Genomic DNA, 70,618 nt, shown 5'->3' with positions numbered 1-70,618 from the left:
GTGGTTACTTTTGCCAACGTTTAATGGGATTTCAAGTTTGAATCGATTCAGCGTAAAGCATTTTTCCATTATGCTGTTATCATCTCTAAATGTAAATTATCAACTTTGTACTCATTTCTTATTATACAAAATACGCTTTAAGCATTAAATGCGCATCTCTTACTTTCTGTAAATATCCTTAACTAAATGTATTGTAGCTCTGTTAGATTATTTATTATCCCCGACTGTTGTTTCGAAATACAAAATATGGATTCAAACTACACCCAAGAATCACTTGAGCTCTTGGCGTGCATAATTAATCTCTAAATCTAGCGCCAAATTGCCGGACGGAAACTCTCAATTAGAGCTGCCAATCGCCGCCAAGGATTTTCAGCGGGCGGTATTTTCGCAGAAACTAAACGGCACAACGAAACAACGCGGAACAAGTGCGGCCAAAATTAATAAACTGGAAAAACGTTTGGCAGCACACCCCACCCCAAACACCGGAAAGGCACTCAGTAAAGCCTAGCAAGTTGGCCAGAAATTAATTAGTCAAATGGGGCAGGAAAGCAGCCCTAAAATATTTAGAAGAAGCTGGGTTTTGGATTGCACCAAAGGGAGTGGGTATACCAAGTGTAGATGTGATTGTTGACCCCTTCCCCCGCATTTCGTTGGCCACCTGGCTTGACCCCAAAAGCCAAGCAAGTGTCAATGTGTATTAAGCCATTAAAATGTAAAATTATATGCTTTTTGAACTTGCTTCGGCTTGACGTCCCCCTCACAAATAGTTAAAGTTTGGCCAAGCGAAGAGTCTTGTTTGTTGCCTTGGAATGAAAGTTTTCTGGGCATTGTTCACTAAGCAGATATTTGTTTTTTTTTCCAGATTGTTTTCCTATTTTTTTCTTTTTTTTTTCTATTTTTTTTTTGGCACATTACATAAAATTTCGTAACATTCTGCGGCAGTCGGAAGAGACTCGGTTTCGGTTTCTGAAGTTGGAAGTTTAAGAAAACTCCACTGACCTGTTAACAGAGAGACTCGACTCTATGTGCCATGCAGCCAGTTAACTTGGCTCGCAGCGGCTCACAGCGGCTCACAGTTGGCCAAGAAGAAAGTTATAGACAGCTACACTACAGTAAAAACAACTTTTGCCCAAGAAGAAGCAGCCATAAACGAGTAGAACACGTTTTACTGTTGGACTTTACCGCTCTCGCTGCCTGCGTCGCCGTCGCTGCCGCAGTGAGCAGCGCTGCCGACGTCGACGCCGACTGAAGCAACAATTTTCCCGATTTCCCGAGTATGTGGGAAAGCTCGGAGTTGAGACTGTCAATTTTCCTCGTCCCGGACACTGAAAATGAAACGTCAGTCACTCAGTCAGGGCGAATCGAATTAATTACACCTCAATTTATCATCGGATGTATTTCTATGAACCGTATTCACTCATTTTTTTGCTCTTGTCCCCCAACTGCCCCATTGCGATTTCACTTTGAAATGGGCTGGTTTGCCGGACAGAAGCAGAAATTAGCACTTGGAGAGCACTGCTATATGCATAATGCTCTTCGATCGAGGACGGGAGTATGCGGAATGGGGTTAGGGTGCGGAACGATGCCGGAATAAATCAATATTAATATAGCACTCTGCGATTCGCGACTCCAGGTGGCAAAAAATATTTACGTATGGCTAACTCGTAACAGGGAACTCGCGGCGAAACAGGAAAGTCAATGGAAAGCATTTGAATTGACCACAAATCAAACGAAACTCGGAGGAATGTGGAATCAAGGGATGTTATGGTAATCAAAATAAATATTTAAAAGCTTTTTTTTTGGTAGGAATGATCACCAAATTTACAAGTAATTTATTGCGCCTTTTAAAATGTTAATCATGGGAATGTGAGTTATATAGTATTCTGATCGTAAGTAGGTTAATTGAGTTTTAAAATGTTCTCATTGGCCATAAGCTGCATTTTATCCCACACAGTTCTATTTTATGGACCAGGCTTTCTCATTTGTGTAATTGAAAATTTCAGTTTTATGCTTCGTGCAGTAATTCAAATGGGTTTTATTGCCCCGCCTCTGTTCCATTTAATTTTTGTTTATTTTAGAGCTGCAATAAAGCTGCCCTCAACAACTCAACGACTCAACGAGACTCGCCCGTCGTGGATTCTTAGATCATAGCTCACGAGTGTTGGCTGACAAGCCGCTAACTGTTATAGCTGGCCGTTTAGTGTGCCAAATACTTTCCCAGGCCAGCCCAGCTCGTCAAATTAATTGAAGAATCGAGCCAAGAGCTAAAAGCCAAGAGAGCCGCAGACGAGCAGAGTCACAGTCAGAGTAAGAGCCACAGAAAGCAGCCAAATGTAAATTCACGCTTCGGGCCGAGCTTCGGCTTTTCCTGAGCCAAATTGGGAAGTTGGGAAGTTGGTAAGTTGGTAAGTTGGTAAGACGAGCTGGCTGCCAGCGATCAGTTGCAGACGGTCAGTCGAGCGAGACAGTTGAGTGCGCGCCGGTGTTGGAAAACCGAACTCGAATTCGAACCACTGAAGAGCCAGCCAAGCTCAGGCCAGAATCCACCATCGACTCGTATCGAATCGAAACGAATCGAATCGCCACAAAAAAAAAAAAAAAATAACAAAAAACCAACACAACACAAACAGGTAAAGAGAGGCGGTAAAAAAGAAAGTCACTGCCCAAGAATCCGGCAGAAAGATGGGGGAGGGGGGGACCCGAACTCAGGACTGAAAACAGAAATCAGAAAACTGAACACTTAAAACTAAAAACCATCCAAGAAGCAGCTCGCCAGCGACAGTCTTTCACGGCAACTCGAGGAGATCGCAACGCTCGAAGATCGAATCGGTCTATAAACCCACTACTATCGGTTGTTATCGGTTCTGTGCCACGATCAGTGAATAATACTTAGTCAAGGTTAGCCTTTGGATAACGAACACCAGAAACATTGTGTGAAAGCGCAGAGGATTATCCGTGATTTCTGAATCATTTGTGTAACTACGCCAGCAAGTTTTGAAACATGGCTTTTGAATAGAAAAATAAATTGGTATTTTTCTTTGCTCTACAAATGGATTATCACTGAAGATTGTATACAATTTTCATATAAATAATTTGGAGCATTTTTTTGTTATTTACAACAAAGATTTTCATGTGATATTTTCAAGTTGCTGAACCGAAAGTTCAATTCAGAATTAACAGGTCTCTTAGCTAAGCTTGCCTAATTGATTCCGTAAACATTGCTCACCTACTTGTGAAATCTAGAATGCATATCAAATATAAATAAGATAAAGGGCGTTTTTAAAAAAAAAAAGGCTGAAAGGTTTTTAATAAATTCTGCTAATATTTACAGTAGCAAACAAAGAACTGTGGAATTGAAACAAGAATTATCGTCGATTTTGCTGTGTGAAAATATGGGTATCCTTTAAGACAACTTAGTACGTGAAAGTGGAGCGGCATGCCAGCGATTTCGATCTGTTCCATTTAACCTTTCACTCTTGTAGTATTTTTTGTGGCAGAAGCGTTTGCATGCCCAGTTTTTCCTGACCAACACACACCCACCCACCCAAGTTTTCTCCTCCTGATTTTCCTCGAACTCAAGGAGGAGCCCATAAAGCTCAGCTCGACGCGATGCAGCCTTGGAACGGGCCAAAACGTCTTGGGCAAGAACTTTTAATTGATTTTCAACTGCGGAAGGCAACTTGTGCCCGCAGTCGGACTCTCGACTGGCCGGGTCATAAATTGTATCTGCGGCAATTTAGGGCCAAGTACAATACACTACAACACGATGCCTTTCCCCTCCAATGGCAAGTCCAATGGCAATTTCTCTGGTTTTTATGCGCTCCATTTTCACATGTGCTGCTGATGTTCTGATGTTGTTTGGGGCTCTGTGGTCAGCAGTCCAAGCCAGGCCAAAACCAAGGCGAAACCAAGCTAAACGAAACCAAGCCAAACGAAACCAAACCAAACCAAACCAAACCAAACCATACCGAACCGAACTATATAGAAACGATGCGAACCAAGTTGAGTAATCATCTCTCGTGGCTCTCAGGTTTCTTCTGCCCAGATGACCCACATACGAGCGACTTGAAGCAGTTAATTTAAGTGTTTCCTGGCCAGTTTCAGATTCAGCTTCAGCTACAACTACAGCTACAGCTACAGCTCCAGCATCTCGACCAGTTCCAGCCAAGTTATAGTTTACACTGTTTACATTGGCCAGCACTTTGCTGCCAAAACAAAACACACTCGTCGGGCCAACGGGGCGTATGAATTGGGGTGTGCATACTTGCAGCAAGGACAAGCTATTAACTGAGCAAAGTCTGCTGGCAATTCGAGTGACTCCAATTCATTTTCCTCATTTTTTCGCACATTTCTGTGCTAGCAGCTATGTAGTTCTCGAGCAAGTTTATGCAGCTTGTCAGTCAGCAGAGTTTTCGAAAGGGGATTCCCCTGTCCGGCCACGAGTGCCAGCTTGTTCCGCCAGGTGGCGCCGCCGTGACGATAACAAAGCACTAATTCAAGTGACGTGCAAGTGCATGCGAAAAGCAAACGCAGGCAAAGTGCAAAAACATAAGAGACAACGATAGCAACTATTTTTGCGTACGCAGTGCACTGCAGGAAATTTAGAAAATTTTGATATAGGATAATGGTATAAGGCTCGAGATTCCATGAACTTTGACTGATGAACCAAAATGTTCTATATACATATATTTATAAATTTAAGCAGATTTTTAGGAACACGTATTCTCAACTTTCTGGACTTAAAACATCTAGGTACCTGTTCTCAGTGTTTAGTGAATTATTTTTCAGTAACCACACACTTAAGTTCCAGACTTTTTAAAGAAGTGCCTCACTCTAAGCAGCCCTTCTCCTCTCTCTCTCTCTCTCTCTCTGTGATTTAAGTCCCCAAAAAACTCCACCAAGTGCACGTGCTCCCCCCAAAAAAAGCGCTTACTGCAAATTTAGAGGGGGCGTGGCCGTTGAAGCGGCACGTGTAAAGCTTATTTTTCTACACCACCTCGTGGGCCATTGTCTTGGAAAATTAACTGCAACGCAGCTGCGAAGACAAGGCTTCGCAAACATATGAGACAAACTCGAACAAAGAAGGATCCCAAGCTGTGGGATGAAATCTGGCGCAGGTGGGCATGTCACAGGGGGCGTGGCAGTGGGTTAGGCTATGCAAATCCTGTCTGCACGTGGCCTTTTGTGCGGCCTGCATATTTATTGATATGACGCTGATATGACAATGCGGATGGAGGACAGAAGCTGGGAGCCAAGGCTCCAAGGAGCCAGGCAGCGCCAACATCAAGTGGCAGCTGCCACGCCTTAGGCCACCGCCTTCAATAGTTACCCCAGTGCCGCCCCGCCCCCGCTCCACCCCCCTCCAATCGCACTCGCTCCCCTGTGTGGGGCTTAAGTAATTTTTGCTGGCTATGTGACGTGCAAGTGCACAGCAAACACTACCGAAATGCACTGGAAAAAACTGAAGAAAGCACATTTCTTATAGGGGAAAATAATATAAATTAAACGCAAAGAGAAAATTTGGATAAGAATTTTTAAAATTGTTAGAATGTTGCGTTTTATTTTAATTTTTCAAATTAATATAAAGTTTATTTCATTTAAGTATATTATCCAATCGCATATAGTTTTGAGTTGCACAATACTTATTTAAATTATTAATTAATTAGTCATTCTATTATACTACTATTTAGATAGATTTTTCTTTCTGTGCATCCCTCGCCCGGTATCTTTTGCATCAGCATCACGCACATGAATATTAATGTAGAATGCACACACGGTTAGCTGCGTTTTTCTATGGGGGCATTAAAATATGGTATAGTGGGAGCAGCGTTCCATATGAGTTAGTTCCTACAATAGACAACACCAGAACTGCAAAGAAGAAGAGGAGCCAGAAGAAGAAGAAGAAGAGGAATCTGATGAAGAAGAAGAGAGAGCCAAGTGGTTGCCAAAGCTGAAGAACTGCAAGAACTTGAGCCCCCTTTCTTTCTGTCCCACGCCTGTCAGAAGTTTTGCATTGCATTGTTGCCTCGCCCTTTAGCTTTCAACCCTTTCCCCCCAACCCCTACACCCCCTTGAAAAGACCATCAAACCATCCAACCAGTAACCCCCCCTTTAACCCCCCCGTAAATCCCCACCAAATGCTTTTCTTGTTCTTGCTTTTCTGCGGCATGACGCGTGAAATGTTCCTAGTTCGGCGAGAAAAATGGTAGATAAAACGCTTTGCGGCCAGGGGAACGGAACGGTGCAAAAAGTAAATGCAATTTCCCCAAGACTTCAATAGGCAGCAGTTTATAAGTACTTCGAGGCAGAAGAGCCTTGGGAAATCGGTGGGTTAAGAGTGGGAGGTTAAGAGTGGGTGGTTAACAGTGGGAGAAATGCATGTGCAACATTGTGGCTTGTTTAGAATAAAATCGGATGTCATTGAAGCAGTTCCTTATATTAAAAGATTTAGTAACTTAGCTGCAGTCTTTAATATATTTCTTGCTGGTTTCCTGGGATTAAAGAAATCACAATTCCTCATTACAACCTTCATTAAAAATTAATTAAATCGCAGACTTTGGTAACCAAATCGTGTTACAAGTCTCGTATTTTCGAGAAAATTAAAGCACCCACTGTTCCTCAGACTTGGTTGCCTGGGCCAGGTGATATGTCATATTTTGCTGAGCTTTCCTCCCATTTCCCTCAGAAGGCATTTGGCTGGAGCATCGGTATTTAATAAACACCGCTGAGGAGCTTCGCCGGGTAAAACTTTTAATTAAGCGATGGCAATGCTGATGGTGATGCTGATGATGCTGCTGCTGTTGGCTGTCTTCCACTGCAAAAACTTGAGACGATGGAAAGCCATAAAACAGCGACTTGGCGGCTTATCAAACACAGAGCCCTAAAATCCGTAACCGAAACCCAAATCTCAAATCTGAGATGCTGCGCTGTTGCTGTTTCTGCTGCTGCAGTTCGCCAGTGGGTCACTGGGTTTTCACTTTGGTTTATGGCCACTTTGCCCGTTCGCGTTTTACTCATTTTTCAATAAGCGGCAGCAGCAGCAACCACACTTGCAGCTACAAATTGCTGCGAACAAGTTTTTTGGGAAAACGTTGCGTCGCCGTCGCGGTCGACGTCTCAGTCGCTTTCACTAAGCCCGCAGCAGTCGCACTTGACACTGCGACAATAACAGCAGCAGCAGCAGCAGCAACATCTACAACAGCAGCAACATCTACAACAACAGCAGCATCTGCAGCAGCAACAATTGCTGCGGTTGTTTGCCATTGCCATAGCCGCTGGCTGTTGGTCGTGCTGATTGTCATGACTAAAAAGCCACCACCAATGGCAACAACAGCAGCAGCAGCACAACAATGACAGCCATGCCCGGACAGCACACCGAACTGGCAATACCCTTTGAAGCCGGACATCCTCCAGGCACTTTGAAATGCGTTTTCCACGGCGATTCCAGGCGGGTTCAAAGATGGTGCGACCCGCCAGTCTCCCTCAGCCATCAACTGCCATTGTGGCGCCTGCAGCTGTCCGAAAAGGTGTTGTTGTTGCGCAGGTGAATGCTGCTTTTGGTGTTGCAACTGTTGCTGCTGTTGCTGCTGTTGCTGCTGTGTGTCAAGTGACAGCACTGGACATGTGAACACCGCCGGCGGCAACTTTGAGGCGCAACTCAAAAACATGTTTACACTCGCACTCTCACACGGGCGCCGCTCCTTTGTCTGCTTTCTTCGGTGGCTGGCTTATTGACCGAAAGACCACTCCGCCGCTTCTGACGCACGTCTGTCCACTAAAGTGTAATTTCACAATCATGAAAAAGAAAGTGGGTGCACAGAGAGAAACAAGTTGGGGCCACAGATGTGGATGGTGCCCTTTTAAGTTTACAGGATAGGGAGTCTTATGAATTACAGCAAAGGGGTTTAGACTTCTTAAGTTCAATATGTAGATAATAATCCGCTGATCAAAAATATCCTTTGCATCTCTTGCAGATCTGACAACATGAAGTTCGTGATTTTGCTGTGCGTGCTGAGCGCGTTGCTGCTGCAAATTGAGGCGTCTCCCCTCCAGCGGCTTTCTAGGAGCGAGCGGGCTGTGTCCCGCCAGCAGGCGGTCAACAATGAGGTGGCTCCGGCGGTGGCTCCTGCCAGCGATGACGACGACGATGACGACGATGAGGACGATGATGATGAGCCCGATCTAGGGGATCTGATCGATGACGATGATGGTAGGTTTAGAGCAATTCTCGATTCACTGAATGCACCCAGGCCGCACCACCAGCACAGCACCACTGTTTTGAACTGTTTGAACTGTTCGAAGCACCGAACCGAACCACTGAACCACTGAACCACTGAGCAAAGCAATAAGCACCCAGCCAAACGATGATATTTGTCCAGCTTTTATTAACCAAAATTTTTTGTGACTCTCCTTCTGTGGCTCCCTTCTCCTTGGGTAACAAAGTTCTTTTGATTTCGGGACTTTCAGATGATGATGAGGAGGAGGACGACGACGAGGACGAGGAGGATGATACGCCCCAGGGTCAGGCTGCTCCTGCGGCCACTGCCAGCGATGATGACGAGGAGGAGGACGATGATGATGACGATTATCTGGACAGGCTGTTCGATGATATCCTGGGCGGTAAGTGTTGCTCCTAAAAACTTTAGTTATGTGCTAAGCAGATCTAAAAAGAGTGAAAAGCTCTATACTATTAATATACTGTATACTTAGAGTTAACCCATAAAATATCCCTGTTATTTTAGATGATGAAGACGAGGATGATGATGACGAGACGCCCGCTGCCACCGCCCAGCAGAGCGCTGTTGCCGCCGCTCCTGCCCAGAATCTGGATGAGGTCGCCCCCGCTGCCGCCTCCTCTGTGAGCGCCGGAATCTCCGATGGTGTTGACCTGCCCGCCGAGACCGGAAATGCCGCCGAACTGCTGGCCGCCGGAAATGCTGCCGATGAGTCCGTTTCCGCTGCCGTTGCTCCAGTGCAGAACGCTGCCGCCAGCAGCAGCAGCAACAACGAAGGTGAACAAAATGTTTTTTACGATGAAGACGCACTTGTAGATGGTGTTAGTGGTGGCACAAGTAGTTTAAGTAGCACCCTTGCAATTGACGAACAACAGAAACAAACAAACACACAGCTGCAACAGCAGCAGCCAGAACAACAACAACAACAACAACTGAAACTGCAACTGCAACAGCAACAGCAATCACTGGCTTCATCTCAGCATGCGACGATAATAACAACAACCACAACAAGCACAGTCAACAAGAACACTCTAACCAACAACAACAACAACATCATTAACAATAAACTGGTGGCCAGTGGGCCGACCTTGGGGCAACCGGCGGCGACAGGTGTTGCAAGTGGGGTTGCCCCCGGGAATGTTGCCGCTGGCGCCGACGACACTGACAACGACGACGATGACGATTATGATGAGGACGATGAGACCGATGATGATGATGATGATGATATTGATGATGGAGTCGATGAAATTGGTGAAATTACAGGTATCGCCGGTGACGACGACGAGGAGGCCGACGATGATGATGACGATGACGACGATGACATTATCGGCGATGACATCATCGAGGCCCGCCGCGAAGCACGTGAGTCCAAATCGAAGTCGGAAACGGCGACGAAAGAAACCAAGGCCAAGAAATCAACAAGTCCCTCAAAGAAGGCCAAGAAAGAGCTGAAGCATTAACCAAACAAACTGCTAAATGAACAACAACGACAACAACCGCAACAATCACTAAAGACAGGGACCCACAACAACAACAAGAACAACATAAAAACAACAGCAACAGAGAATGACATGCCCCAAAAGCAAAAACCGAAAAAGGAAAGCGAATTTTCTGAACATTTTCCCAATGGGGCAGGACGCGATCCGGACTTTTGCAATTGCATCTTTGCCTGCACTGACTATCCTCCCACACACCCCCTCGCTATCCTATAATTAATGAAAGAAAAACTGAGTTAAGTACATATGTTTACGCAACCCCGAGAAGGGGAATGCATTTATCGAGAGTTTGGTGCTAGTCAAACTATCTGCAAAACAACCGAGCAGCACAATTATTACCCATTATTTCCCACTGTATCCCTCCAACGCACAATTGTTGAGTTATTTACGCACGGACTGTTTCACCTGACAAAAGAATTGCAACACCAACTGTACGCACAACTGCAACACTAGTTGCAGCTGCAATTGCAACTGCAACAGCAACATGTTTAATGCCCAAGCACAAAAATGGTTGAATTCAAAGAGATCACAATGCAAAAGAAGATGATGATGATGATGATGATGATGATGAAGAAGAAGAAGGCGCAGAAGAATCGAAGGCGGAAGAATGGCAAGAAGCAGAGCAAGAGAAGAATTGATAGAAAGAGATATCGCTGAAAGAAAGGCTTCCCTTGCTCTCTCTTTCCCATTCCATCACATTCACATATCTCCCTCTTACTCTCTCTGTCTCTCTCTCGCTCTCTGCCTGTCTCACTCTCACACACACGCCCCGCACACACTTATAGCTAAATTGATGTAACACCAACACACACAACACAGCAATAAGAATTGTTTACTTAGTGTAATTTATTTATTTCTAGTTGTAATATCTTTTTCGTATTTATTTGTGTAATTAAACAAAGCAATCGATCAGATTCGGAATTAGTTATCATGATGTAAACAACTGCCTATCTCACTCGCTCTGTCTCTTACTATGTCTATGTCTGTCTCTTTCTTATGCACACACACACGCATTTAAGCACTATCGCTATCTCTTGCTTTCACACATTTGGCTTACAATTGAACATTTTAGATGAAACAAAAGATGTATATTTTGTACCTTTGGCTTTTTCTCTCACTTTTTTCGGCTCGCATAATTTTCCGAACGTAAATAACGCAAATTGTGTAAAAATATGGAAAAAACTCAACTCAATTAAACTTCAAAATCAACAATGAATTGTAGCTAAAAGTTGAACGCTTGAAAGGCAGCGCAAAATTTCACAAGAACAAATTGAGAATTGTTAAACTTTGCGTTTTAGGTCATCTAATTTATAATTTATTATTTATTTATTTATTTATTTATTTATTATAAAAACAAAAGCAAGAAGACGAAGAACAAACCACAAAACAATAAATTTGCTTAAATAAATTTGCGAAATGAAATTCGTTGTGCAACTTTTAATGGTATTGGAAACTGTGGAATTGGAAATTTTGTGTTTGTATTTCTTGTAGCATACTTTCAAGCGTCACCTTTGGCGAGGTACTGGTGTCTCTCTCTGTCCTCTTCCCCTCTCTGTCGCTCCGCCCTCACTCACTCACACTCACACACTCATCATTAGGAGCTTCCGTCATTACAGTAATGTTCCGTGCTATCTCGTACACCAAGCCTCATATCATCCATCTTGCCCATCTGCAGCTGTAATTAGTTAGGATCTGGTGCTTAACCATTGTAATTGTGCATTTCTTACCCCACCAAAGGACCCCCAAAGTCCTTGGATATAATCCCACTCAGACACACACCCACACGATTATCTATTTTAGAATATGCCGCTTTAAATTTCAAATTCCCGCTTCAATTAACAGCCAGAGAAAAGGGCAACTGCTGAAAGTGAACCCGCTCCTGGGCGTGGGCCAGTACTTAACGGACTCACTGTGGATGGGGCGGGTTTTACATGCAAAAAGTACATTAGTACCTCATCACGTTCAGCGGTGGTCGAGTGTGAGATTATATCCGCTTGTGGGTCGGGTGCCCCTTCCGATGGCGATGGGGGAGGCGGTGTCCCGGTGATGGGTCACCGCGATAAGGAGGAGACAAGGATTAGGACGTGGGGTCCTGGACGGGATAGTCCTGCGAATCGCTGCACACTCTCGCCGAGGGTGACAGTTTCGGAAATAAATTTATGGGGTTAAGTGACCACTAAGTTGGGGCTTTGGCGTTATGTTGGCGCTTTTCGAATATTTGCTTTACTGAAAAATACCTTAAAACTAATTAGTAAGCCGCAGACTCCACCAGAATCGGGTTAATAAACAGGACATTTTCGTGTTTTTGTTTTTAATTAACCTTGTTTTTCATAAATTTTTGTCCTCAAATTTGAAATTTATCCAAAGAATTTAAGAGGATAACTAGTATTAGCATTTATTGGCAGTCAATTAAATGAAAATCGTTAGTATGAAAAATAAAATAGTTTAGGAGTGCATTAAATAAAAGTAGCTAAGTATATTTATTTCACCCATTGATCAGATTTATTTATGTTTAATTTTGCAAATAAAAAGGTGGAGCATAATATCAATACTAATCAGTAATGCAATGATTTCGGGATGTATTAAACATAATCATTTCATTAAAGGGGCTAGTTGGATATGAAACATTAGTTTCGCAATAATAAAATGGTACAACAACTCACTCAATTATCAAATAATTAAGCACGCTATTAATTAACACTATAGTTGCACTGATTTATGATAGGAAAATTGCTATAACTCGCCTCGTTCCACCATGGTTATTGGATTTTTATTTATCTGTACACGAATGTGAACTTAACTGCACGTTGGGGGAGGGGATTGAATGTCGGTGTTCTTTTTATACTTTATTTGCTTGCCCCAGCCACAAACACACATGCACCGCGTAAACATGGGGCTTAGTGTGTTAGTGTGTGTCTGAGGTCAGCACACTCACACAGCTCTGCACTCGAATGTAATTAGAGGTTGAAAACAAAGCGCCTATGAACGCCCATGGAAATCACACCCACCCAACCACACCCCCACGAAAATAAAGCCACAATGCCCGCCCGCCCACTCCCTTTTCACCCCTCGATTTGAACTCTCATTGTGTTCAGCTGAACCGAACTAATGTGAACAATTTTTCCGCCCGCCGCCCTTTTCCCGCCCCCCGGCCACGACCTTTGACCCGCCCACAGGTGACCTGAAGAACAACGTCATCGATATGTCCACGGATGCCTTCCAGGCCCGTCACAACCACTTCATCGACGCCATCTTCTCGAGGATCAATCGCATCGTATCGGAGAACTACGATCCCTATGTGGTCAACCTAACTGGTCGCTCCGCTCTGCCAAATGCCGCCAGTGGGTCAACGGTGAAGGCCGCCAACAAGAAGCAGTCGACTAGCAGCAAGGTCGGAGGTCACAAGAAGCTGTAAGTAACTTTCGTTCCAAATAATTACATAAATTAATCTCAGTTGAATGGCTAATGTATATCAAGCGAAACTTTTGGGGCTGAAACTTAAAAGAGTTTATTATACTTCTTATTAACTCAACTACAATCTAGTCAGTTTTATAAGTAAAGAGCTTAAGAAGTTCAATCAAAATCAGCTTCAAAAAATCCTTGTAAATGCTGAAAGCTGTGTCAAAGGGGCAATCAAGCTGTTTCGTATTCACCAACTCGAATTCGGTCCCCTTTGCAGGAAGAACACGCGCTCGGAGCCCCGTTCCGGCCACTCGAACCAGGAGGCTCGGGAGGCTGCGGTGAAGCTGCAGGAGCAATTGTCGCAATTACAGTCGGAGCTGGCCATCAAAGCCGTGGAGAAGAGGCCCAAAGAGCCTGCCAGCGAATCCGATTCCGATTCCGGATCACCGAAGGCGGAAACGCGCACCGTTGCGGGCGCAAAAACGGGCCAAAAGAAGTCCTCGAACAAGCAGAACACGAAAAAGGCGTCGAGCCTGAAATCAGGAAACTACAATCAGCCAGCGGGCACCAGCAAAGCGGGAAGTGGAGCAGTGGAGAAGCTGCAGAAGGCCGAGGGCAGACTATCCGGACTGGCATCCCTGAAGCGGGTGGGAAATGTCAAGGTGATCAGCGATGCCGAGGGACGCAACTCGACGATCAAGGCCAAGTTCACGCTGGGTCCCCTCGTCCTGCGGGTGGAGAAGTCCTTCAAGAAGGGCAGCGTGAGGAGCGTGAAGAGTGCCACCGCCAGGACGAACGAGATGATGGGTCGCATCAAGTTCAGTGTGCTGGATGATCGGGCCACCCTGATGTCCATCAAGGTGCAGCAGCCCAAGCAGGTGAGTGACTAGGCCGCATTCTCGGCATTCTCGGCATTCTCCATTTTCCCCAACCGAATTCTTTGACCAATCAACCTTTGACATACAGGTGGAGGTGGAGAGCAAGGACAATCACGACCGCACCCGCGAGTTTGTGTGGCGACGCACGCCCAAAATTGCCAAATTGGTCAACGAGAAGCTCAAATTGGCAGCCGAGTCCTTGTTTGAGCCCCAGGGCGTCGAGGTTGTCAGGCTGTGAGTGCAAAAAAAAATTATTAAAGGGGTCCTGCAGGATAACAGCCATTTCTCACTGCTCTGCTCAGCTGTAGTCTACGCCTAATTGTAATGCCTAATTTATTTATTTATTTAACTTATTTACCCATCTATTTATCAACCCATCTATCGATAATAAATCAATTCTGACCATGCACTGCTTTTGTTTTATTCGAATTGCCAAACCGAGAGTGGCAATTAGTTTCGGTTTAAAATTGTGTGGGGTTTCGATTAAATGAATTCTTTTGCCGTTTAACCATTTGCCTGTCGCATAATTCAAACTTTTAGGCCTTGAAGTTAATTAATACACATATTTAGATGCAACTAATAATTTGGCGACCTATATTTTATATTTAAATAATGCTAAATGGAACTAAATGGCTTACAATTTATTTTGAACTGCCTGAAATATTTATCACATTGAACTAGATATTTATCGTTGAAATCTAGGATTCCTGGTCAAACTGTTGAACTGTGTCAGTTAAACTTTTTGATAAATCATTTGGGACATTTATCTCAATTTCGTTTTAAAATCGAAACAATTTTTGTTTATTTGATGTGCGGCCGGCTAAGCATATTCCTGCGATAGCTTTGAAAGACTTTTAAATATGTTGCCACCATGAAATTTTCCTAAAACCGTGCAACATTTAAGTCCTTTTTTCCCTTTAAATGGCCAGAAGCTGTAAGCCCAGTTTAGTTGGCAATTATCCTTGATCATCGAGAGGAAAATGGCTAAAAATATTGTCCAATTCTGGAAGAGCTCTCCTTCGTTCCTTGGCTCTGTAAATAAAGGTGCAGTCACGGCGGCGTGTCCTTTTGCACCACCCCCCCTCACCCATTTTCTCTGCTTTCCCGCCAGGACACCACCCCACACACGTACATATCTGTGTCAGGTCGCTTGCAGTTTTCATTAATGTTGCAACTGGGCGAGGAGTTCGTCGAGGTCCAGGTGCAAGCGAGACGGAGAGGGAGGGAGGAAAGGGACGGAGACAGAGGAGACCTGCAACAGGATCCTCCGAACAAAGTAAATATGAGTGCGTTGTATATCGTATATTGTGTTGCAACCTTAGGCGGAAGGACATGCAATTTGTTGTTGTTTGCCCTTGTTGTTACGCCAGCTATCGCTCTCCCCCTCCGACATCCGCTGGCCCGCATGACTCCCTCTCCCTCTCTCTCTCATCATGCATGCTGTTTGCTTTGTCTTGTCCTTGTCTGCCGGCGGATGGAAAGAGACGGGACGCTTTGCTGCTCTTTGTTGCACCTAAATTGACAACAATATCGTTTCATTTGCTCACTGAAGTGAACTCATCAGTGCCCAAGTCCTGCAGCCTGCTGCCCACCAACTCCCCTCGCTACAGAGAAAAAAAAACTAAGCTATAAATAATTGACACTAATGATGTGCAAAATATTGATCTTCAAACTGAAATCCATTTAAAGTTTAAGCAACCTACTGAAGTTGATCTATAAAGCTAATAACCAATAATTAAGAATAGTTTATCATCAACTGCTGTTATTGAATTTTTCTCAGTGCATTCCACACATACCCACACATTGCCACATCATTTTTTGCCAGCTGCTGCCGCTTGATTATATTGGCTCTCAGCGAGGAGGACAATGTGGTTCCACTTGAAGTTTTAGTGGATCGCCCCGCTCCTGATTGCTGATGCATGGTTGCGATGCCGGTGCTCCCTCACAAATTTAGCAGGCAACAATTTAAACAAATTCAATTGTCAGGGGAAGGGGGCCGAGCTAAACTCATTTACACTTTTGCCTGCCACTGTTGGCCATGGCAAAAAGCACAAATAAGTAAAATATGAGCTAAAAAAAAATGTACACAATTTTTGCAAAACGAAAATTCTTGAGCTTGAAATTTGCATTTGTTATTACTTCGTCGGTTTGCAGTGGCAATTGTTGAATATGCAACAATGCCCCCGAACAGAACCTCTTCTTCCCCCTCCACCATCGAGCGCTATAACTCGGTTAGCAGATTTAATTCCAAGCCAGATCCTGATTGTATTACAATGTGGGCGGCATCACGCCCCTTTCATTTGAAAGTGGAGGAGAACAGCACAGAAATATACGTTGAACATTTCCATAAATCATAAAATTTTTGGTTGGCAAATGAACTGCATTCGCCCCAAGTTGTTGAGCTAGGGGAAATCGTTTGTAAGATGCCAAATGTGTGTAGAGATCTCGGCTGAAATCAAAGTAAATTGAAAGTACTTTGCCAATTAGTTGAAAAATAAAGATTTGCCTGCACCTAACTGCATTAATCAATTTATAACTATTGCTAAGTGCTTTCAGGAGTCAAGAGTTGAAGCTGGAAATACCATAAAACATCTTTCACCTTATTTGGTTAGATTTTTATCTGAGTTTTTAAAGTGCATTTTTTGTTCGTCGAGTGTGAGTTAAGCAAATTCCTACAACAATATTTTCTGTGCTACCAAATTGGAAACTTTTGGTTTTTTGCCGTTTCGCAAAGTTTCTAATACCGAGCAAGTAGCGAATGCCGCTCATCAGACTACGGCCACGCCCCCAGGATTCCCCGACGCCCACTTAACCCCACAGTGACCCAGACTTTTAAACACCTCTGACAATATGTGCAGAAAGTTGATAACTGGAGAAATGTTCTCGGGTCGAGTTGGTTAGGAGTTGTGGCAAACTTTACCGAGATGGACTCTAAGTGGGTGGTGGGTGGCTGGTGGTGGGATGGGGTGACCAAGGTCAGCGGAATGTCGGAGCATAATCGGCTTGTTTAATTAGCTCACTAAGCCCCACCTGGATGGGCATTATGCGGCTGTCGGAATAAGATGCTCTGATTGAAAGTGCCGCGTGGCTTGCCACAAAAGCGACAACTAATTGCCACATAATCAACAACAGCAGCAGCACAAGCACACCACAAAAACAAGGGACAACTAAAGCCCAAGGCCGCAGGCGAGGTTTTCGGGTGGTGCTAGGTTTATGGGGTGGTGCTGCGAGTGGTGGTGCGGATGGTGGTGCTGGTGCCACACAACTGGGTAACTGGGTGGCTGGATTTTGAACACTTGCGCTTTTTACCAACTCAATTTACGCTAATTACTGACTTTCGCTTCAGCGATAACTGCTGTCAGCTGGCTTGCACCCCGTCACTTTCCCCCGGATTTTCATCATCCCGATACCGCTTTCCCTTCGAAGAGCGGGAAATCCTTTAGCCGGCCATACAGTTTTCCCATCTACCCATCTGCCACGCATTTCCATACGCCGCGCGAATTTATATTGTCATTAGCTCTTTTTGTGCCAACTTCAGTGTATTTTATTGAAATCCCTGCCTTCTGGCCACATCATCCAATTCGCCGCTTAGAAGGAAGAGCTTATTTAAGAGCACTGAAGAGTTTTTAAGAGCATGCGCACTCTTTTCTAATTTCCGTGCGACTTCTCTTTGACACTGACCTAAGTCTGTCAGTCTGGCTCGAGATATTGTCCCAGGCAGACAACTTACGTCTCTTATAGAGATGAATATATCTTAAATATAAATGTATGAAAACCTTACATACACAGAGTACAAATGGGTAATCATATAATCATGTTAGCATAAAAATGATAACAGAATATACAATTTTCTAAAATAAAAGAATATGTTCTTTAGAAAAATGTAATTACTTATTTAAGTTTATACCTTTCATGACTATATCATGATCATATTGTATCATATTTTATTTTTCAACTAACCTAATCATTATAATAATCTTTGAAAATCGAAAAAGACATATGTAGTTAGCTATGTTTATTAGCAGCACAAACCAGTCTTTATTTTAGCTGTGCGGTCAGTTTTGGCCAAGTTATGGCGAAAACGCCGATTGAAAATATCCAAGTTTTTATACATTTTTTTTTTAGATTTTTTGATAAAAAATAATCTGTTTTCTTTCAATAGCAGTAAAAATAGTTGTCCAAAATTGGAATGTCATACCTCGTTGAATTCGTAACAAAATTCCCTATCGATCCATGTACATACATAGATATGCTAATTTTTGGCCATTTTTCGCAAATTTTTGTGATGGTACCCCTTATCGAAAATGCAAAAATTTGTCAAATTTTTTTTTTTCGAAAATCGAAAAAGTTGGGATACACATAGTTAGCTATGTTTATTAGCAGCACAAAACAGTCCTTATTTTAGCTGTGCGGCCATTTAGAGCCAAGTTATGGCGAAAACCCCGATTGAAAATATCTAATTTTTTACAAAATCTTATTATGGGCAATTACTTCGTTTACCACATTATTATAATTTTTAACTAAATGATGTTATTGTTTAATATACATTTTTAACGCCCCATAATAAATGTTTTAAGCTTTTTGCAAGTTCATCTAGGCCAGCTGCTCCCTAGCAGAAACATAAACTGAATTACTGCCTTTCATTTCCCTTGCTTTTAAGAACTGGAATCACATCGTGTCAACTAACTGCCCTGCATTAAAATCAACTTAACCCCTTAAAAACAGGATCGTAAAGGACACTTTTATTTGCTTTGAGAACATAATTCGACGGCATTAAGCTGAAACCCCCTGTTGCCACTAACAAAATAATCTCGAATTTCCAAAACTATTTAAAACCTTTTATTGCAAGACCTTGAAAGAGGACTCAGTGTTGTGACTAAAAAAGAGAAGAGCAAATTAAGAGAGCGCAATGCGGCGAATTCAGCTGCAACACTTCGCTGGGCGCACGATTTCCCGACCCCCTTTTCCACACACGCATTTCCCGAGCCGAAGACAACAAACCCGAATCGCCGCTGATAAAGGCTCGTGTGAGTTCGTGAATGCCCCCGGAGGCCCCAACAAATGCTCCACTGCTGGCAGAAATCAGTTTCAGTTTCTGTTTCTGTTTCAGTTTCAGCGCGACATCGACGGTGAACGAAAGGCGAAGGCGCGGAAAAGCGCGTGAAAATTCGAATAAAAAGTTGAGGGAAATGTGAGGCCCAAATACGTGAGGCGCGACATTTTCCGGACAATAGTGTGTGAGCGTGTGCATGTGCGTGAGTTTCAGTGACTCGAGGCTAGAGAGTGTGAGTGCAAACGGATAAGGAAAAGCGGGCACAATTGGGTCGTAAATTTTGGAAAACGTGTGAAAACGCAGGAAAAGCCTCATTGCCCCATTGCCGGCAGTCGAAAATTGAATGACCTTTTGTCGCTCCTTTTGTTGTTCCAGTTACTGTTTAACGTTACTGCTGTTGCTGCCAGTGCTGCCATTGTCAAATTAAAACGCTTTCGGCACGCGAATATTTTACGACATCGCCTCCGAAAATCATACACCTAAAAAAGAAAAGTAATAAGAAATCTAACGAAATTCGGTGCGTGCTAGCTGCTTGTCAAATGTGTGGCCAGAATAAAAAGAATAAAAGCAGGAGAAGCATTCCGTCTGCGGACAAACAAATTATAAAAGTGTTAAACGCCCACACAACGGCCTCCAGCCCCGCCCCCCAGCTATCTCATTAGCATGCAGCAAATTAAGTTGTTTTATATTTAGACGACGACGAGGGGAGCCCAGAGCCCAAATACAAATTAACAAATTAAAACAACACACAAATGCCAAACAAAAAACAGAGCCAAACTATCTTTGATCTGCGTCAAAACAAAAAAAAAACGCTGCCACAAATATCGAGCGTTAATACATTCATTTGTGTGTAATCCAATATTTCGGCCGAGGGGAGACACTGAAAGAATGTGACAAAAATTAATAGAAAACACATAAAATATTAACGGAAAACAAGTGTGCTGGGAAATTTACGACAGACTGATCACAGTGCGTATGCGCAATGTGCGTCGCCCAAAAGAACCGAAATAAACGAGCATATCGCTCGTATGGGTATGATAAGATGTTGTGGCTGTTGGGGAAAATTAAGTTTCCTTGGGAAAAACTTTCGCTTGTCTCAACTGAACAACTGCAGTTGTTGATGGAAAAGTTTTGTCGAGTGCCAAGTACTTTGGCTTTTCAACGATTTTTCTTTCTCCCCCAGCCGCAGCACCAGCACCAGCACCAGCACCATTGTGTTTGGTATCAACTTTTAAGGCCATCAGCTTATGTGCAATCCTGCCCTGACATCCACAAACACAATTAAATTGTTTCCTTTCTTTGTTCTCGCACATAATGCCATGTAGCCAATAAAATGCGAAACCCTTCCTCAATAAAATATTCATGCACCAGGAGTTAACCGGCGTACAATGGGCCAGAAACAAAAGAAAAAATAGCCCATGGGCATAGAGTGGGTGTGGGTGGCAAATTAAGCCCACCCGGAACTAGAGTTGCCCCCTAATCACAGTTACTAAGCATTAGAGCAGACACTGCCCCCAAGCTGAGAGGCAAAATGCAGACGCTTACGATTAGAAAGAGAGGCGAGAGGACGCTCAGAAAGAGAGGGGATATGGGCAACGAAGGAGATGGGCATAGCAATTGGATGCGTTAACACTTTTGAGAGACATTGCTGACGTTGGCAGGAGTCTCAGACTCAGTCTCCGTCTTCAAGCCCTGAGTCCTGAGTCCTTGCCTCGGGCTTGGCCCTCCTGTTTCCCACATTCCGGAATCCCCTGCCCCTTCCTAATTCCATTACGGAAGCAACAGTGACAAGTGGCCAAGGACTCAAGGATTCCAGGCAGGATTCCCAACAGGAGCGGCATGTCAGCAGCAGCCACTTCTGATTGAAGTCGCACACAGAAGATTCTGCAGGCAAAAAAATTTCAGCTCAGAGCTAGGCATGATCTTCTTTTTTAAGTATTTGAAACAATTTTGTTTTAAAACTATAAATTGTTTTTAAATATATTTATTGGATTTCATATAAGCTGCTTTAAAATTTTGATTTCATATCAACAGCTGCAAAGAGTTTGAACAATATTCGTAAATGGCAATTCTGTTAGTTTTACAATGAATTATTTTTAGATTTATTTATTTTTTGATGCCAGGTTTGATTATTTATATTTATTTATATTGTTCATATTATTATGGTAATTCTGTCAGTTTTACAATGACATTATTTTTAGAATTTTTTTGTTGATGCCAGGCTTGATTATTTCCAGTCAAAAGATAAACAAATCGATACATGTTTTAATAATAAAATAGACTATTCAATTGTTTCCATTATGCATAATGAGTTCTCATTGTTTCGTGTTGAAATCTTCCCATTGTTTTACTGATCTGGCTGATGCCTTTTTTCTCTGCATGTCGAATGAGTCCTGCAGTTGAACTCGGACCTTAATCCCAGCCCCCTGCTCATTAGTGTGTCTGTCTCTTGCGGAGCAGCGGAGTTTGCAATTAATTAAGTTTTAATTAATTTCACACAGTGCCGGAGATAAAAATTCGAAAGGAAAACACACACACCATGTGTTCCAAGGGGCGTGTGAAAAAGGCAATTCCCCAGCAAATGTTTAACAAATTAGATAGATGTAAGGAGAAATGCTCAAATGGCAGTAAAGTTTTCCCAGTTTTTCCCCTGGGCAGGGCAATTGATTGATGCCAAAGTGAATGGATGGCAGGCAGGTCTGAAAATAGTACAGCCAGAAGATGGGGCGTTGCTGCTTTGAATGAGTTGTCCAAGAACGCCTCATAATTTTGGGGTTCCTGGGGCGGAGAATTATTTTCGGATCCGGACACATGCCACCGAAGTTTTGGGAAATGAAATATGCAAGGGCAGCTGACCAGAGACACTTTCCAACTTCTGTCGATTACTGATTCCGGTTTATGCATTAACCATTATTAATTGTACGATGTGAGCAGGTCCTTCGAAGGATACAGCATTGGGCGTGTAATGTTCTCCTAATTTGTAGTGTAAACTTTTGTGTGCTCTTGGAGAGGGAAAAGGATTCCATTTTGGTCCCTTTTTAGCTTTAAATAGTTCTCCTTACTCACAAGACAGTCAGTTGTTGAAATCGATAGTGGATTGCTTTTAGAAGCAGCTGCTTTATTAGTTAGCAAAATTCTTAAGAGAATTTTAGATTCAGAAAATCTTGATTTGTGCTGTGCTATATTGTCCATCAGAATCTGGCTTATCAGTCACAAATTTAATCAATTTATGTTGCACAACATCGAGGGTAGAAACGGCAAAAAAACGACAACGAAAGCCGGACAAATGAAATTCCTTTTAAAGCTCTTTAGTCCCAGACGAAAATCAATTCTTTTTGGGTACGTTCCAGGCGAAAGGAAAATAAAAAGTTGTCCATGGAAATGCGAAACGAGTCGGGCAACAAAAAATATTATTTCGGCCTAGGACGAGCCAAAAGAGCAAACACAAGTGCAACTGCAACTGCAAGAGCAGCAGCAACAACAGCAGCAACAACAACAACAACAACAGCGACAGCAGCAACAAGGACGAAAAACAACAAGGACCATTGCGAAAAAGTTCAACAAACGAACGTTAAAGGATTAAATTGTCTGCCATTGATATTAAGTGTTTTAAATGTCATTGCAAGTGTTTAATTCACGCGAAGCGAAAAGAGAAAATTGAAAACAGGCGCAATTGCAGAGAGAAAAATTTGTAGTCAAAGCTGCAGTTTGAAATTAGATTTATAAAGCTATGTTTTATAATATAATTTGCTTATAATCATTGAATTATCACTTTTTTCAATTTGCAAGGGATTTCTATGTCAAAGTAGCAATCTTGAATCTTTTTAATTGGAGAAATTGCTAATTTACAATCTATTTTTTTGGAAAACTACGATTTTTTCTCTCTGCAGAGAAAGCTAATAGAAAGCAGGACTCAAAAAAGTGTTGTGTGTGAATAAGGGAAATCAAAACAAAAATATATCAACAGCAGATATTGCCTGCCATAGATCAAAGCTCGTAAAGCAAAGTGTGAATTGATAGGACACAAAGCAAAGTGATAGAAAAAAGAGCCGAAGGAGGATTTGAAGCAGAGTGCAAAGGTTATAGCTGCAGCCCTAAAAAGAGACAAAAAGGCACAAACCGAGTGGGTCATCGCAAGATGTTGACCCTGTGGACGGCACTCTTCTGCTGCCTGACGGGTAAGTCAAATTCCCCACAGGATCCTGTCCCACAGGACAAACAACTCATCCCATGTACTGCAGTCTGCTTAAGCATGCATAAGATTATCAGCAATATATATATATATATAGGTACATACATATACAAAATAGGCCTCCACCAATCCGCTCAAGGTTGTTATTGTTGCCGCCTCGTCGGGCGCTGAATCCTTTTAAAAACATTTGTGGTTCGGGCTGCGAAAATCCTGATTTATGTTTCTGCCTGCTGCGTTGTCCTTGCAATCCTGTGCTGCTGTTCTGACATGGCCACTGCCAACCGCAGCAGGAGCAGTGAAAGCGATGGGTACACGCAGAGAAAAGTCTATTACTGTACAGATCAAATACAGTATTAATATCTTGTCTTCCTAATATAAACACTTTTTCAACTGCAACAATACTGAAAAATTGGTATTCAAATTTCTGCGAACTATATTTGATACTTTCAACTAAGCACACTCAAGTATGTATTTATTATTAAGTTTTATTATTTATTATTATAGTATTACCAATACGGAAACATTTTTTTTTCATCTGCTTATTTTAAAAATGTTCCTTAAATTTTGTACAGTGTAAAATTGAGAGACCAACGCGGAGCCAAAGCAAACAAATGCGGTCGCTTGCTGGTCGCTTGGGGTCGTTTTTAAGGGCATATCGCATAACAGCAGCTCCTACCAGGAATGAGGGGTTAAGGGTTATGTTAGGTGGAGTGGGGTTTAGGGGTTCAGGGGTTAAGGATGAGGTGCCTGGTGTCACTGCACTTTAAATTTTAAACGCGCTTCAAACGCACACAAATTGCTTCCTACACATAATTATGCATAATTGAAAAGTGTAATTATGCCCGAGACTCCGACTTTATGAGCCGCAAACTGTGCGCTCAATCAGGCGGACAGCAACAGTTGTGGGTGGTTCGAGGAGTGGGTGGTGGTTGGTTGGGTGGTGCTGATGCCACACGGCCAAAGGAGCCACCAGTCGACCCACTCAAACGCGATGTTTATGACTCGCAAGTCCTTTTAATTGCGTGCCGCCTGCAAGGAGCAAAAGGGCAAGAAAAGCGAAGGAGCGTTTTATTTTCCCCAGATAGATTTAGCTCTACTCCTATTAAATTTCATCCTGACATCACCAGACTTTCCTAGGGAATGGCTTTTTCTGGCAATAAAATGTGAGGTATTGTCTTTATAAATAATATTTGCAGTCATTTCTAAAGTGTTTAAGTTCGCTTCATAATAATTGCAAATAAAAGAATTTTTAAAATTGAACTTAGCTTGCAAATATTTATGTAACGCTTTATATAAATTAATGGTAAAAGTGTTTGGCAAATACAAAATATTCAAGAATGCTTTGATGCACCAGAAGCAATATGAATTTGCGTTGACAGGATGCGAAATGTGTTCGCAAGATCTTTATAAATGGATTTTCGCCCTGACGCTGACATATATGTTTGTCATTCGATGTTGGATGATTGTGTAAGCAAAAACTTATCGATCCTAACACTATATACCTGTACACTCGCCATCCATTTGGCTTTATTTCTTTGCCATTCTGGCAGCCAACTTTTCATTGTTTGTGTCCTTTGTTTGGGCTTTTGCTCCTGCCCGTTTGGCCATGTGTTTTTATTGCATTAATTTTTATGGTCGCTTGCTTTTGTTGTTCTTTAGTTATTGTTATTGTTGTTGTTGTTGTTGCTTTACGGGATGTTTTTGTTGTTATTTTTATTGTTGCTAGCAGCCCTACCGTCGACTGCTCTTGTTTTACTTAGCTGCGTATGCCCCAAAGTAATAAAGCGAATTGGTTTTCCTCAAATAATTTCCATTTTAAATCCAGTTGGCAAATCCCCGCCCACTCTGGTGGATTGCTGGTATTTTCTTTCACTTTTTGCTGTACTTTTGGATTTTTCTTTCCGCGTTTTCTTGTTGTTATTTCGGCTGTTGTGGGCGCTAAGCAAAAGTGGCTTCCCTTCCCGCATCAGATTGTTTCTAAAGTTTTCACCGAGATTTGTTGTCGTTTGCCAAAAAGTGGCAAGTGGCATCGGCAATTGTTTCTCCTCCGCTGATCCCTATGTATATATACATACAAATATACTACTTGAGTATTCCTTCATTATTCAAAAGCCTCACGATGGAGGCTTGTACTGTCAGTTGTCAAAGGAGGCCTCAAAATTTAATTGAAATTTAGTGTAAACACAATGACAGCCAGTCGATTATCCTGATGCGGCGGCTTCAGTGGCTCCTGCTCCGTTTCCATTTCCTTATCATTTTGCTGTTCAACTCGTTGGCAGACTAAACTTACAATGTGTGCAGACATATATGTACTGAGAAACAAATTCTAAATCAATTTGACTTGTGATCAAAATTATCATTGCAGCAGCTTAAATTTTAGTTATACATATAAATTTGCTAAAAAATCACTTTAATATTACTAAAAATAAAAAGAAAAGTTTTCTTACTGATAAGAGTGTATCAATTTGAAAGCTGATATGGTGGTAAATTTATCTATCTGTATAATTCGCTATATTGCCCCGGCAAATCCTTTGCGCGCAAATCCTGTCAACTTCGGCTTGACTTTCCAATTTGCCATCGTTCGCCCCTTGTATGTGTCAAAAAACTTGGAATCGACCCCGCTCAATGGTGCCCCCTGACCCCGCCGAACATAACATTTCACACGTGTCACTGAGCAGTGAGTTGTTGGCTGTCAAGATGCCACAGCTCCACCCCACCCCGATCCTCGCATCCTGCGAGTCCTGCGAGTCCTGCGAACCACCGACTGGATTGTAACCCGCTGCCAAGACAACCACCAACGAAATAGGGGGCCCAAACTGTATCGGCTCTGTATTAGCACTCACTCACTCGGCTAGCGGGCCACACCCCCAGCCGCCCACTTTTCCGATTTTCCCCCTCCCCTCTCTTTACAGGCAGCGAGCAAGTTGTTTGCCTATTTGCTTTGTGCATATGGAAATGAAATGGCAAACAAGAATGAGAGCTGAAGTGGAAAGTGGAAGGAAAGTCAGGGAAAAATTACGTTGACACAGGCAAACGCTCTCAAACACACATACGCACACCAACGCCAAGTGAGACTTTCAACCTACATACTTTCCATCAACTTACAGCAACAGCTTAATGCAATTATTTACTGTTTCCTTTTCAATTAACTTCACAAGAAAAGTGCCCTTAAATCCTTAATATCAATATAGTGAATATCAAATTAAATAAAAAATAAGTTTTTCTTACAAACCTAAGAATGCCCACTAGCGAAAACATTTCAGACTGCACATAAAGGTAATTTGAACTGCCCAATTTAATCGAACAATTAAACTTCATTACGGCATTACAACGATTACCAATCAATGAAATGCTGAACAAAATGGGATTTGCGACAGTCGAGTATTTAATTGGTAGCATAGCTACCGAATAGTTGCACTGATTAAAACGAAAGCTATGCTCAATTTAGTTTTATCACTTTGAAATGCAATTCAATTACTTAGGGCCATTAAACATCCTTTTGCAATAAGTTTAACTTACAGCAGCTTGAAGATTAAAGAACCAATGGATGGTTCATAATCGCACTGATTAACGATATGACATAACTCAGCGCTGATACTGGAAACTTTTCTCACGCTCGAGTTTGAGCCCTTTTCCTGCCAATTGCCACCGAAAGCGTTGATTGCCCTTTTTAACCCTTTTTTAAATGGGCAAGAGCTCGCTTGAAAAACTTGAAAATATTCCAGAGGTTCTCGTGTTTCGCCTTTTTGGGTTGGCAGTTCATTTGAATTGTTTTTTTTTTTTTTGCTGTTTTTCTGTTTGGCTGCCATTTGTATCCTTTGTAATAGGGTTGCCTATTTTCAAATGCCCCCCCCCTCCATTTCATTTCTTTATTTTGCTTATCGGGGAAGCGGCAACAAAAAGCTGAGCAAAATAAAAGCGAATAGGAGCATGAACAAATTGTTTACGGATGTGTTTGTGACCCGCTCCTCTGGCAACAAAAAATACAACAAATACAGAGGGGGTTGAGTTCAAACCCCAAACCACCAAAACCAAGAAGGGATGTAGCAGAAATTCATAACAAACTACATTTCATGGCTTTGTGTCTGTGTGTGCTGAGGAAATTCCACTGACTTTTGGCCACCGTTTCTTTCCATTTCCCTCCTCTTCTTTTTTTACCAATTTTTTCTTGGCTTCTTCGGTATAAATAAGCTCTGGGCCAGGCCAAATCGGACTGCTGCAGTTGTCGCCATTCTGGGGCAACAATGGCCAATAGGTAGCATACACACACACACACACTCCTGTGTGTTGCATGGGTATTTTGCCATGGCCCTTATTTATGGCTATTTGTCGGCGGAGTTGGCCAGGACTTTCATGGCATCTTTATGGCCCCTAACTATATATGCATATCGCAGCATTGGAAGTTTGCAACTTTAAAGTCAACAAACTGCCAGTCGCAAAATAGAGGGAAAAAAACACACTCTCCGCCCAAGAAGTTTACTTTGCAGTTTCTTAGTGGGCTTTACTTAAGCTTTTTCACCAACTTTTCGTCAAGTTTTTGTGTTTGGTTATCCGTTACCAAGGAAATCCTCTTAATCATCTTTGCCAATAAGTGTTGAATAAATGTGTATCTTATTTATTGCATATTTAATCCTCAACTAGCTCTCCCAAATCAACTCGATTATTAGTTTTTAGGCTTATGTTTGCCTGGCTCGATATTCCACGTCAATTGAAGTCAATTGTTGACATATTTGCCAACAACAGCAGACTTCCATGACAGCCTCCCTTCGAGCCTGGCTGGCTTTTATTATTACGCCAAATTGATTTTCAATTTAGTTCAATGTTTATGGTCAAATGATTTCATTTTTGTGTCAGCCATTGGCTGTGGTGGTGGTGGTGGTGGTTGACGGTGAGCCAGGACCTTCGGGCAGGACCTCCCTCAATTTTTGCCCTTTGTCTAACTTATAAATCATTTGTGCGGCGATGCGTAAGCAAACGCCCCAAAGAGCTTTAAGAACCGGCTCGCCCGAGGGATAATCCAGGGGCCCAAAAATAAATATGTATGCGAAACGAGGTAAAAATGAAAAGCGATGCCCCGAAAGTAATCCCCAATCGATTTACAAAAAAAAAAAACAAAATACAGAGGATACAACGAAGTGTAAAGGAGAAGCGAGACTCATTCAATGAGTTTCCGTTCGCCATTTGGTGACTTTGAGCGAGGTTCCCTTTTTATATTTTTGCATAGAGGAAGTCTTCTGCTGTCGGGGTGTATGTACGTATACATTTTTTATGTATTTCATATCCATTAAGTTCAAAGCGAAAGATGTGTCCGGACAGGCGGCAACATCGGCGGAAGCCTCTAATGTATTGGCTCCGACTCCACTTGGGTTCCGCCATTCCTCTGGATGCTGCCACCCCAAATCACCACCATGCACCACCCTGCACCACCCTGCACCACCCGGAACCACTCTGCACCACCTAGCTCCTCTGATTGCCCCAGTACGGTCCGCTTTTCGCCCGGCGACGTTGAAATTTCAATTACTCAAGCAAAATGATAAATGAACTTGTAGCCGCAAATTTTTGCTTTGCCTTTTGTCTCGGCCACCTCGACCTCCCTCGTCCTCCCTCTGCTGCCACTTTCTTCATTCTTCTAACCAAAAGCCATTACGAAGACAGCCCACTAAGTGTGTGGGCGTGGCAGAGGCTGGGACAGTGGCAGTGGCAGACATGTGTGTATTATAGTGTGTGTGTGTGTGCAACTTTTGCCAGTTCCCCAAATGTTTGACAGTTTTTCGCACGAAACAGACCAGCATAGTGGCTCATTAAACTTTACCAACTATTCCGGCACAAAGAGCCGCAAAAAAAGCATGTCTCGGCTTAAATAAAACATTTTAGGAAATTATTGTCTGGCAGAAACGATGTCATTTGGTTTCAAAGCTGTGGTATACAAATAATTTGTACTGTGTACGTTATTAAACTTGCAATACTTTGTGTTTAAAAGTTGTGAATAAAAACTGCTTATTGTGCATAAAGTAGTTCGTGGGTTACTTTTAGCCTACTATTTTAGTTCAATGCATGTTCAAAATGTTAGTTAAAGGTCAACAGTTAAGTTTAAATATATTTTCAACTTTTTTTTTCGCTTTAAAAAAAGTAAGAAAAAAACCCTTTGCACTTGTTCCTAATTTCCTCACTTTCCTCGATGCTTTTCACAGTTAAATGCCCTCTAAGTGCATACTTTTATGACGCACTGTTTGAGTGTGTTCAACAAAGTTTTACTGCAAAAGGTACGAGAGGGGGGAGTGGTCCGGTTCTAGTTTATTTTAATAATATTTGCTTGGCCTGCAGTCCGAGTTGCCGTGCCTGCAGTTGCAACAATGCATTTGTCGTTGCAGCTGAAGTTGCACAGTGCCACTTAATTAGCGACTGAAATGTGTGGCAACATTTTGGCTGGCGCAGCATGTTGGCGGGAATTGAGTTAATTAAATAAGCTGGCATGACAACTGCTACTAGAGCGACTTCATTAGTTGCGAGGGACTTGAACAAGTCCAACCAATCCGACACACATGTGCCCACTCCACGCACCCTCGAGAATTCAATCACTCAACAACGAATTCAACGATTTCCAGACACTCATCGATATTCAGAAGCTGTTTTGTTTGCTTGTTTTTATTTTCCTCGATGCACAGGAGAAAAATGTAATGTGGTCAGGATAATATAATATTTGTAAAGTACCATTTCACTATTTGCATAAATGTGATATGGGTTTTAAACTACAGTGCATGTAACTTTCGATGTCTTAGCTACTTTTTCCCACCCACTTATGTATTTTTTTATTAATCAAACCCTTTTTGTTTTGTGTGCTGTCTGTCCAGAATCCAGCATTCGTACTTCTGCTCAGTGAGCCACTATAAACTCCTTTCGACATCCACTTAATTGCATTTCATTCATAGCTAAGCAGCAGCCATCCTGGGAATGGAATGGAAAGGGAGAAAAGTGTCCGTAATGGTGTGAAGTTTTATTTCCCTTCAATGCCATTTCACACTCGCTCCAGCGAATTGGTTTAAGTAGAATGCAAAAACAGCGAAACAAAAGAGAACTGAACATTTCACGACTCGACTCTGAAATGACCATTAAAAACTTGCTTACCCAGTGTGTTTATAACAAAACTAAAAATATTGTTTTATGTTCACATGGTCATAAAAGAGCATAGTTTAATTAATCATTGGTGTGTTTATGGGAGTGAAAATTTGTCTAGATGTCGTACATATGCTTGAAAATGTCTTGAAATTCTCGATAAGTATTTTCACAGAATTATAAATAGAATATATTAAAATAGAGTATAGATATTTATCGGAATATATAATTCTTGAATTTGTAGAGCTTAAATTCGATCAGAGCTTACGTACTCGTATATACCCAATGAATACTCGTTTCAGAGGCGCCAGGGCAGAATGCAATGCCAAGTGGATGTTTGGGTGTTCGGTGGAGTGAGTGATTGCGGTGGGTGGCTTGGTTTTCGATTCGCAAGGTGGGCGGTGCAAAGTGGGTGGTGTCGACTGTGGCTGTTAAGAAGTGAAGGAGTGCGAAAGTGAGGGAAGCTGCCGGAACAGCGAAAGAGAAGTGCCAAACAATGGGTGCAATGAGCGCTGCAAGTGGGCAAAAAAAATGAACAACTTAAGCTGCTCAGCGTTGTTGAAGGTGCTTCTCATTTTGGCCAAAGTTACCCACCGAAAGCGAATGAGTGGTATCGTATGCACAAAGTTTGCAGCAATTGAAAAAAGAACACATGGTATATTATAGCTTGGAGTCAAGTGTTGCATAAACAACTTTTAACAATACGATGTTATTTAAAACTTACTTTAGTATAAAAACTTTGGTATGGAATACGAAGAGTTGCACCTCATATATCACTCATACGCCTTGTGGTCATAATTGCAATTTAGTTTTGGTATTTTTCGTTTCCATATATATACAAATGCCTGAAATTGTTCTCAAAGTCCACTGTTTGGAGCCTTTTTTTCCTAAATCTTACCCTCTTTGTTCTCCTGACTTTAAAATGCGGCACGGACATTCCAATCGCTTTTGCCTCTTTAGCCTGCGGCATTGGCGGTGGCTAAAAATTGAGACGTCACCGCCAACGCAGCAAAAGGAACGCAGTGGAAATACAAAAAAAAAGGAAAAAACCAGAAAATGGAGTGACTGGGGGGAGTGGAAAAAGAGCAAACTTTGTTAATTGAATTGTACGCTGCACGACTTCAATTGCAGGCGCTTTCTGAGCGATTTCGATCGCGCTTTTGGTCAATGTTTTAGCTGTCAAAGGGGTGCGGAGGTTAGATGGCTTAAGTTTCGGCGTCTATTCTAAGCGTTTTGGTATTTGGCACGTTTTTCGTTTTATCTCTGCTCCCCGCACAGAATTCCAACCTCCCACCCAGCACAAGACCCCACTTTAGTCCGCTTGACTAAATGTGTTGGGATCCAAAACATGCAATGTAAACACTTACGACCGCACATCTGCTGCCAACACCCCCTCTCTGTCCCTCTTCCTTCAACGGTTTTATTAATACAAATATTAATTTTTGCGGCGCTGCATGTGGCAGGCTTGTTTACACTGACGCCATTGCCGAAACCACCCAGGGATTTACCAACCAACTACCAAATAACACGCCCTGTCGTTGGTGTTGGTGTTGGTGTTGGTGGTGTATATCATTATCCCACTCTCCACGCACTTCAATTTGCATGAACAAGGCGAGCTGGTCCCCTTAAATTATGTGCCACAAAGGCAGCGGCAGAGCCATCGCCCAAAATGAGACTCCCTGGCCAGCGACCTTGACTATGGCTTCATTTCTGGTCCCAGCTTTTGAATAACTTAGTCGGGCCGAGAACTTTCGGGGGCCCATCATCTTCTTGGCCGAGAAAGGGGATTGCATTTCTGAGTTGATGAACAGTGTCCATCAGCGATGCACTGGGAAAAATAGGAGAGAAATTAAGAAATATACGTTATCACTGAAAGTGCGATGTTCAAAATCAACTATTAGCTTTTTAAAATATTTTTTTTACATCAGGCAAGCACTTTATTATTACATTAAAGCAGAACGGAACTAATTATATTTTTACTGAGAAGGCGATGTTTCTTTAAGAGATTCTTAAAGCAATATTACAGTAAGTAAAAACAATCTGAGTCCAGTTTTCCCCAATGCGCTGGTGGGCAATCGCACCTGGCCTGACCCACCAGACCCACCTGAACCCACCCGACCCACCCGAACCACCCGACCCACCTGATCCTACTGACCCAGTTCAAGGCTGCAGAAGATGAGTGAACTAAGGTGCAGCGAATCAGCCCGGAGGCCAAGCGACTCGGAAAGGGGCATCCCAGTGGGGTACATTAGCTTTGAGGAAAACTTTGTGGAAACTTTCGTCCTTTGCGGTGCTGGGCAACTGCAAAGGGTTTGTCTTTAATCTGCGGATAGTTGGACAACTTCTCGTCGAGAAACTACAAATCAAACTATTTTCTACTTAAGGGGACACTTATTCCAGCTTGAGGTCGGAATTGGGCGCTTTATTGGTTTGGTTATAGTGCGGATGCAATTCTTTCATTTTGTTGCGACCGAATTTTCTACTTCAGTTAACGTTGTGATTCCTGAGAATTGTACTGGGCTCGCATCCTGTGAAAGCTGCGACCAATCCCTTTTCCCCTACCAATACAAACTGCAGCGAGTCTCAACAGACGGAATGCGGCAATTGCTTGCCCTTTTGGCTATATCCTTCTTACACTTAGAGAAATATTTTCTATTTCATCAAACGCAGTTTTTGTTAGATTTAAATATATACAAGTTGATCCATCTAATGGGTATTGTTTGCATAATGAAAATGTAGTTTTTTAGATGTTTAGAAAAAACAGTTTTAGAATCAAACTAATTCATAAGAAAAAAATGCAAACTATGTATATTCTCGATGTGAGATAATTGCAATTAATATACATATTTTGCATTTCGACAAATGGAAATTTTTCCGAGTGCTCATCTCATTTCCCAGTCCCACAGCAACCCAATTTCTCTCAGCCAAGATAGCTTGGCAAATATTTTCTTAATTAGTTGCTGCCAAGGCTTTTCCGGCTCACGAAAAAAGTGCATCAAAGCGGGAAAAGTGTGCGAGTGTGGGGGAAATGGAGAAAAACGGTCGAGTTGAGTTGAGTTGAGTTGGTCAGTTGTCAAGTGTGAAAAATTGCAGCTCAAATTGCAGTACAAAATGGCTTCAAGCGCTCGTTAAAAGTCACGCAGCACGCAGAGGAAAAGCTGGCCGGGAATATGTTTCAAAATTTATGCGTATGAAAACAGAAATTATATTAATTACAACAGGCACCAAGGGGAAAGTGGGGCCGGCATTACTATAAATTGCAGCTGCGACGGAAACAACGGCAACATCGTCACCGGGGGGTTAAACAACACTTGACATTTGTCCTCTCACCCCTCGCACCCCCTCACCCCGCTGCACATAAAAATTGCATAAAATTTGCATGTCAAAAGTGCGACTCGAGTTGTGCGAGCCACCCTAGACCACCCCAGTCCCCCCTGGACCACCCTAGACCACCCCATTTGGCCATCATCAGCGTTGTTTAGCAAGCGTTTGGGGAATTTACTTTCGCTGCGCTGCAAATTTGCAATCAACATAACAATTATGCGCAAATGCAGTGGGGGAGCTCCACTTGTTTATACACTCGTCTAAAACTTTGTATTTATTTACACGCAACATATGCTGCTCTATGGTCCATTCGCATTTAAAGATCAGTCGGCTAATTAGGGTGCTGCCACACATGTTGCCCAGCGGAGGGGTCTGATATAAAACAGGAGCTCGTGCACAGCAGATTCCTCATTGTCTGGCGCACAATCAAACAAGCGGAGCGTAGCACTGCGATTGTCAAAGCGTATTTAATGAGCAGACTCCCGGGTACGAAAAGCCACCGCCACCTAGGCAGTACAGCCTAGTATGGCCAAAGCGATATATCTGATATGACTTCCCCTGCAGCACCACCCAAGTACCCAAGTGGTGCTGTGGTTCCTGCGAAAATCACGAAATCAGTTGGCAAGAAATCACTGCAGACAGTGGCGTAGAGGGAAGGAGGGGTCCCCAAAACCGCGGCGACAACATCGAAACAACGACAACGACGACGACATCATGCTGGCACTGTTTGCTGGGGGACTCCGTTCCTTTTTTTTTTTTGGGTGATATTGTTCTGGGAATGTGTGTTCTGGTGCACTCACAAAAATGTCTCGTAATGAACTGAATTCCATTTAAATCACTCTTCGTTTGACACGCAAACGGATGTTTGCATAAATTGTATGTATGTTGTTTAAGCATAATTGGTATGCAACTATTCATTATAACAAAATTATAGTTCATTTTTCTAGCAGAAAAGCATTTATTTTTGTTTAAGTGCTAATGCCCTGTAATGTCTACAAGCAACCGGATAAGAGCTTGTGGCAAATACCGCGATGCGTGTCTGTCTGCCTGCTTTTCCCCCTATTGCAATTGCGATGAGGAAAATGTGGGGGGCGGGCGTTTTCCGTGAGGAAAACCGACATTGTCTAGGCCGATTGTGAGGCTTTTGTTGTTGCCAAGGTAGGATAATGACATCAATATGCGTGACAGGACAATTCGAAGAGTCGGAAAATGAGGCAGTATGGCATAAGTGAAGTGGATAGCTTTAAGCTCTGTTCAGTTGGGAGATGCTTCATTACCAGTCCCGCTCGATAAGAAACGCAACTCGTTACACGTTGCTAAAGGATCCTTACCTGGCCCGCCCACCTCAGCGAGCAACTCCTGGGAATTTGACCAAGAGGTGGCACCAAAGTGGCAAGAACGGACCGCAGGACTTTTTCATTAGTGCAAGTGCCGCACAGCTGCATGCACACACAACACCCACGCACACACAACCACACAAAGTCACACTCAGCCACACACATGGCCAACTACCAAAACGTTCCCGGCATTGCGAAACGTGCCAAAAAGCATTGCATAAGCGCAGGCGGACAACGAAATCAGTTGTGCAAAAAAGGTGGGGAAAAACAAAAAACTGAGGAACTAAAAACAAAAAATGAAACGTAAATACGGGCAGGGCGAGGACAATATTTTTGCTGCTCCTCCGATTGCTACTACTGCTGATTCCTCTTTTTCTTGTGCGAGAAAACAAATCTGAGCCACACATGCCCAGATATTCACACTGAGCCAAAAGGGAGGCAGTCATTTAGCAGTTTAAGCTACCAATTGTATAATTTTAATAAAAGGAATCCTTCCTTTCCTTAATATGTTTATTCGACAGCGCTCATGCTCCAAATAATCAAATGGCTCCTAAAATGCACTGCAAGTACTCTGTTCCAATGCAGTTAGCCATTTGCATAAAGTCTCTATCTTTATGGCGATATCTCTTCCGATCTAGCCATTTCCATGAATATTTAAGTCACAGTTCGACCATGCTCCACAACTCCATCGCAAATCATAGCCGACTAAATAACTTTTTCAAGTGCAGTCGTTGGCAATGCGTTTAGCAATCAGCTCACGACTTGGCAGCCAGTCCGAGTTGCACAGACTTTGCCTTCGTCGAACTCAGAACTCAGAACCCAGAACTGTCGTTGCGCATACGCCACGTTGCACTGCAACCCGTCCGATGGGGCGTGTGTTAATAATGCGTGACATGAACTGGAGCCCCGACAACTCCCGTCGATGGGACAAACGAATTGAGTTGACTCGACTTGAGTGGGGCATTTTAAGTGACAGCCTGTGAGGACTGTGAGAAACAGGGCGAAGGAAGTCAGAGTTTGGCAGACTTTGTCTGCGACGCTGGCGAGTAAATGACATCTTCTTTGTTTTATTGACATGCCGCACACTCAGGAAATGCTGAACACAGATGAGAGATGCGAATGGGAGGTGGCTGCTTAACACTTAAATTTTTACTTAAAATATGCAAATATGTGCTGCCAAAGTGCCAGTGGCAAGTGCGCCTTTTACCCAAACTTCCAACCTAATGTGTGTGCGAATGTGTGAGAATTTCAATTTCCTGCTCACACCCAATGCCAATCAAAGGAAAACCTCGATCGCGGGAAGGGTGAATAAATTTGAGCGAACAGCGAGTGAGGAAATGAAACCAAATTGAAATTGTTTCGCGTTCGCACACAAACTTCTTCTTGCCCTTAAAGGCTTCTTCATTTTGGGCTCGACTTTTAGGGAAAGTGGAAAGTTTTAATTTCCAATTGACATTTTGCAAGTGCATCCCTCTAATCCCGCAGAGCTGTTCGAACGGCAAAAGGGGCTGAAAATAATTGCAAACTGCAATTATTAGCCCGGCTAAGGAGACGCTGCCAAGGCAAATCCAATTAAGTGAAAAGCAAGTGTAAGCCGATGCCTTTTACCTGACCAGCTCACCTGATTCCTGGCCAACCCACCACCCACCTTTCCCATTTCTCCACCCCTCCTTGTAGTTAACTGGGTAACTTTAGCTGATGACCTTAGCCTGTTTTCTTTTTTTCCTACCCCTTTCATTGCGTTTTCCGCCCTCAAGTGTGTCGCTTTCCTTTGGCTCTCGAGTTTCCCTCTGCACGAGAGCATGAAATGAAATTGCCGAGCTACGGGCACAACAATGGCTATAGTAATAATAAATAATAATGGTTAAATGTGTTTACAAAAGGAGAGAAATCTTTGGCTGTTATCTGGCCTTCTTTCCTGCCTTTCACCGCTCTTCACTCTTCACTCTTGGACTTGGACTTGGCTTACTTTTGTCTGCTGTGAACTGTCATTGCGTGTTGCACACAAAAACACCCGAAGACTTAGAGCGAAGGAGGGGGTGAGGGGAAAGCGGAGAAAGCAGAGAAAGCAGAGAAAGGGGCCAACAGAAAGCGGGCTCTGTGAAACAGAATGAGATATTATGTGGCAAGAGTTGCTTCACCAGTTGGCAGTTCTACTTAATTTTTGATGCGAAAATGCCACTTGAGTCTGCTCGAAGTATGCCAGCATTTTAGTTTTACAATTTCGGGTACGTTTGGCTTGAAATTAAGTGGGCTTTTTGGTTGGAAATACCGCAGACATATGAAGTCCTTAAAGGAAGCTATTTACTGTAAGTGGAGTATAGAAATTCTAAATACAAAAAAGTTTTAAAAATTGGTAGGCAATCATATCAACAGCTTTAAAAAAGGAGTGATAAAAAGTGATAAAACTTACTCCCTTTTGACTAAAATTCTTGATAACTATTTCATAAATTAAACCTATTATTTATAATTATAAAATATTTCTAGATCGTCATAAGCATTTGAGGTTAATATAAGTTGTGAGGCATCCCGTCCAATTAAATAATTGAACTACTTGGGAAACCTATCAAGAGTTTCCCTAAGACTCAAGACTCAAGGCTTGAGCATTTCTGAAAACATTGTAAAGCCACCCTCGTAATCTTCTGTCCCATAATGAAAGTGAAAAACTGTTGCAGCAACAGCAAACAATTTCGCAGCCGAGGAGAAAACTATTTCAATTGAGGTAGAAAATGAACGACAAGGACATGGCGGCATTTCCCTCTGGTTTTCTTTCTCTTCCCTTATTTTCATTTTCTTTTTGCCATTCTATGTTTTTCTTGGTCTTGCCATGAATGGATGCCCACCTCCCTGCATTTCGTTTTGTGTGTTTGCAGTTTAAATTGCGCTATGAAAGGAATTTTTTGGATTTAAGCATTCGTTTTCATTTGGCTTCTATTTCTTAGTTTTCTACATCTTTTTTTTCCTTTTGCTTTTTTTGCTTGTGCCTAGAATGCCAAGTGGGATAATATGTCAAGTGGCATAAGTCGACGGAGAAAGCGGGGGAAGCTGGGAGCACCAGGCATTGATAGGATCGAAGCAGGTGTCATCCCAGTTGGCAACCAGGTCTTAACTTGGTCATTTACGGACGACTAGCTGTGTTTGTGCTGGCCCGGCTTAGCCCCAGTTTCAGTTTGAATCAAGTGGCAGTGGTGGCAAAAACAGCTGTGGCAAGTGCTCCGATTGGGAAACAGTTGTCTCCCCTCCACATAGCCAGACTTCTGGGCAGTATAAAAGGGGAACTCGGTTGGCAAACGAGCAGTAAAAGAGTGTATCAGCAGCATGTCTACAGCGTTGGTAGTGGCCCTTGTGCTCCTTGGATTCCTGCAGGTTGCATTCAGCCAGGACAATGCCACCGCTCCGCCCACGGACTATTGCCAGAGTGGTTTGTGCCCCTCGCTGAAAAACCACATTGCCTGCAAGAACAAAGGGGTAGGGTAACTTTAGCTGGACTTAATAGTTTGCCTTCAATGGAGGTATTATTTGCTCTAGGAGTTGGGCAAACAGTGTGATGCCGGCGCCCATTTGGTCAATCTCACTGGCCTGCAGGACCTGATCCTTGCCGAGCACAATGCCCTGCGAAATGTCCTTGCTGCCGGGAAAATCGCCACTTTGCCACAGCCCGATCGCATGGCCACACTGCAGTGGCATGCAGAACTGGCCGATCTGGCCACACTGAATGTGCAGCAGTGTGTCCTGCAGTACGATCCTTGCCACAACACTCCGGAGTTCCAGAACTCTGGCCAGAACTTGGCCTGGATCAACATTACCCTGCTGCCTGAAGAGAAAAATCACACGGATGAGTGCCTCGTAAAGGAGTCGATTGGCGGCTGGTGGAATCAGAGCATCAACATCACAAACGAGCAGTTGCAGCGTTTTCCCAAGGGAAAGTTGGGAGAGTGGGTTGCGTTTCCTTATGTTTATATTTCTGTTCTTAAATGATGTATTTCCCAACCAGTTCCGTGCGCAATTTCGCCGTCATGGCGCGCGACAACAACACCTTTGTGGGCTGTGCCGCCTTGAGATTCGAGAAGCCCGCAGGACATCCGCAATTCCTGTTCGCCTGCAATTATGCCAGCAATTATGTTCCCGACTGGCCCATCTACAAGGTGAAAGCCATCGGCTGCCAGTCCGGTGCTGACCTCAAATATCCATCGCTCTGCAAGGCCGGTGAGCAGTACCAGGATTTGCCCGCGGAGCAGGGCGGCAAGGGGAAGCGATTTTGGACGCTCTAGGAGAGTGGAGGGGGGAGTGCCAAAAATAACACCCAGCTGAAGGGTTGGAGTGGGTGGAGTGGGTGGCAGGCGCACTTACAGTCTATTTAACACGTTGATTTGTGTCGCAGTGCGTGGCGGTCATATATCATCTCGCAGTCGCATTAGCATTAGCACAGACACCTGGAGAGCTAGTGATGCCGAAAGTTATACATATATAAAAAGTATGTGAAAAAATATAACATAATTAAGTATTCTAGATTAAATTCTAGATAGCATTGTATTAAAGTTTCGGATTTATTCAAGGAGAATATAGATTAAAGGATGCCATACACAATGTTAGAGGTGTAGCCTATATACTTTGTATATTTCGTAAATGACTTGTTTAAGAAAGACGTTTTTCCTTAACAAGCAAAATGCTTAAGGGAATAATAATGCGCTCACTGAATAGCCCCATGTGTAAGTACCCTGTAAAATAGCTATAAACTGGCTGAAACTACAGCTCTGGCACTCACACACTTGCCGCCCCCAAAACCATCATCATTCTCATCAGCAGCTAAAATATGATACGCGTTGTTTGGGCACGGGAAAAAAGCGAGCGAGACGACGACAAGTTGGCATCTAATTTTAACGTCAATATACAAAATGTAAAAACGTGTCTTCATCAGCTCGTAATATAGAGACCACCATTTCCACCACTCCCCCCGCTGCGGCCGCTGAAATCCCTAAGTGCCTATTAATAATGCTGCCGCGGCGGCCGAAAAAGAAAATGTAAAATGTTTTTCCTTGGATCTGCATTATTTTTAGTGTCCGTTCGCGATGAGGCCTACGTTTAATATGCCGTTACTTTGTCAAATCCGAGGCTCATTAAAGTCGAGCGAGAAAAATAGGCAACATTTTTGTTCATTTTTTCCGCTGCGATAATTAATTTCGTACTAATGCTGGCCACATTCATTATGGCTTAATTAAAATTCAACTGGAATTAGTTAGCAGCACCTCGAACAGCGACCATTATAAACTTATCAAGCCGAAAATACATATATGCATTAATGCTTATGTATATCTCTATTTTTTGTGCTAATTACATTTTGGTGCGTTTTCCGTTTGTTCATTTTGCCTGAATATTAAAATCACTACAGTGCCGTTTTTATACCCGTTACTCGTAGAGTAAAAGGGTATACTAGATTCGTTGAAAAGTATGTAACAGGCAGAAGGAAGCGTTTCCGACCATATAAAGTATATATATTCTTGATCAGGATCAATAGCCGAGTCGATTTGGCCATGTCCGTCTGTCTGTCCGTCTGTCCGTCTGTCCGTCTGTCCGTCTGTCCGTATGAACGTCGAGATCTCAGGAACTACAAAAGCTAGAAAGTTGACATTAAGCATACAGACTCCAGGGACATAGACGCAGCGCAAGTTTGTCGAATCATGCTGCCACGCCCACTCTAACGCCCACAAACCGCCCAAAACTGCCACGCCCACACTTTTGAAAAATGTTTTGATATTTTTTCATTTTTGTATTGGTGTTGTAAATTTCTATCGATTTGTCAAAAAAAATTTTGCCACGCCCACTCTAACGCCCACAAACCGCCCAAAGCTGCCACACCCACACTTTTGAAAAATGTTTTGAAATTTTTTCATTTTTGTATTAGTCTTGTAAATTTTTATCGATTTGCAAAAAAACTTTTTGCCACGCCCACTCTAACGCCCACAAACCGCCCAAAGCTGCCACGCCCACACTTTTGAAAAATGTTTTGATATTTTTTCATTTTTATATTGGTCTTGTAAATTTCTATCGATTTGCCAAAAAACTTTCTGCCACGCCCACTATAACGCCTACAAACCGCCAAAAATTGTGTTTAAGACTCTCCTTCTCCCTTTCACTAGCTGAGTAACGGGTATCAGATAGTCGGGGAACTCGACTATAGCGTTCTCTCTTGTTTTGTTTGCTGTTTGGGACCCTCATTAAATGCGTGTAAAACTAACACGGCCCACAACATATTTCACGCGGCTCATAAAAGCATAAATATCCGCATAAATAAAATAGTTTACAATGTAATGTCAGTGGTTAGAGTGATATAAATTATTCTCTTCTCTGCACTGGGACAACAATGTTGGCTTTTGCTGGTTTTTACTGGCTTTTGATGGATGTGGGGGATGTTTTTTCCTTCATAGGGTGCGCTTTATTTACGACGATGCCTATCAGCTCAGGGAACCAATTTAAACTGCTACCTTAAATATTATTTTAAATAAATGAGAAAAATGTTTGTTCAATTTGTATGGAATTTATGTCTCAACAAATTAAATATGTGCAAGCACATACATTGCACGTTAAAATAAACATAAAACTATTAATATGGTGCCACATGATTTAATGAAGTCGTAAAAGATTTCTCAGCTCGTCAAGCTTTCCACTTGATAGTAAATGGCGTATTAATATTTATATTCCGTGATGTCGAAATCAAAACAAATTCAATTCCGTTTTGCTCAGAGGGAAATTCAATGGACTGTTCGTCCCTGAACGCTTCACCAACTTGATTGTTGGAAACGAATTGAGGGGCCGAGCTGAATGAAAGCGCCAATTTATGGCCTAAAGGAGGACTGTGCGTTGCATAAATTGTGGCTGAATTTAAACAAGTTAATGTGATATTAGTTGGAAGCGGGCATAAATTATGAAAGCGTGTGCTACTGGGGCAGAGGGAGAAGAGAATAAACAAAGCTCGCCTGATTTACTGCTGGCCATTTGACTGTTTAATGAGCACTCAGATGTGTCAACAGGCTATATGAAAATTTATTTAATTATGATTCATAAGTCACAAAGTAGCTTACAGCCGGCGAAACATACCAAATCCCATTCTGTCAAGTGTTTGAAGTTGAGCGCCTTGGCTGGCAAAAGTCTGGACCTCGGACATGGCAGCATCTAAGAGGCAATCAAAAGTTTGGCCCAAAAGAAATGGCAACAAGAGCGCAGAATGGCAAAAAGCAAAAAGGCAAAATGTGTATAAAATCAAAATTGGCAAAGCAAAACTTTTGATTTATGCAATTTGCGCTAAAAATACAAATCCATTTGATCACACTGGACACTTGAGTGGAGTGGTGTGGAGTGGAGTGGGGCAAATAAAATTTGGCCAACAATTCCAATAAAATGGCAAAGCAGGCTTTGATTTATTTGTCCTTGACGGGGGACGTGGGAATTCCCCGAACGCAGCCGCAAATGCCTAGCCCCGCATCTCTCAGGGCCCAAATGTCATACATGGAGCATAATAAATGGGCTAGTAAAACTTTGGACAGGATTGGGACCCAGAGCATGGGCTTCTTGTGCCTTGTGCCTTGTGTCAAGTCAAATGCAAATGGCCGACAAATTTGCCAGGCTGTATGGCGATATGCAAACAGAACAGAACGGATATATGCTTTGTTTATGTATATATGTGACCGCAGGCTAAACTGGCCGCAAATTTCCACACAATTTATGCGGAAAATGTGGAGCGGAAGAGGAGACACGGCGGATCCCATTGCCGGATCATTTATTTTATAGTCCGTCGCTTTAAGTTATTTTTCTTCATTATTTTTTATGTGGCTCCAAACGAAAACAATTGCCAACGGCATTTGGCAATCAGTGCCAAATGTTTGCTCTGTTTGCGCCAATAATTTATACGAGGAGCCACAACACAACAGCCCACAGAAGGCAGACGTCAGACGGACATCACACATACGCCGCGTTGGCCGGCTGAAGCTCAAGTTCATAGACAGGATCTTAACGGCACAGTTCATTAGCGGTCCCTTTTGGCCAGGAACTTGGTTTATTAATCCTCCAAGGAGTCGAGAGACAAAGGACGGCAGTTGTCATTAGGGTTCGTCCTGCGATTTCCGTCTCTCTCCGACATAAACACCAAATTAAGTTTTAGTGTTTCATTTATTTTTGGCACTCACTTCACATGCGTGTGTTCGCTATAGGGATATACATACATACATGCATATATGTAGTGTGTGATTCGGGCCTATTTGTTTTTATGGCCCAAACCATGAGCCCTGCGGTCTGTGTAATTTTTGGCCGGCTGCTATTGCCTTTTGATTGTTTGTAATGAGCTCGTCGTCCTGCTTATGTGCGGGGGTCATCAAGGATATGAATAAAACAGCGATCGAAACAACCCGATAAAGTCTGGGCAAATGTCAAGTGAGCCTTGCCAAAGCCATTCATGTGATCCACTCAGGAGGAAGGACTTATGGTGATAGGATTACATGCGGATTTGCTCTTCATATTGTTTTCATTATTCAATTTTAGTATAACAATTATCATTTAAACAACTTTATGGCTCAAATTAAATCCTTTTGTATTTCTCATTGCTGCTTGATTTATAAAAATTGTGTTGGTTTGATTTTTTATCGTCGTGTTTCGATTAATTTGTGCTTTAATTGATTCGTTTGAAATGTGATTCCAGCTGATTTAATTTATTTGCCAATTTCATTCGTTGTTTATTCAGCTCATTTGAGCATACAATTTGCTTTGCTTGCACAGTCATTTTAAGCGACAGGTGCATTAATATTATTTTCTAGTTTTTAACCACTTTCCAGCTCCAAACCGCCGATCAAAAAGGTTCAAAGGTTACTCTTAATTTTGTTGCACTTTCAGCGGCCAATTGTGCAGCAAACATAATTCAATTAACGCCTGGCCATTGGATGCCACTACACAGACACCCAAATAGATAGAGAGGGGTATAGGCGAATAGAAAGAGAGAGAGCGATAGAATGGCCGGAAAGTGGCGCTTTACAATTTGCGCAATTTCCGCCTCTGAACAACATCAAACAGAAAATCTCCACTCCATTCCCGAATAAAAGCAAAAACATAAAAACTTTGCTCTCGTTTGATGTGTGAATTGCGCAAATATTTTTGTTAAAAAAATATACGCCCCTCCTACTCCGTCACTGAGCATTTATCATGTTTTCGTATACGTTTTGTCGGTTTTTTTTCCCCAGAAACTTGTTAAATGAAAAACAAACAAAGAATGTTTGCACATAATGCGATTAGCGGCCTCGGCTTCGAATGCCATCGAAATTTATTAGCCGCTTATGCAGATCGATTGAAGTTTAATTGAAAGCGTAACAATATTTACCAGAACAATATTAATTGACAGTTGATGTTGCGTGTCAGTCAGATATTTCATTTTCCGTCTCGATTCCTGGCCACTCAACACAGATGTCCTCCTGGATCCACCTTCCTCGACTCTCCTCCACTTCCATCCACTTTCATCCACTTTAATGCTTCGCCAACAGCGGAATCTAATTAGCATTTCAAACCCCTCCGGCCGGATGGCCTGGCTGAATAACAATAATTGCTTAAATAAACACCACGACAAATGCGCATTAATAAACATCAGTTGGCTGAAATATGAATTATGGCAAGCCCATCTCGAGTCCTGGACTCCAACATGCAATCAAGTGCACGAACAGGAGAGCTCGAGGAGTGCTCTTTGTGGGTTAAAGTCGAGCCATCGGCAAAGTGCAACGCCATTTGCATGTCGGGTTGGTCATTCACGTCGCCATCAACTGGTTGGTGGATACAGTGCCACTCGAAAGTGCAGAACGCACTGCAACTTGCAAAGTATCTTTAATGCTGTCATCAAAAGTCAGGTCACAAAAGATAAAACCCCGTTATTAACTATTAATAACAAAACGAAAGGCATAATATATAACATTTTTTATAAATATATACCATGTAATTAACCATTAATAACAAGGCAAAAGGCATAATATTTTTATTATAAATATATATATAGAACATTGCTAGCAAAAGTATTAAGTATGGCTCTCAGCGTGTTCACTTGTTAGGACTAGAAAAACATAACTCCTTCTTCTCTAAACAATTTCTATAAATTATACCTCAGCTCCTGTAAAGCGTTCCTCTTAATTATATATGATGGACTCGTAATTCTTAGGCAGCTCGGAATGAAAAATTAACCAAATTATATTTATGGTCCGCAATGTAAACGACTCATGCATATAGTATGCTAAACAGACAGTGCGTGACGCTCCCTTGGACTTCTTCGTTGGACTTTAACATGGCAATTATGCATTTTTAATCAAAAACTACCATAATGCTTCCGGGAAAAGCTTTTCTATTGATTTTCTGTGTTAACCAATTGACATACATCCAATAAGTGAGCCAAGTGAACCCTTTTGAACCCCAACTGGAAGACACTATATATTCCAATAAGCCAAATCAGACATGGTGAACAGCAAATCAAATTGTAAGGAATCATTCCGATTCAGTTTCTGGCTACATTTGCATACAAATGCAGCGGGGATTAAAATCAAAATTCGATATGCCACAGGCCACACACACACACCGACACACACACACACACAAGCAGCCTCTTCGAGTATTTACCCAACAATATTTTACTGCTCAAGACATTTCCACATTGTTGTACGAGAAATGGAGAACCCTTTCCCCCTTACGCCCTTGTGAGGAGAAAAACTTACCCAAGTTCTTCAATTACAATTTGATTTGCAAATGACACAGAGAGAAACATGCCAAGAAATTGAAGTGGAAAACTTGGCAAAGTCGAGAGGGAAAATGAGGAAAATGCGACAAGTCGGGTTGGGAAAGTTCAACACGAGCCGAGCACGGCGCAAGTGGAATTAAATGTTTGTTAAAGGTTTGCACTGATTAAAAATGATGGAAGGCACTCCCTAAAAACTTTTTATGAACATAAAGTTCGGATATACAATCCTAGATAGGAGCCCTTCTAAAAATTTCCATCATCAACAGCGCCACGGGCAATTGAATCCTTTAAGCCGGGCACTCTTTCATGGCTGCCGGCAATAAAATGTTGCAACATTAAAAGGGCGGTGCACATAAATAAAAAAATCGCTGAGTAAAAAATTGGGTTAAAAATTAACTACACCAAATTTAAATCAACTCCGGATGGGTTGACTGAGGGGGGGACTGAAGTTTTTCGGGGGAAGGGGGGATCTCTGGCTGTTGCCTGTCAGCGAATCCTTCGAATCCTTGGGCGGCCGTAAAAAATCGACTCGTTGGGCAGCCTGAATACGGCCGGAGTCCTGGCAGCCGTAAATAAAGCGCCGCAAACATTAATAACTCCCATTGGGTGTGTTAACAAGCAATGACCAAAGAGGGCCGTACCCGGCAGGACTGGGATTTCGGATTCGTTTTCCTCTGTTTTCCCTCTGTTTTTCCTCCCATTTCCCTGCCATTTTCCACCCTCCCCCCCCCTTCTGCCAATGTGCATAAATTGCAGTAAAAATGGCGCAAAATTTTACATTTTGTGGCTGTTGTGAAAAACGATGTGCAACAAAAAGTCGAGTTCAGTTGAGAGCGGAGCAAAAATAAGTAACAAGTAAGCGAGAAACTTGCAGGCATGTAAAAATTGCGCATACGCCAGGTGCGCCGCGCCACATAAAATGTTTGAGTGATGGAAGCCGATGGGCGATGGGTATGAGCCATGAGCCAGGAGCACAGGAAGCACCACGAAGGTGGGTAATGCATGTAAGACAATCATTTTGACAGCACTCTCCGCCGTGTTTTTAGCCCCGGAATTGGCCTCCGGCTGTGTGTTACCCATTGGGCCGTCGCTCGCCTGGCTGCCTCCTGATTACTATGCACTTTGATACTTATCTTTAATTGAGGTAACATTCAGCACGGCTACGAAGGATACGAAGGATGTTGGCAGACCAACAAAGGCTCGTCTGCCACGCCACGCTGAGCACACTTTTCATATTCGCAGTCTGTGCCTTTCGGTCTGTCAGGATCTGCTTTTGGTTGGCAGTTGGGCATGGAAATGGGTTTTAAGGGGGGACAAACAGTGTTGGTATCTCTTTTTTTACTTTGCATACATCTGCTTAACAGGCATTTGAATTTGAAAGATAGATAATATCATATGAAAAATGGAGCGAGATTGAATAGCAATTTCAAATGTATATAATAAGGAAGAATGTTATTTAAGTTCTACACTCATAATAGCTCATTAATATTTTACAATTCAACGAAGTTCTTCAATGTAACTTTTTAACCAGAACTATTGTTTTTAATCAGTAATTACTGCTGTATGTAGGAAGAGCAGGCTTACAATGATAAATGCACTCAAACGGATCCTCACAAAATTGGGTTTAATGTGATTTAACAGCCAACCCCCGGCCCAATTATGCGTTGACCCCTGCCATATTTGACCTGGCGCCGCAGAAGTAGTTCAACTCTGTTTCAATTAATCGTTAACCCTTCCGGCAGCTCCGCAGTTCGACGATTGCCGCTGCGGTTGCCCAGTGCTTGCTTTATAAATATTTAAGACCATTTAACAGACAGCATGCACACACACACAAACACACACACATGCATACGTAATGCTGGCCGTGGTCGAACATGGCCAGGACTAAGCGTTTTATGGCCCTTCCACACAGCCGATTGCCATTGTTTCCACAGGGCGGAGCCGTAGTTCTGTGGCCATGGATGAGGTCGCAGTGGAAACTGAAACTCCCTTCGCAAACGCAACCTCCTTCCACATTCGTAACCATAATCGTCATCGTTATCGTTTGTACTTGGTTCTGGGTTCTGGGTGTTGGGTTCTGGGTGCTGGGTGTTGGGTGTTGGGTCCAATTGTTTTGCCATCAGGTGAGCTGCAATGTCTGCGGCGGATGCCAAGGCTAATTTTGCGTAAAATGAGCGCTGAGCAGCCGCTCGAATGATTCATTATGGTTCCCCAAGGAGTCGTTGCATGCGCATATATGCAAATGAACGGAGGAGCCGAAGAGGATGTTTGGGTTAAAGGACCTTCCGGTGCCTGAGGGCCACTGCAACCGCACGGCGCGAATCAATCATAGATTGTCAACGGCCACGATTCGCCTGAGTCGGTGGCGTATACGTGATGTTGTGATGTTGGCCCCTCCCAACGGGCCCACTAATTGATTTATTGCCACGAAATTAATTCCATCCCAGCACATTAGTATTTATTGCACAATCTGGGTTGGCGATTACGAAGTTACGAAGTCGTACAGTCGGCACCTTGACCTTTAGCTGAGATTTTTGTCATGAATCCGCTTTTTGAATAATTTTCATTTTCAGATTTGCCCGCAGCTTTTTGTTCGCCCTCAAATTGCTGCCATGAATAAATGAGTTGCTCAAGCGGGCCCAGTACAAAAGCCTGGCTAACGAGTCCGTACAAACAATCTGTGGACATTGGGGGTACCATCATTGGCATGATGGGGTACACCATGGCCCATGGACCACCCACCCACCTGGTATTTGCTGTTTTATATAAAAGCAATACGCATATGCCCGACATGCCAATGCAGCACTGCTATTTGCATTCACTTTTCTGCAGTGTTTGCCCCCAGGGGGGTTTCCCCCATCCCATTTTGACCCCCCTTGCAAGTCCCCTGCAAAAAACCCTATGGAAAGCTCTGTGGAAAACCCTGAAAAGCGCTTGTAGGACTTCTGGCTGCCCTGGCTGCTCTGGCAGCTCTTTAAGTTCTGCGGTTCGTTGCTGGCTTCGGAAAACTGAAGTTCTGACTAAACGACACTTGGAGGGGCATACTCGTATGCATGGCGAACAAACCGAATTTCGCCGAATTGCCACTCGAACAACATGAAAGGAAGCACACTTATTTAATGTTCGTTTACCATTTAAAATCAATGTAAATATATATATGTAATCGAAGTCTTATATTTGCAATAACTTCTTACCTGAACTGCCAAATCGAATTGCCTGCCAATTAATTTCGCCCAGTGCAGCAACTCGAAATGAGCATTGACTGATGCCATTACAGATGGCCATTGAATGGATTTTCCGACCAAAGGCATTTCCTTTACAGGCAGCCTCGAATTTTCCTTCCTCAGCTTCGGTTTGCGGTAGAATTCCATTTCGGTTGCTGGCAGCTGGAATGCAGCAAATACTCGATTCGATTGCCAGAGAAATGGAATATGGTATTTTTGCATATCCATTGCACTTGCAAATATAATTTAAGCAATCTTTCATAATTCTCCGTGATTTTTATTGCCGTTTCAGTTTTATTTTAACCACTTTAAAAATGCCCAACTATGTATGTATGTACCTCAGTCTGCACTTAATTTCGTAAACAGCAAAGTTTATGAGCTGCGCCATTTGGGAGTCCGCTTAGATTGTTGTTTGTTTGTTTTGTTAGATTCTAGATTCCTTTTAGGCGGAAATGAAATTTTTACAGTTTTACAGTTTCAGAATTTAGCCGTAAAAGGGTTTCATGATTTGCGTGTTTTAGGGGACTGGGCTGGTTTTGAGTGGGTTATAAAAGCTTTTTGCCTTTGCCGTTTTACAAATACCGACTGCGAAGTCATAGAAAGTCGTCGTCGCGTCGAGTAATTAGAAAATTAACCCCTGCCAGCAGGCCATAAATGAAAATGAAACAACAACTGTGTTTTCGCAATGCGAGCAACTAACTAAACAACAACCACTGCCACTCCACATGGTCGCCACTCGGAAAATCAGCCAGGCGAAGGCCACTTAGTGACTCCGTTTTTTTTTTTTTTAGAGCAGAAAAGCGCGAAAAAACGAGGGGGTTATGTCATCCTTTTAATTAAAGAACGCGACTTTAAGGTGCAGCTAGCAGGAAGTTGTGTGTTATTTTATCTTTTTTTTTGCAGTGAACTATTATTATGGCAGGCCATTTTCGCACTTGAATATATACATATCTGCGGCATATATTATACTCATATCTTATAACGCATTTTTCAGGACTGGCCGTGTGCTACCAGCGGCAATCCGTAAGCAACAATAATCACAATAACGCCGAGGCGAAGCCCACCCACGCACCACCCTCGCATTATCCTCATGGCCACAAGTGGAACGAGCCGTACTTTGATCTCACGATGCCCAGGAACATCACATCGCTGGTGGGCAAATCCGCATATCTGGGCTGTCGTGTCAAGCATCTGGGCAATAAGACGGTGAGTCCTGGTCCCTGCGACTGTGGGATAACGCACTACATCACCAAACACGTGCCAAAAATCTAGACAACTATTTGGCTTTGTTTCAGCATATGTAAAACTAAAGAAAAGCTTAGGAGTAAGCAAACGTGAAATATGAGACTGTGCATGAGAATATTATGGAGATTTGCCCAAGAATTTTTATATTTATAGTTTTGTAAAACTTAAGACAGCATATATTTTTGCACAGTGCATTAAGTCAACAGGAAGACAACGGCCGGAAACATTTCGTATTAATAATCTTGATTTTTATTTACATTTAATAAACAAGGAGCCCCAAAATGGGGGCGGTCGCAAGTGTGGCGAATGTGTCACCAAATATCCACTTAGATGGCCCAAACAGCAGAGCGGGGTTATTAAATTTGCTGCCAGTTTATTATGTAATACGTGACAGCAGCCGACACCCAAATACACACACCCAAACACACACACATGCTGACCACTTGTTTTCCCTAGTTTTTCCATGTCCTTTTTTTTTTTTGTTCTAGGATGGCGTCACTTGATCCACCCAAACCAATTATAGGCTCCTCTAGCCAGTTGTTAGCCCCTAAGTTTTTCGGGTAACAAAAAGTGTTGCCTTTCGGCGATCAAAATTAAATTGGTTGCCATAGCAGAGCAGGCGATATAATAAAGATTTTTTTTTGCCGCAGACACAATGCGCAAATATTTCGCACGCATTGGCCAAAGTGTAGCGTTTTCTTTTAGTGGGAAAGCTGGCAGGTGTTGGCAGGCCGAAAAACGTTGATAACGCTAAGCGATTTGGCCACGGTCATGGGGCACATAGATTTCCTTTAGGCCAAATCCGCTTCCGCAATCAGTAAACTACACAGACGCACACACACTCGCACACATCATCCAGTTAACTGGCCGTGCTCGGTTTTTGGCCAACACTAAATTTATGGCCAGGCCAGGCTAAAGTTTACTTTCCAACTTTTTTTTTCGGCCTTTTTCCTGCTTTCCCGCTTTCCTGCTGCTATTGCAGAATTAGACAGGCGGGCGCAGCCGGCAGGAAAGTGGAACTGCACAGATGGATGCCACACAGTTGGCCGACTCTGTCTGTCTCTTGGACTGTGTGTGTTATTGGTTAGACAGTTAGCCGCATAAACAAGGAGCCTCCGTGGCCAAAAAAAAAAAAAGGAGGCACAATTACAAAAAAATAGCAGGCCAAAAGGACGGACAAAAATTTGTATCAAATGTAGTGGGCAATGTCGAGTGAATGTCGCAGCATGGGAAGTATGGGAAGTATGGGGCGTATCATTTTCCGGGTCTGTCATGCGTTCCGCACACTAATTTCAAGTTGTATGAAAATTCAGTCTGTGAGCTGCATAAATTTGCCCGTTTTCTGCGGTGGCCAATGGCCCCGAACGAACTACAATCAGGCTCTGCTTAAAGTCCTCGAAACAGCATACTAATGGAGGTCCCTTCCCACCAGGTTGCTTGGATACGGCATCGTGACCTGCACATCCTCACCGTGGGCACCTACACCTACACGACGGATCAGCGGTTCCAGACCTCCTACCATCGGGACATCGACGAGTGGACCCTGCAGATCAAGTGGGCCCAGCAGAGGGACGCCGGCGTGTACGAGTGCCAGATATCCACGCAGCCCGTGCGCAGCTACTCGGTCAACCTGAACATCGTGGGTGAGTAGATGCTCTTCTCCAGAGTTGATATCTATATAGAGATAATAGAAGGCGATTGCCAGTCAACCAAAATCATTGAAAAGTTATTCCAACGATAATAGATTTTGTAACTATTAAAGAGCTTTCTGTGAAAAATAAGAAAGAAACGATAAATAAGATCATCATACCTCGAAAGAGAAATATCTTGTGAGTTGACTTAAAATCCAACTCTTTAACTTGCAAATCAATAGATAATTCATCTAGTGTCACTTAGGGAAACATAGTTTAAGGAGACATTCTCTGTATTAAGAAGAGAGTAATTCTTCCAGAGTTAAGTGTATCCCACCGAACTCTCGTAAATCCACTAACATTCCATATACATGCAGACTCGAAATAATTCCGGGCCTCTGTTTGGGGAATTTCGCATATTTCTCAGTATTGTTTTTACATATTCATGCAATTTTCAAGGGTGTAAATTATGCACACTTGGCAATCGTCACAGCAGGATATAAAAGCGGGCGCTACGCTGCCGGTAAATATGACAGGGGAATTTTTCGCAAAATTCTTTTGGGCAGATTGATGGACTGACAGGAACTGGCAGGAGCCACGGCGCACACACATAAATGGATATCGACAGGATGCCTATTTATATGGGATTTAAGGTGTAGATAGCGGGGCAAACCAACTGCGCAACGAAAACAGACGTGTATATTTTTTAAAAAAACATTTATCCTCTTTAAGCCTGGGGCCACAGTACGTTTTTATATTTTGCTTGAATTATTCCCATGGTTTTTCTAAATCAAGCGCGCAGCTGAATAAAAAATTCGGAATTGGAATAGAAATTTGATGGATAGAAACTTTAAGTTTCGTTCTTTATACGAAAGCCAACGAATTAGGTTTTAATTATTCAGCAGGTGGACTTGGCCCCCGCAATTATAATGGATGGTTTATTTCTATTTTTGGTTTTATGCCCGCGCCGAGTACTTTGCCTGATTAGTTTAGCTACGGGCGTATTATAATTATTTCAACGTTTTTTCTATTTATACTTTCATATTTTCTTTCATATGTTATTTTTCCATTTTCCTTTGTTTATATTTTTGGTTATCCACCGACGTTCCGATGAGCAGACCTGATAGACGCCGAGACCAGCGATATGATGCAGCAGTATTATAACGACGACGCCTTCTATATAGCCGAGAATCGGGTGTACCAGTCCAGTAACGATGAGTTCGCCGGCATGTTCGGACCCATCCAGACAGTTGCGGGTTAGTTCCGGTGAACCCATCCAGATCCAGACATCCTCTGCTCTCGCAGCACACTTATTTCTTGGCCGAGTGACAAGTCCGACCGCAGATAGAGGAGGAATTAGGTGCCAGACGGAGATGAGAGCTCTGCTCGAGGGCTGCCATGCATGCATATTATTTTTTAATATTTTACAACATTTTTCGTGCCAGCTGAGGAGCATGATGAGGGGCAGGATGGGGGGCAGGATGAGGGGCAGGATGTGGGGTGTTTGTGGAGTCAAGTGCTGGGCGCCCGAAGCAAGCACTTTTCTGGCTCATGACGAACAAATTGCTTTCCAACAAGCTTTTACCCACTAACTTTGCCAGCTTGTTACGGTTACTGTTGCTTTTGCTGCTGCTGTTACTGCTCCCCCTATTATTTTCTACCTTTTCGCAATTTCCCGGTCTGCTTTCTGCAGTGTTGCCGCAATTCGAGTGCTAGATGATTGCCACATTCGCAAATAAAGCAACTTGAAGTGCTATGAAAAGCTGAATTAAAATTGTTTAAAAACTGTTATGCTATGGATACAATAACATACGTACAGTAAATTATGAAATTCAAATAGTAGACCAAGCTAACTAAAGCTTTCTTTCATATTGATAAAAATATTGATAAAAGTAAATATTTTAAGCGCACATTTATATAGCATTTACCACAGTTTTTTTTCTTTATTTAAATGTTATTTTTTCATTGCATAATTTAATACAATTTAAATTTCGTCACCTTTTCTAGCACCACATCTCTACCCATAAAGAAAGCCAAGTGTTCAGCACTGCCTTTCTTCCATTTATGGCCAAGTGGTTCGCACATTTAATTATACCCAAAGCCTTTGCAATATTTATTTTGCCGGAGATTCAGGGACTTAGTCATTCAGGGTCAGTGTTTTGCAAAGGTTGGGATATTCATCACTCTGTCCATTGGCACACAGGCTGGCATTGAATTGGCCCTCCTCGTAGAGGTTTCCATTGGCAGGTGGTCCTGAGCTGTAGTAGCAAACGAGCACAAAGTGTATGTTCCACAGATCGTAATCCTGGCCAGCAGCACAGCCCATGTGGGAGCTGCGATCGTTGATGATATTCCTGATTTCACCTTCCGCATTATATATGGCAATATCCTCCATGTCGTAGAGCTCATCCAGCCACTGTTCCGCCAGGATGGTCATTTCGCGAACATTTGATTGTCGCATCACTGGTCGCGGATAGAAATCCTCGGCGTAGTTGAAATGGGGTTTCGAAAAGTCATCGGTGGCCACGCAGGAGTCGGCCGGCAGATCCAATTGGCAGCGTTTCAGGTGATACTCGGCCACCACCGACAGGTAGTGGTCCCATACCAATTCGGGCATTTTCCGGGCAGGTGGCAAGTCGACAAACAAGTGGCTGGCCACCTCCTGCCGATAGCCGTTGTGCAAACCCAGCAGATACTCGCGGAAATATGCCATATTAACCAGGCCATGAAAACGCAGGCAGCTCTCATCGAACATCTGCAAAAAGGAGTTTGAAATATAGCCATTCTTGTGACCAGTCGATCCTTCTCACCATGTTGTTGTTACAACCAATGTGCCGCTTGCCATGGCAGGACTTGATATCACAAAAGTCTATAGCAAAAATAGATCTGAGAAACAAAACACGACCCAGAAAAAGAGTCAACTGCAAGCGTTGCATTTCTGCTTGGAACTAAAAACTGAATGGGAAATTTAAAGGTGTTTTAAGAGTTATGTACGAAAAACCTCAACTGCCAAATGGCAAGCAAAACGAAATAACTAAACAAATTGTTAGGCACAAACAAGGTACACAAAAATGCAAAAACTGACTTACAACTAACGAGTTTTATATTTTTGACATTTAATTTAGTGTAGCAAAATGTTTTTCCGTGTTGGGCAATGCGAAAGCTTGAAACAAATAATATTGCTGGCTTTAATAACATTTTAATTAATATGACTAAAACCCATGAAGGTTTGTCTTATGCCAACGGAGAGACAGAGAGTCTGCCAATGAAAATATTAAGTTTCCCAATAGATCCCCAAGTAGCATTAATTGAGCTGTTACCCAACTTAAAATCACTTTCAACTTTGTGCAGCCTTGTCCTTTTCAAAGTTTGCCTTTCTGGCCGCCTGACGGGCGGTAATCGATTATTTAACGTGCTGACTTTGACTGGCACGCCAGTTTTCCGCTCCCAGCTAACAGCTCTCTGCTCCAGAGTCCTGACTATGGAAATTGGCACAAAAGCCGGTCCCGAGCTGGACCGGATTGGCCTGGCCAGAATCTGGGGACTTAGGTACACTACATGTGGGGCACATGTCACTGGTAACTGGTAACTGGTAACTGGTCGCCGGGCGATGTGCTGGAAATTGGGAAAACAAACCATTGCGCAATTTCACAACTCGTCAGAGTTGGGGAAAATGGGAAATGGCGCTGATTAGGCGACGTAACACAGTGATTAGCAGAGCTCGGGAATTTTTGGGACTTAAAAAGGGCATGGCAGAGGGATTGCATAATGGATGGCTGTGCAGCCAGTAAATATCTCACTCCCTCAACCATTTTCCACTCATTCGCAGTGCCCACGGCCACCATTCTGGGAGGACCTGATCTGTATGTGGACAAGGGCAGCACCATAAATCTCACTTGCATCATCAAGTTCAGCCCGGAGCCACCGACCCATATCTTCTGGTATCATCAGGATAAGGTAAATATCTCTTAAAATCAATTTACAGGCTAAAAGTAACCAGCAAAAAAACAACCAAAAAAAAAAAACAAAAAAGCAAATAACAAATTAAGCGGCCGAGGGGCAATAGCAATTTAAGATTTTCCTTTTTGGTGCCAAATTATCGTGCAATAATTGAGTTTGTGCGCAGTAAAAAGCGCAAAAGTGGAGCGTGTGCGGGGGGCTGCGGGGAGGTAAGGATAAAGGGCGGTGCCACGCCCAGCCAATTGCTGCAGGATAAACGTTTTTAACTTTTATGAGCTCTGTGCTGGCGCCTCTCCAATGCGAGTGTGCAAGTGTGTGAGTGTGAGTTTGTTCGCGCTTGCTTACGCGTCGTATACGCAATGTATTTAATTTTGGCTTTTATGATTATGAGAAAACATGCTTTTGCATTTAGCCCAGCACTCAGCAGAGCTTTGGCCTTTCCAACGAGGCAACGTCGCATTTAATATGACAACCACACCCACGCTTATTTTTTCTACCTTCAGGTGCTCAGCGAGGAAACTTCGGGCGGCCGGCTGAAATTCAAGACCATCAAGTCGGAGGAGACCAAATCCATTTTGCTCATTTACGACGCGGATCTCCTGCACTCCGGCAAATACTCGTGTTATCCTTCGAACACGGAGATAGCCAGCATACGCGTCCATGTCCTTCAGGGTGAGTTGAGCTTCCTTCCATGGCCCACGGTTTCTTTGGCCGGCTATCAGGTTCTCTCACTTTAAGGCCTTAATTGGATGCTTGAGTTTGATAAAGTGAATTATACATTCATGCATCTGCTTGACCTCGATTTGTATGCACTAAGCTTGCATCTCTCTCGTTCGTTTGTTGGGCCAACTTTTGCGCAATTTATGAACTGCTGGCCACAACAGATGAACACTTTGAAAAATAGAGACTTCAAGGGGTGGTTAGTGCGAATGAAAATTAAAACTTATTCTGTTCTCTTTCAAAAAAATGTATTAAATACGCATAAAGATGATAGAACAGTTTTATTCCTATAAAATTCCAGAAGACTAAATGATCTGCACATTTCTTTATAATATTTCAAAAATTAATAAAAATGAAAATGAAATGAATCACTGAAAACTTGGCAAATTCGTTCCAATAGAATACCAAATGTAGAGCTCTTTGTAATGCAGACAAGCTACAAATTGTTGTTCATTCAGGGCAAGAAGTGTGCCAATTTCTCTCTCTCCACAAATCTGGTAATTTTACACTAAACATTTTCCACTTTCCACTCCCCATTTCCCATTTGCCATTTTCCATTTCCCGCACAGGCGAGCGACCCGAGGCGATGCAAACGAACGCGGCACCGGCAGCCGTTGCCCTGGCCTCTTGGTCCTGTCATTTTGGCCAGGCCACGCAGGCGGTCAGGGTAATTAGCACAATGGTGGCGGCACTTGTATTGTTGGAGGCCTGCTCCTCGCTGCTTCTGCAGGGCGGTGGCGCTGGAGGAGGAGCAGGTGGATGTCCTGGAGGAGGATCGGCCGCAGGAGGAGCCACCACTCGAGTCAGAGAGATGCGCACAAGTTACCCGCTTGACCCCAAGGTGCCCTCGACGACGTCCGCGGAGCGTGTCAATAATGGCAGCCGGAATGCACGGTGATAAATTAATGTCGCCCAGTTGGAATTCCACCGCCAGTGCAGCGCCCGAGTGCAGCTGAAATGATTTATATTCGAAGTTACAGGAGCATCACAGGAGCAAAAGCAGGAGCAGCAACAGCATCTGAGGTCCTTCCACTCCAGCTGCATGTAATACCTATCTGAAAAACCAACTAATTATGCTAATGATGGAAGGAGGAGGCTGCTGAAGCTGCTCCTGGAGCTGCTCCTCCTGCACCTCGGCAAGTTGTAAGTAAGCGTGTTTCTAATTAAGTGGGCTGGGGATTAGTTAGTTAGGCGGAAATCGGAGCCATGTACATAAACTTCTCACGTAAATTGCCAGCACACTAGCGAACCTAGCTAAATGGAAAGCATTTCGAACGAATCATCAAATTAGAGAACTATATTCAAGTGGTTTGCTTATAGAGCCATGGCTAGAAGTTTATATAAATAATAAAGGAAATGAGAAAGGAGAGCAGGGGTGTTTTGGAGCTAGTAGAGATTTAAAAACAGTCATTAAAGTGTCTATGACCTAAGGTAGCGCATAATTTGTTCTATAGCTATAAGGCAATTAAAATTTAATTTGTATATAGTGTAGCACTTGACAACTGTTTTTGAATATCTTCGGACTTCTGGAGGACGCCCCATTAGTAACTTAAGTATATGCATACATACGTAGCGAAAGTTTACTCAGATCGTTGTAAATACTATTGGGATTCGTTCTTGATTTATGTGTGTGTTGCCCTTGGGTTACCCTGTATAGCCTAGAGTTTAAGCAATGTGTACATACTTAGAGATACAAAGTAGCTAACTGTTTTGACACGAACTTCTTCGAAGGTTCCTAAACTAATTTTCTATGAAATGTACATGTCCCATGGTCTCTCTCAATAATCTATGGGCACTTGGATGTGAGAATGTGAGAATGCATGAGAAATTCCTGCCAAAAACCCGCCTCAGTTTGAAGTGCGACTTTCCGGCTAGCAATTTATTTAGAAGAATTTCGAATTTCTCCAAGTCATGTGGGCAGTTCCTGTTCCCATTTACCATCTACCAACTACCATCAACTCGAAGCAATTGCTGCGAGTTCATTGCTCTGCGAGTCCGGGCAAATTTAGAGCCACCCAGTTCGGCATGTCCGGTTGCATTTATATGCCCTGCCATACCGGAAAAAAGGCATACTGGGCAAAAGACGTGGCCGAAGACACAACTGGCAAGTCACTTTTCACTCTTGTCAACAAAATATTTGCATTTCCATTTCGGTCCGAGGCCGTCGAATGTGTTCACGTTTGACTTGGCTTTGGTCTTGGGTTTGGGTTTGGGTTTGAGTTTGAGTTCGTCTTGAAGGACTTTGCCCGGGAAAGCGGGCTCCTCTTCCTGTGCCACATTTAAAAATGTATGGGTTCCATGGCCGGCAAATGGGACTGAGTTTAACTGATCAAAATTGTAAATAAACCTGCATATATACCATATGAATAAACTATAAATTGTACTCAAGTATTCGTGTGGTAGTCATACATTACATATACGAAACACACAAACATAAGAATGCACAGTGCTCGCAAATCGGACATATATATATAAATATACATATATATATAGATATGGATTTATATACGTATATGGATGTATCGATATTAAAAATGTAAACCCAACGCATGCAAAATTAGTCGCGACATGTAAATGAATGTTTAATGGGTAAATTAATGTTGCCACAAAAAGGGACAGGAAAAACCATGAATATAATTGCAATTAAGCAAATAAAATGAAAAATGAAAAATGAAAATATATTATAAGCATAATAAGGGGAAAAATAGCGAGTATTATTACAGAAGCCGAAAAGCAGAAAGCGGAAACAAAAACAAAACTCTGTTGACTTTTGTTGCAAACAAAATGGCAACGCATTATGAAGATTATGAAATTGTTTTTAATTTTTAAGCGCGTAGCCACGTAAACATGAAAATCGGAATGAAAAATTTCAATAAAGTTTTTTTAGTTACTACCATCCAATGATAAATATGTATAACAAAAGCCTGTCTTTTCTCTGATTTTTTCGGGAGCCTGCGAGCAGTTGCCACATGCTGAGTCGAATCCGGGTAAGATTTATGCAAATATTTTCCATTGCCATTCATGCATTTGGCTTGGGAATTTTAATGGGCCACACGCACAAGTCAACAAAGGACAAAGGAATTTTCCGAAGGGGAAGAACCACGGGAGACTGCAAGTTTTCTCCGCTTTTTCGGGGGCGCCATTTTCCATTTTTCAGCCTAATAAAGCCGCAATGCAAGAAACAGGGCCGACCACCAAAACTGATGGCAAGAAGAATGGGCATTAAGTGCCTGCCTGTTAGCTGCCAGCTGCCCTGCGACTAGCTCTGGGCCATGTGTGGCAGGACTCTGTTTGCGCTTTGGTAAGACATCAAAAGCCGTTAACATAAAAGTTTATTATATGACAAGTATGTATGTGCATGTGTATGTGTGTTTGTCCTGGGCCGTAATATCATGCCAAAAAGTTTAATAGCGCACAACGCGTCAACCCAGGACCTCTCCCACCTCACCCACTTTTCCCCCGATTCCATCGAGTGGAAAACGTAAGGAGCACATGAGGCTCATGAAGCGGAAAGTTCCCACTCTGGTCGGCGGAAAGACAGGATTACCCAAGATGATGACGACGATGATTGGAATACTCTGGTTTTGGGACCACGGCCTCGTGTGCAAGATGGATGGACTGCACGGGTCGATAAGTCGGATGTCCTGCGGGGGAAAATTGGGGAGTAAATTTAAGAATGCATACAATCAAATTGCAGGGAATATCTGGATCTAAGGTTCTTTACTGTAAATAAATATACATTTATTAGGTATTATATTGAATTGGGGTTGGGTTATGACACAAAAACTTACTGATAAAAAATCCACAATGAATACAAGTTAGTCAGCTGCATAAATTGTATTTTTAATGGCACTTTTTTCCTAGCTTATATGTACCTTTTTTTAAAATGCTTTGGAACTTCGCAAGTGTTTGAAGTCTCCCCATACTCATATATATATAAAAGTCTTCCCCAAAATGCGGCAACGCAATTGCCGGATATTACCTTTAATTGCGCATAGCTCGGGTCACAGATGTCGGCGAGATGAGCACAGATGAAAGTTGGAATGCCTGGGGAATGTGGCACACAGTTGGGTCCGAGGAAAGGCAATCGACAAAAGGGAAAATAAATTATCATCATTGTGACATTTTCATTTGTCAACGTAATTTTCTCTGTGTCGCATTCCAGCGCCGCCTAAAAGGACACTACGCTCCTGGCAGGATCAACATAAATGTTTTCAAAAAAAGCCGAGCAATATGGCCAGGAATTTCACTTCACAAAATAAAAGCCAGAGCAAAGAGAAACACGTTCGCCTTTTATGTGTTGTATGTCTCCTGTGGAGGGCCCTAAAATTGCCGCGTACATTTTTAATGCGAAAGTATGATTTGATTTGATTTTATTTGACTCAGCCACACGTTTCTTCGTCTGCAACCGAAGTTGCAATTTAAATATGCTCAGTGAACATAAATCAAACGGCTAAGGCTTTAAACACACAGACTGCTGTTTCTGTCCTTGCGAAAATCCAGTACATGATATATTGGCTTTGCTGTGAGTCCTGGCAGGACCAAAGTCCTGTCGAATATTGTCCTCCAACCGCCAGCCGCAATAATGTACGTTATTTTACTGATTCTGATGCTGATTCTGATGCTGATTCTGATGCTGATGCTGATCCCCTCGTCCAATCTTCGAATTTGTGGCATTCTCAAGGTAAATGCTAATATGCAATTTAAATGGCAGCATAGAGACCAGTAAAGACATTTTCCCATTGCTTTCAAACGACTTCAGTTTACTTTCTTTAACTCAGTAAAGTTGCGGAGTTTTCCCTGCAAAGTCACACAGTAAATTTTACCCCCCATTAGTGCTTACAATCCCTGTCATTAATAAGTTTAATTACTTCGACATTCTCTTAATTTGTGCCCTTTAAACTGGAACAATGAAGAAAAAAGGGAAAGCAAATTTGTTGACTATATTGTTTACACATGTAATGAAATTTCTGTGGTTACTCGACACGGAAAAGATGGGGTTACGAGATGCGTTTCCCTTGGCAATTGTTTTCACTCAAATTTCTCATTTTTGTGCTTTAAAAATAGCAAATTAATTACATTTTACGCAACGTTGTTGACGGCAACGAAATACAAAAAATGGAAAACATTTCCCTAGCTCATAATTAAATTTTGCACTTGTGCACGAGGGAGCAAAAAATAAAATGTGTTTAGATGGGGTTACATGGCGGATACGTATGGATTTTGCGGTTTTTGGGCTGGGAGAAGTAATACGGCTTTGATTAGGAAATCGGTTTAAATGGGTTCCCGTTCTCGCTGACTGTTTGTTTTGTTTGCCTGGAATTTCATTTTATAATTTTTCTGTGTGTGCGTTCTCTTGTGGTTTTCCCTGTCTGCTTTGGTATGTGTATGAGGTGGTGTGTGTGAGCCCGTTTTAGCCGAGAATTGCTTTTTGAATATGTGGGACATTGTTGGCGCTGTCTCCATAAATGGATAACCGAGTTGGTCCGAATTTGTTGCTCACTCGGTGAGCCCACTTTGGGCTGTCATTTTTGTGGTCAACACTCCCACTAAACACTAAAAACCAAAGACCCCAACGCAAAAGGTCCTCCTAATGCAATTTGTCATTTTCACATTTTGTTTCACTGGCTCTCTGGTTCTCTGGTGCTCTGGCTTTTGTCTCAAATGGAATTTTTGGCATTCCGTTCACATAAATTAGGCCCGACTGTCTTTCTCGGTTTATTCTTGCCAAAGCTGCACTCAAATTGCTCTGTAAATAATTATTTTTCCCATTTTGTTTGGACGCAAATTGTTTACTTTTCGCATAGTTCTTCATCTCGTTTTGCAGTTGGCAAATTTCATTAGGAGCTGTGACTGCAAATTACACAGGAATTCTCTTTCTATTGCTCTCACGGTTACACGAACGTTGTCATAATCGTTAATCCATATGGCCATCTGATCTGCACTAAGCCACAAGATAACTCGATTTGCTGGCAACTGTCGTTCTTGGTCAATTTCAGTTGGCATCCAATGCAATTACCCATCTGCACAGTGTGTGGATGTGTGAGTGTCTATGTGTGTGAGTGACCCATAAAATGCAGGAGGTTGTGTGTGTGGGTGAGTTCCCAAATCCGAAACAATGACTAATAGCTGCCAAAACTGGCTGGAAATATATCTTTTAAACATAACTTGTATCTAGCTACAAACTAGATCAACAAAGGAACACAATGCATATACAAAAATAATTACATAGTATTTTACACAGATTTTAAATATAGTGTTAGTACTATCTTAGTTGCTTTGTTTAATTCGTATTATAAATCTTTTTATGGCAAATCGCAATCAGTTGAATTCACTTATGCCTGCCTGCACATCCTGCCATTATCCCGCCGCTTTAGTTCGAATTATGAGCTGTCAGTTCGGATGAAAAATCCCTCGACCCTGGTGCGCATTTAATGCCATTTAAGCCGGTACTTTTCCAAGGCGGACAGTGTCCAATTGCCGGGCACTTAACTGAAATACAATTTTTATGGCTGCGCGGTGAAGTGCGGAGAATGTGAAATCCTTGGCGGCAGTGATGTCCTCCGTCCTCACTCCTTTTGCCACATTTATTGCATACTTTTGCGCTTCGCTCAACGCTCGACGCTCGAGTTGCGACTTTTCGCACATCCTTGTGACTGCATAATTTTGCCATACGGCATGCCGGCATATTCTCATCTTTCGTTTGTATTTTGCATGATTTACTCTGATTTCAGCTCGCTGCCCCCGCTTTCCTCGCTTTCCTCGCTGCCTTCAGACTGCTTTTGTAGTTTTATCACACTCTTGACCCATAAATCAAACATGTGTAAATGTTTTCACTTGATATGTATGCACACACACACAGGCACACACATGCACACACATCAAATGCCTCTCTATCTATTTGCCCCGCATTCCCCAGGCGAAAAGGATGGCCATAGAGTGAAGCAAGGTCCTTCGTCCTGGCTCGTGCGTGTAAACGTAGCAGAAAGGCGTATAAAATATGCCGCAAATAGCTGCCTTCTCTCTATTCCCAATCCTTGTGCCTCATATATACATATATGCGAGTATACGAGTCCTGTCCCCAGAGTTTGGTGTCAATCCCTTTTGATGGGCCACTGACATTTTTGGCGGCCTGTCATGCCGTTTTTGTGGGAATTTTTATTGGATTAGTGGCCATAAAGTAGAATGACTTTCGCGCATAAATTCACACATATTCACTATTTCTGCGGGCCTTAATAAATATCCGAGAAATGCCTCTGCTAGAGCCGCTAATTGTGTCAAAAAAATGGAAACACAAATATATTTTAGCAAATTGTATTTTCAGCTGGCAGCCTTTGGGGAGCCAAAACTCAATTTGTTGCAATTTAAATTTAAACTCTTTGCAATCGACGCTAATGACGATGTTGGCGGTGTGATTTTATGAATTTAATTTATCGCTCAACTCAATTAAATTAGCTGCGGTGAGGTGTGATATGCCAGTGTGTGAAGAACATGCAAATTGTTTGCCACATTCCCAGCTCATGAATAGCATAAATTCCAGGCTGAGAATTGGCCGCAATTTGTTGGCTTGGGCAGCGGCAAGTTTGTGACCCAGGAAGTGGACCCTGAACCTCTGCGTCCTCCAGTGGCCAAGGATGCAGCGGATGATGTCCTGGCGCCCTGGCACAAGCATCTGCAACATCACGTCTGTGTCATAGTCATTATAATGCCACTCGGGCGACGGCAGGGCCACTAAAAGTTATATGTGCCACTCCTCACAGTGGATGACCTCCTTCCAGCTGCAGGCGGTGAAATGGCAAAAATGCAGGAGCAAAGTAAGGACGACTAAGAGGAGTCGAGTTCTGGTCGGGAACTTTTTCCATTTTACGCTCGACAGCCTTTTAAAATGTAATTTTTGCCTAATTAGCAACAAACAACGAGACAAAGTCTTCGAGTCCCTAATTTTGCCTTCGCTGCTCTGACAGCCTCACTTCGGCACTGCAGCAAATTTTCAAAGATTTTCATAAGGCCACTTATTGTGAGAGACTCTTGGCCTTGCCCACTGATAATAAAGACAGGGATCTTAACTCAAATATTATTTATTTTATACACAATATTTATTATGGCAGGCATAGATTATAAGTGGCCTTTGTGGGCTTTTGCTGTATTTGAAAGTCTTTTTTCAAGGTATTTATTATTTAAGTTATTTAATTTAGAATGAATTTATTTATAAGTAGCAAAATGGGATTATGTTGATTCATTGAATGCAGATAATGTTTGATTATGTGATGTAATTACAATTATTATCCAACCATCACGAAGTAGATGGCATTTATTTGATTTAATTAACACACAAATGTAATGCAGATTAGTAGCGAGCTGCAAATTATCTTTTGTTTTCGCCGTGTTCTCGATGGCCCATCCCCCAGGATCCTTTGCTCCTTTTGGCCCTGATCTGTCATGGCTTTGGCGGCTTTGTCTCGGCGCACGGTTGTCTCGGCCAAATCTAATTTGCGCCTTAGCAGCTGCTCAGAGCACCCGGACCGATGACCTTGGAGCTGTATCTGTATATCGCAGCGGTTGTGGATTCATAGACCTCCAACGGAACGCCTTAAACGGATTTAACTCAGACAGGGAGCACCGCGGGGGGGGATTAAAGCCATTCCGGCTGATGGATTGCAGGGGTCCTAGCCGACTTTACCCACGTGCTGGCCACGTTTTGCTTTCGTCATCTGCCAACGTTCGCAATCATAAACAACAGCGAAATAGAAATGAGTATTTCACATTTGCACGTAAACAACGCATTGAGTGGCCCAAAGAGGGGGGCGTGGCTAATCCACATTCAGCTTGCAAAGCCATGTATGGCTAATAGGGTGGACTTTATTGAGGTGATACTCGGCAAAAACCCCAATTCCATTACAGTTAATGGCAAATTAAAGGGTGCCAGCCATTACTATATTTTTTCAAACCTCACTGGTTGAACCAACAAGTTTAATAGCATATGGAAAGGGAATTGAGGTTATTTTTATTTATCAGTCGGCAGTTAATTAATCGAGCTGGTAATGAAAGTCAGAGGCATGTAAGTAATACACTTAATAATTAAAATGTGTTTTCTGACAGTTAACTTGGCAGTTTACATTTATTCAAATGAGTGTATGCCCTTAATAAATATACAATAACCACACTGCATATGAGTAATACGATTTCGTAGCCAATTAAAACAGTTTTTATTCCAAAACCAATAAAGTGCTACTCGTTATCATTTTTCCCATTTTTTTTAAGAGGACAGAAGGGTCCACCCAAAGAAAAAACTCGCCCAATTTTCAGCTTACCCCCCGCTTCACCGGGCATTTTTCACTTCGCCCAACTTAATCCGGTCGCCCGGCTAATAAAAGTAAACATTTCTTTCCGCGTGACTAAATACCTTTCACTTGCTGTCGCTGTTTCTGTCGCTTGTGCTGGCCACGCCCACTGCCCACCTTTCACCACCCACCGCCCAACACTTGACTTGCCGCTTGGCCCCTTTTATTAATCGCGTGTCGAGGCGCGTCATGCGTCGGCAATATGAAGTAGAATTTTGCAGCTTTCTTCGCATTTGTTGTTGTGGTGGATGGGTGGCTGCTGGCGAGCTAATTAAAAATTATAATTAATTGCATTTGCTGGGCGCACAAGAGTGTGTGTGTTTGTGTGTAGAGGGTGTTCTTCTTTGAGAGGGTGTGCCCAGCATATCTTGGGAAATTCATCTAAGTTCGCAGGCAGACGCATTAAGCTTATTAAATTCGGCTAGAACAAACGTGTAACCTGCAACCTGAAAAGGCGGAATGTGAGTGTGTGTGCCGGCATTAAGTTATTAAACGGAAAAGGTAACAAAATGTTATTTAACTTTGTAAGCCAAGATGTTAGGCGGCGATTAGTTGATGTCCTCGTTATGCTAACTGCTTATTAAAAAATGTAATTACAAGATCCAGTCAAATTCAGTATACGGCCTGAATTGGCCTGTTCTGGCCTGGCCCACTCATAAATTTCCGCAAAACATAATTTGAGGTTGTTGCTGGAGCATAACTCATTTTACCTGCCATTCGGGAAGGGGGTGGGGGGGCGTAATTAATCGGATATAGCGACAAGCGAATTAATGAGTGGAAGGGTATTAAGATTATGCGAAACGGGAATACGCTAAGCGTGCAAAGGGGTTTTAACCAAATTCGGGGAGCATGTTTAATTGCATTTACTATACACTTGACTGCTGGCCCAGCAGCAGCAGCACTTAATGCAAATTGAAAGGGGTGCAAATAGCTGGGATTTTGCTGGTAAAATCCACTTAAATAGGCAAATGCTCCCGATTTTACACTATCATCCGCGCAAGGACTCGACTTAATGTGTTCTGTCAGCATTTTAATAAAATGCAACATAACTGCAGAAAAACAGGCCATTGCTCAATGATTTATGCCGCTGAAGTTTGCTGATCAATGGCAAATAATAAATTAAATTACTTTAATTGCACATTACCCGGACGGCAGGACAGCCAAGTGTGAGTGTGAGTGTGTGTGTGTAAGTGTGTGAGGGTCCTTAATGAGAGCCTGGTGGCACTGGAAGAGCGCCCCGTGTGGAGGATTAAATATACGAGCCACCATTTGCAATGGCCAATGTATGAATGCAAATCGAGCTGCGACAGATGCCACTGACAGTTGCCACTTTTCCACCTTTTCCACCTTTTCCAGCATACCATCGCAGTGGGAAAGTTGACTTTAATATTTCATTCACCTTTGCCACGGCAACCGCAAATCAATTAATTCATTACAACTGCCTGCTGGAAAAACTGCTGACAAAGGCCTCGTCATTATTGTTCCCATCATCATCATCATCGCGAACTACAGCCTTGGAAAAGAGGAGCAAAACTGCTAACCAAGTTATTTGCCTTGCCTTTCGTGTTAATTATTTCCGCTGGCAGGACAAGGCTTTTATTTATTGTGTTGCGCGCAAAGGAACTCTACTTTTCTACGTTTCTACTTTTCGCAATTGGCAGTTTGAGTGCCAGCTGCCATAAATAATGCAGATACCCTTGTCCGAATTTGACAGTAAAGTGCGTTTAATTAAAATTTACAACTCGACTGCAGAAATCATTTAAGTGGAGCGACGAACTTTGCCATGCTTCTTACTTATAATACCCTTTAACTTTAATAATTGATAAGGCAGTAGTTGCTTAACATTATTTCGAGTACCTTCGTTATCCAAGACAAGCATCCACACATGTACTCAAACTCAAAGAAAAAGCAAAGTATTTCAGTTCCTTTGTCGACAGTTGTGTCGAAATGTGTCCTGATCCGGCATCGCATAAATAAGTCAAGGAAATGAAGGAACATTAAACGGGAATTCAGGGAAAATCAATTCAACGGACTGACAACAGTCTTTGTGTATTATTAAAATTTTCAACTCCTCCTCCTCCTTCTCCTACTCCCCCTCCCAGTGAATAAATCATGAACAGCTGTTGCTGCTGGCTGATTGATTTGCTTGCAATTTACATTTGGCCAGAACAGGATTTGCCAGCGCTCATTACGGCCCCGAAAAGGAAAAACAAATAGGAAATTATCAAAAAAGAGAATAAAAATGATTGGAAATTGCCTTAGCCATTTGGCCATTAATTGACGTTGATCGACAGTTGCCATTTATACAGAGTCTGCACAATATTTATACGCTTTTGCCCATGGCCTTGCCTCGAGCCGCTCCTTCTTGGCAATCATTTATTCATTCATTAATTTGTGTTTGTTTTATGTTAATTTATTTATTACACTTTCCCCACATTTCCCACTGCCTCTCCCACCCACCTGCTTTCATCAAATTAAAGGTGAGCCAATTACGAATGCCAACGAAAGTCCGACTCCCTGCGAGCCGTTCATATGCGCATAAATAAGTTCTTTTTGGCAGTTGGCAATTCGCAGTTGGATGGGCGAATTATGGCCCAATGCTCTGCTGTGGCACTTAACAAGTTGCTTTTTGATTGGCGCACGCAATTACTGAATTTTTATTTACAGTTAATTTGCTTAATTATGACAGAGACAAAGCCCCGCATTGATGTTTACCATACGCGAGTTATGAAATTTAAGCCCGCCACTTATCACATCAACATTTCTGTCTTTGAAATGCTCCGCTCGTATTGTATTTTAATTAAAGCACGTAGTCACTGGGGGCCTGGGAATGCAGGCAGCAATTAAAGCCAAATAATGGCAGTCAGCAGTGCATACGAAAAATGGAAATGAACGCCAAAAGGCCAGCAAACAAGGCGACAACGCCACCAACGCCATCGTATACGGCATTGCGTATACGCCGCGTTGGCCCATTACATAACGCTTTTCTTCATTTGGTGCGCTGTGGTGGCCGCTCTCTTGCAGAGCCTTTTTCCTCTTTTTGTGCACGACTGGACACGCGTAAAGGTCGTGTCAAAAAAAAAGAAAACACAAATTTACGCCATTTCTCGCAGAGGAGCCTAGGGCCAAAATGGAAATCGAAGTTGAAAACGCAATAATTTTATGGCATTGAAGATGTTTTTCAGGGTTTCGGTTAAAGAACTTAAGCACAGAAGTGATACAAAAATTTGAAAATAAAACATTTTAAAAATTGGAATCATCATTTACTAGAATCTTCTACTTTTGAAGTTTCATGTGCGTTGGAGACTTATCTTTTAAATAAACACAAACCTTAGCTAAACCTGGTGGAATTCAAGCTAATACCCATTTGCAGCGTTGTTTAATTATGCCAATTTATGCTAACAATCAGTGCGCAATAGGCAGACAAGTGCCAAAAGCACCAACAAGCGATGGAATGTGGCAACACAACGAGCAGAGGGCGTGTCTCGGGGCAAAATGGTTTCAGATAACACGTAAATAAGGACGCACACACACATGCACACAATGAGATTCACACAGATACAGAGAAACTGCGACACATGCAGAACAATTGACTTGAGCTAACAAAAAGATACAAGATACAACGCAGACGCACACACACAATAGACACAATTCCAGGCCATTGTTTTACAACTGCCAACAAAAGCAGCAAATTTAACTTCTTTGCCTTTTACATACACATGTGTGTATGTGTGTGTGTGTGCATGCTGTCTGTGTGTTAAGTGACTTGTTTTACAATGCCAATGATAACACACAGTTACCGAGAGGGATACACATGGCAACATCTTGATAGGCTCGCTATCTGCGGCTCGTCTGACATTTTGTAATTGAAATTCTGGTGCAGCCTACTTTTCAGCGTTGCACCCATTACGCATACGCCACGTTGGCCACTTAAAGGAATTAATCTATTTGCCAGACCTTCCCCAAATCCACGTGCCTGTAGCCCCTCTGCCCAGGAGCTCTGGCCCTTAAAAGTGTAACGTCATTTTCAAAATTAAAAAATATATATGTAAGTTGAAGCATGACATTGGCTTCGTTACACTGGCCAGCAAAAAATATGTTTCTTACTCACACTTTTACTTTGGTATCTTACTAGCTATAAAAGGTATAACAAAATGTACATAATTATTATTCAGATTATTAATGAATCTGTGATTCTGTTAGTATGGGTTTTGGTTGCTATTTGCTTCAAATTTAGAGTTGGCAACTTTGTTGGCCAGTGTGGCGCCTGCACAGCAATTCCGCTAGCTGTTTTGCAGTCTGTTAGCCAGATTTCCAGCCACATACACGAGACAACTTGTTGCCCCGACAGGTCGACAGACAGCAGCAGTTGGCATGAGTGTGCGCAAGTTTTCAACTCAGCCCCTGGCAAGGTCAACTCGGTCTCATATTAAAGTGAAAATTTGTTTTATTTTGCTGTGCGATGTGCGATGTGCATGAAAAATAGATGAGGCCGGCCGGCCGGCTAAAAAGAGAAGTGCCATCCTGACGCTGCCTCGAAGAAAACGGCTCAGCGGAGACAGAAAGACGAAGCCTAGGACAGGACTTCATTGAACCTAATCAGTTTTGAGGCCAGAGCCAGTTTGGGCACGGAGTTTGGGCCTTGGCTTGGGTCCTGGCACGTGGCCATTGGCCGAATGGTCTGAGGCCACTAATCCCATAAATAATGCACAGGA

The 70,618-nt window shown here is 42.7% G+C and overlaps 5 protein-coding genes across 12 annotated transcripts; 3 read left to right on the top strand and 2 right to left on the bottom strand.

The window, feature by feature from the left end:
• Positions 1-2,456: 2,456 nt before the first annotated feature.
• Positions 2,457-14,395, top strand: LOC120449702 (acidic repeat-containing protein). 3 transcript variants are annotated; one of them, XM_039632318.2, is made up of 8 exons: positions 2,457-2,630; positions 7,974-8,209; positions 8,467-8,619; positions 8,742-9,011; positions 9,498-9,596; positions 12,907-13,141; positions 13,410-14,010; positions 14,099-14,395. In XM_039632318.2, the coding sequence occupies exons 2-8, from the start codon at positions 7,984-7,986 to the stop codon at positions 14,246-14,248; spliced, it is 1,734 nt and encodes a 577-aa protein (XP_039488252.1). In that variant the 5' UTR covers positions 2,457-2,630; positions 7,974-7,983; the 3' UTR covers positions 14,249-14,395. The 3 variants fall into 3 exon arrangements, with proteins under 3 accessions (XP_039488252.1, XP_039488253.1, XP_039488254.1); XM_039632319.2 differs by lacking the exon at positions 2,457-2,630 and adding an exon at positions 2,802-2,898; XM_039632320.2 differs by lacking the exons at positions 2,457-2,630; positions 7,974-8,209; positions 8,467-8,619; positions 8,742-9,011; positions 9,498-9,596 and adding an exon at positions 9,711-9,965.
• Positions 14,396-19,136: 4,741 nt separating this feature from the next.
• LOC120449139 (zwei Ig domain protein zig-8) lies at positions 19,137-59,168 on the top strand. Of its 6 annotated transcripts, none has more exons than XM_039631457.1 (8): positions 19,137-19,261; positions 22,954-23,241; positions 50,001-50,212; positions 51,684-51,894; positions 53,001-53,138; positions 55,712-55,839; positions 56,346-56,514; positions 57,132-59,168. In XM_039631457.1, the coding sequence occupies exons 2-8, from the start codon at positions 23,202-23,204 to the stop codon at positions 57,458-57,460; spliced, it is 1,227 nt and encodes a 408-aa protein (XP_039487391.1). In that variant the 5' UTR covers positions 19,137-19,261; positions 22,954-23,201; the 3' UTR covers positions 57,461-59,168. The 6 variants fall into 6 exon arrangements, with proteins under 6 accessions (XP_039487391.1, XP_039487390.1, XP_039487389.1 ...); XM_039631456.1 differs by having other exon boundaries at positions 19,137-19,265; XM_039631455.1 differs by having other exon boundaries at positions 19,137-19,295; positions 23,031-23,241.
• LOC120449140 (antigen 5 like allergen Cul n 1) lies at positions 38,320-39,616 on the top strand. The gene is made up of 3 exons (XM_039631460.2): positions 38,320-38,497; positions 38,558-38,964; positions 39,024-39,616. Exons 1-3 carry the CDS (start codon positions 38,348-38,350, stop codon positions 39,298-39,300), a joined length of 834 nt encoding a protein of 277 aa, XP_039487394.1. The 5' UTR covers positions 38,320-38,347; the 3' UTR covers positions 39,301-39,616.
• Positions 53,795-54,929, bottom strand: LOC120449141 (scoloptoxin SSD552). The gene is made up of 2 exons (XM_039631461.2): positions 54,693-54,929; positions 53,795-54,637 (listed from the first exon to the last, which is right to left on the bottom strand). Exons 1-2 carry the CDS (start codon positions 54,816-54,818, stop codon positions 54,020-54,022), a joined length of 744 nt encoding a protein of 247 aa, XP_039487395.1. The 5' UTR covers positions 54,819-54,929; the 3' UTR covers positions 53,795-54,019.
• Positions 59,169-59,885: 717 nt separating the features above from the next.
• LOC120447698 lies at positions 59,886-60,679 on the bottom strand. Its single transcript, XM_039629226.1, has 2 exons — positions 60,545-60,679; positions 59,886-60,206 (listed from the first exon to the last, which is right to left on the bottom strand). Exons 1-2 carry the CDS (start codon positions 60,677-60,679, stop codon positions 59,985-59,987), a joined length of 357 nt encoding a protein of 118 aa, XP_039485160.1. The 3' UTR covers positions 59,886-59,984.
• Between the last annotated feature and the right edge of the window lie 9,939 nt (positions 60,680-70,618).

Source organism: Drosophila santomea, chromosome 3L, assembly GCF_016746245.2.
Source record: "Drosophila santomea strain STO CAGO 1482 chromosome 3L, Prin_Dsan_1.1, whole genome shotgun sequence".
Taxonomy (NCBI): domain Eukaryota; kingdom Metazoa; phylum Arthropoda; class Insecta; order Diptera; family Drosophilidae; genus Drosophila; species Drosophila santomea.
This window is presented reverse-complemented; position numbering and strand designations above follow the sequence as displayed.

Coding starts and splice junctions, on each gene's coding strand:
- LOC120449702 (XM_039632318.2), top strand. CDS start 7,984: ATGAAGTTCGTGATTTTGCTGTGCGTGCTGAGCGCGTTGCTGCTGCAA. Junction 8,210..8,466: donor TCTGATCGATGACGATGATG/GTAGGTTTAGAG, acceptor CGGGACTTTCAG/ATGATGATGAGGAGGAGGAC. Junction 8,620..8,741: donor GTTCGATGATATCCTGGGCG/GTAAGTGTTGCT, acceptor CTGTTATTTTAG/ATGATGAAGACGAGGATGAT.
- LOC120449139 (XM_039631457.1), top strand. CDS start 23,202: ATGTTGACCCTGTGGACGGCACTCTTCTGCTGCCTGACGG. Junction 51,895..53,000: donor GGTCAACCTGAACATCGTGG/GTGAGTAGATGC, acceptor TCCGATGAGCAG/ACCTGATAGACGCCGAGACC. Junction 56,515..57,131: donor ACGCGTCCATGTCCTTCAGG/GTGAGTTGAGCT, acceptor TTTCCCGCACAG/GCGAGCGACCCGAGGCGATG.
- LOC120449140 (XM_039631460.2), top strand. CDS start 38,348: ATGTCTACAGCGTTGGTAGTGGCCCTTGTGCTCCTTGGATTCCTGCAG. Junction 38,498..38,557: donor TTGCCTGCAAGAACAAAGGG/GTAGGGTAACTT, acceptor TATTTGCTCTAG/GAGTTGGGCAAACAGTGTGA. Junction 38,965..39,023: donor CCCAAGGGAAAGTTGGGAGA/GTGGGTTGCGTT, acceptor TTTCCCAACCAG/TTCCGTGCGCAATTTCGCCG.
- LOC120449141 (XM_039631461.2), bottom strand. CDS start 54,818: ATGCAACGCTTGCAGTTGACTCTTTTTCTGGGTCGTGTTTTGTTTCTC. Junction 54,638..54,692: donor TTGGTTGTAACAACAACATG/GTGAGAAGGATC, acceptor TCCTTTTTGCAG/ATGTTCGATGAGAGCTGCCT.
- LOC120447698 (XM_039629226.1), bottom strand. CDS start 60,679: ATGATGATAATTTATTTTCCCTTTTGTCGATTGCCTTTCCTCGGACCC. Junction 60,207..60,544: donor CGAGCTATGCGCAATTAAAG/GTAATATCCGGC, acceptor TTTCCCCCGCAG/GACATCCGACTTATCGACCC.